This window comes from Chionomys nivalis, chromosome 1, assembly GCF_950005125.1.
Source record: "Chionomys nivalis chromosome 1, mChiNiv1.1, whole genome shotgun sequence".
Taxonomy (NCBI): domain Eukaryota; kingdom Metazoa; phylum Chordata; class Mammalia; order Rodentia; family Cricetidae; genus Chionomys; species Chionomys nivalis.
Window position 1 is genome coordinate 94,738,058 of NC_080086.1, and position 70,815 is coordinate 94,808,872.

Genomic DNA, 70,815 nt, shown 5'->3' on the forward strand with positions numbered 1-70,815 from the left:
TTGTCCTATTTTTTTCTCCGTATTGGGTTGGGAGGATTGAAGAGCTGACTTCAGACCCTGGAGCCAGCCTCCAGGAGGGACCTGCTTTTTGGGTCTTAGGCTTCCCTGAGCCTTGCTATTAGGGTGCTCCTTACCAAGACCCCGAGGATCCAAGCAAGAATTCAGCAGGAACTATAGCCCATAGATAGATCTGGGTAATCTGGGACCCACTTGCTAAGGGAGAGTTTTCCGATGTCATACACTGTTGAGTGCTGGGCTATGGGCCACTGCTGGAGGCGTGTGTGTGTGTGTGTGTGTGTGTGTGTGTGTGTGTGTGTGTGTTGAGGTAAAGGCGGTTACTGAACTTCCAGAAGGCGGGCTCCATAGTGTAGTCTCTACACACTGGAGACTTCTAAGAGCTTAAGGTGTCTTCAGCCCTGCCCAAGGAATAAGGATGAAGAAGATGCCGTCTTTGGCTTCTGCCTTTCAGGTACGAAGGTCCTTTGGCACCATCTACAGATTGAAGGCAAGACAGGCCCTTTGCTCTCATTTCAGTTTGCCACGCCCGCAGGCTCTCTCTGCTCTGTTTTTTTTTTTTTTTTTAATTTTTATTTTTTGACTGACGTGCTTGAAGGCTGTTGGAAACCGTGGGGTTCAGGCGCTATAGAGAATCGTTAAGGAGCAGAAACTCAACTGGAGCTCCTCAGATGCCTGAGGTCACCTGGAAACAAAGAGACCATTTATTTTTTCTTTTGGTCTTCGGATACGAAGAGAGAGCGCTTTGTCTCTTATAGAAAGACAGCAAAAACTTAAACAAAACAAAACAAAAAAAAATCCAGCTCTTCCAGACAGTGCTCAGAGCTTTAAAAGACCCAGAGTTACCAGCACTTTGCGGGTAAAGGCTCCAAGACACCCGGGCCCATCCTCAGCCGGTGGGGAGGTGGGAACAACACATCTGTCCTTCGGTTTACATATAGCCTCATCGCTGTGGGGCTCCGTGGTGGCCCCCAGAATCTTGCTCATCTGGAGGGCACTGGGCGCCCTCATCCAGAGGGCGCTGCAACCTAACACGCAAGGGACTAATAATCGCCCTTCTCCAGGGCAGCGCTTCGGTACTCCGGAACAGGCCGTAGTAGCGGATGCATCTGGGTCTTCATCAACCACGTATCAAGGAAGACACCACGCGGGTATCACAGATAGCCCGCACCAGTGCTCAGGGAAGGAAGGCAGGGCTCAGACCCGCAGGAGCTCAGGAGTGGGGTGGGCTTCGATCCTAGGAGGCGTGGAAGGGGTGGGGCGCTCCAAGGGGGCGGGGCAGTCAAGAGGGCGGGGCCCAAGGGGTGGGGACTGGGGCTACCCAGGCCCGCGGAGCTGGGGGTGGGCAGCTAGTTTTTGCAACGGCTAGGAGCCTGTGGGTTTATTATAAGGCGGAGCTCGGCGGGAGAGGTGCGGGCCAGAGCAGACAGAGCCTGGCGCAAAAGAAGGGATCTGGCAGTCGGAAGCTGACTCCAGCCGGAGGAACCTGCAACCCTCGCTCAGGACAGCAGCGTGCTGGGCAGGCGTCCGGGACAGCAAAGCGCAGCGCAATCAGCAGAGCGGTCCCGCAGCTCCGCGCAACCCGCAACTCCGACCCGCGCAGCCTGCCGAGCTCCCGCCGCCGGTCTGGGAAGCATGAGGCGCGCGGCGCTCTGGCTCTGGCTCTGCGCGTTGGCGCTGCGCCTGCAGCCTGTCCTCCCGGTGAGTGTGGCCCGGGGCAGGGCTGGAAGGCGGCGGGAAGCCTGGACTCGCCACCCGCCGATGCCATGCAGGCGGCGGCACGTGGAGGGGGAGGGGAGCGGGGACTTCTTCCCGCGCTGCCTGGCGGATCCAGGGATGGTGAGCCCTTAAATAAGGACTCCTCTCCCAATTCCCTCCACCGTCCGTGGGTGCCGCGCGAGTCCCACAGCTCGTGGTAGGGGCTGGGGCGTCCCGCAGAGTGGAGCCTTCACTGGTTCCCGGCTCCCAGTTAAGTAAAATGACTCCACATGGATCTAGTCCGCCGGCCTGTGGCGGCGCCTGGAGTCACTCTCTCCCGTGGCTGTCTCGCTGGCCACCTCAGCGGCCTGGCCTCCGCCAGTGACCCGAAGGGATGCAGTGGCCATGGCCACAACGCCCTTTCCGCAGACCCTAATTCAAACCAGACTGTGTCGGCTGCGCCCCCAGCGCCGGGGAGTCCGGGCGCCCGGCCCTTTGCACCCGGACAAGTTTGGGCGCAGCAGAGCCGGCGTGGGAGCGGGAGGGGGCGGACGTGCTGGTTGCCGGAGGGACCGGGATCAGGACTGTGCGTGGGACACTGGAGGGAGGCGTGGGGCCCTTGAGTTTTTCTCTGGCTGTCCCAGGTGAGCTGGGCCGAGCCGGCAGTGGGAGACTCCGGGAAGTTGGCTTCACAACGCTAAGGACCCTAAGAACCCAACTTTGGGGTCGCTGAAGTTGTGCTGCCCCCCGGAGGGCCTCCTCCGCATGGCCAGCGCTGGGGACCCTCCCCGCGAGTGGACCCCGGTACGGCTCTTCCCCTCCCCCGACTCGGCTTTGTGCTGAAGCCGCGCGCAGGGAAGGCGGGTCCCTTGGCCCGCCCAGTAGGGCCGCGGGGAAAGAGGGACGAACGTGGAGCTGGCGATTGGTGGGGGGAGGCCTCTGAGTAGGATGCAGCCACCCACCTTTGGCGGGGGTCGGTCTCTCTAACGAGCGACTTGGCCGACAAAGAGCTTGTCGAGGGTCCCCAGAAAGTGCTCTCCCGCCCCAGCCGCCGTCCGCTAGCCCGCCTTCCCCAACGGGGGCGCTTTGTTCTCGGCCCCTGTAACCCTTCCCTGGGAACCGCCCCGCAGCGCCGGCCCTTGACGTGGGCCGGGTCCCGGGTCGCCGCCAGGTGTCAGCGCTGCCCGCCGGGTGTCCACGCCCCTAGCCCCCGCACCCACTGTGGATACCCGGGATCCTTTCGACTGGCCGGCTTGACCATCCCCCTGAGAGGCAGAGGCGAGGTGCGGAGCCTCAGGCTTTATCCCTTCCGGAAGTGGCAGTCTCCCACCGCCACATCTGGTCTGCTTAACTTCGATAGTCCTGGCAAAGAGAGGCACGTGCACAGGGAAGGCGAGCTGAGCGCTGGTAGACACCCAGGTCGTGTGCATATCAAGTGGCACCTGGACCCATCCCCGATCACTGCTAATGGGCATTGTCTTCGCCGCTTCCCAGGTGACTCCATCACTCTGGAGTCTGAGAGGACCTCGATACCTATCCAATTTCCCATGAGTTGGGGGCCTGTAGGGTGCTGAATCAAGGTTCTCAGGGAGGGATATGGTTTCCAAGCGGAGTCTCCGTTGCAGTCCCAGCTTTAAGGTCCAAGAAATTGCTCTTGAGGGTTGTGGTTTCTGTGGGACTCAGATCATGCCTGGAATCAAAGTTACCACTGTGGAGAAGAAAGTGGAGCCGCTTGGCTTGTCTCCCTGACCCGCCTGGCATTACCTCCAGCCCGACTCTCCAGGCCCAGTGAGGCCTCGCTGGGGCAGTAGAGATGCTGTATTGCATTTCTTTGCAGCCAGGATCTGAAGAGGTGTTGATCGCTTTCCTGTCGTCTTTGGTGAGGCAGATATTCCTGTGAACTAGGGCCCTCAAGCTCCCGTTATCACGGCTGGGTAGGCAACTGGTGGCCAGTTTCTCTATGGACTGTGTTTCCTTTCTGGCTTGGGAGCTTGGGCCCTCTAGGCAGACACAAGGTGAGAGACCTCCATTCCTGGGAGGGCTTCCTGGAGGGAGGATTTGAGCTGAGTCTGAGCTCAGTCACTGTCTGAGCTTTGGGGACAGACTCCTACTTGAAGACAAGGGTGTACTCTTTGTTTCTTCTTTTATAAAGTTGGGTTTGTTCTCTTCCATAAAAAACAAACAAACAAAAAAAACCATGTTGGGTTAGAAGTGGGTACATAAGACTGAGGGCATTTCCAGAGTGTCTCTCCCCCCCCCCCAATAATGAAAGCAGTTGGGATTTGCTTTAAATGGAAGCAGATACCCAGAGGTTGCCAGAGATCTTGTCCCCTTCCGAGGGCTCCCTTAGCTCCTGTGGGAAGCAGGTCAGAACACCTCTGGGGACCAGTGCATGGGACAGAGAGGGACTGTTGGGTGTCTGCCTTTGAATGGGCGAGGGGAGCCTGCTGCGAGCCACTCCCCAGAGACTGCAACAGGTTTGTCCAAACTGTTCCTCGGTGTGTGTCCCCATGGTCTTTGTTTCAGCTACGTAAGGAAAAAAGTCACTCTGGAATAGTTCTTTGCTGTTTTTCTCTTTTCTTTCCTTAATTATTTGGACTAGTAGAGACATTTCCCCTGAGGTCTGGCAGAGTGGGAGGGAGTGGGGGAGGATGGGCCCAGCCTTTGGAGGTGATGTCACTGCTGGCTTCAGCTCCCCAGAGAGGGTGGAGCTGGTTTTAGCCTACCTGTGGCTCCTGATGGGCCCCAGTAAAACCTCCTTAACACACATTGGTGGGGAGCAGGGCCTGGAAAGGATGACAGGAAAACTTGGTTTTTGCAGTACTTTATAGACGCCTCCCTCCCCCCTCCTCCAAGCACTGCAGCAGAATTTGGGATTCCTGAAATCCTCTGAGAATGTATCATCATGGTAGTCAGGCGCTTTTCCCTGAGTTAAAATCGCCTCCTTACAAAGTATCCTTTTTGTTGTTGTTGTTGTTGTTTGGAGACAGGGTCTTGGTTATTGGAGTACTAGCTGCCCTGGAACTCACTGTGTAGACCAGGCTGTCCTGGAACTCACAGAGATCCACCTGCTTCTGACTCTAAGTGCTGGATTTAAAGGTGCGTGCCACCACGCCCCGCTTTTACAAAGTATTCTTTCTTGGAGCAGGATTCTGAAACCCTTATTTCCTCTCCGTTATGCTCAACAATAAAAGGCTAGTTGTATTTAATCCCTCCTGATGCTAGGCCCTCCTCTTCATGATGCCAGGTCAAGCAGTCTCCTGGTTCTGTGCAGCTCTGAAGAACATGGTGTCCTTGTGCCTGGTGGTCTTCATTCTTAACTGCCCCTTTCCTTCTCACTCTCTGGTAGTAACACTGGTGTGCCCAAGCACAAACACATTTTCTCTTCAATTCTGATTTATTTTCTTTAGCAGGCCGAAAACCAAATCAGATTGGTTATAATTCTTACAAGAACAAAGGTCTCACCTTTGGGTGACTCTCAGGCTGTGTGAATTTCATATCCCTCGTGGATCTCAGTTGAGGTTGCTGCAGTGTGGTGGGAGACTGGACAAAAGGGAGCCACCACCCCTACCGTCTTGGACCTGGAGTGATGTGGAGGCACTGGCAGGTGAAGGACTTGGGGACCTTCCTCAGTGAAGACGTGTACACAGTGCCAGGAAGCATCCGTGAGCATGAGCCCTGGTTCCCTAGCCGCCTCTCCTCTGTGAGTTTTGGGCTCCAGCTACCTTGGACTAACAAGGCTAGCCCACTCTCTGTGTTAATTAGTGAAGGTCTTTGTTTTTGTTTTGAGACTGATTCTCAACTCTGTGGCCTAGCCTGGCCTTGACGTCCAAAGTGCTTACATGACAGACGTGAGCTCACCGTGCCTGGCTGGGACTCTTAGCTTTGGTCTTTCCCTTTCTCTTCAGCGTATGTTTCTAGTTCGTGTTCTACACAGTTGAGCACCCATGCTGTCTGGCAGGTCAGAAACAGCTTTGGATCAAGTAGCACCCCATACTGAAGCTCAACTCTGCCACTAATTTACTATGTAATCTTAAGTGACTCACTTTCCACTCTGCCCATCCTCGTCCGCAGGACAGATGTCGCCGTACCTGTTCTTTCTGCCCTCATTCTGTCATTTGCGTACTCATTTCCTAAGAGATGGTGTGAAAGTGCTTCTCTTGAAAGTGCCCCGAGGAAAGACAGCTCTTGATACTAGTTAAGGTTACCTTTAATTGCGTGCTCGCTGCTTTTCCTCCTGTCCAGCTTAGCCTTTCCTCCTCAGCCTTTATGATCCACACCATCGCCTCATCTTTTGAATGGGGAAGAAACGGCTCACAGAGGCCAGCCCTCCACAGAGAGGAAAGTGGCAGAAACAGGCCTTTTGGTATGTGGTTGCATGTGTGTGCTTGCATGTATATGTATACACTTAAGTATATGTATGATATAAATATACTGTAGAGTTGTCAGTGCCTACAACCCCAAGACACCCTGCATATGAGGTCTGGCTGAGTCCTGTGAGGCCCTGCCTGGTGTTTCCATGTCTTCCTTGGTTGTGAGCATTTTGTGTAGAGGGGGCACTTGACTGAACTGAGTTGGCCTGCATTGTGCCTTTGGGCAAATCCTGGGTACTGGGCAACACCCTGGGCCTTGGCTGGGTGTACCTGATGGTTACTTGGGTACAGGCAAGAGCTCTTCATAGAAAGGCAAGGTCAGGAGACAGCAGTGGGGTCCTGACAGTGGGCAATGTGTACCCTAGGTTACACAAAGTTCACACTCTGTTGACTGAGTGCCAAGGAGTCTGTCTGGGCGGGGCATGGAGGACACACCTACAGATTTAGTAGAGCCTTTGTAAGCCCTGGGGAGGTGGGTATCCTGGCCACAAGACTCCTGGCTCCTATGCTCCTGGCTCTCTCCAATGCCGGGGGTATGCTAGGAGAGTGTTTTGGACACTAAGTTATGTCTAGTCTAGTCCCAAAGCTCACAGAACATACTGTTTCCTAATTGCCTTTTTTTTTTTTTTTTTTTTTTGCCCCAGTTCAATGATTTTGAAGTGTTGGGTTTGGAAATTCCCCCAAGAGCCTGCTTTAGTGCGTGCAGAGGGAAGATACTGGAACAGGAAGTCTAGAGAGAGTGCTTTCACCTCCAGGACCTTGTGCCCTGGAGCAGAGTCAGCAGGGTGTCATTTCCCTATTGGTTATTCCAGGAGAGACTGAGTGTTAGGTGGGAATGCACTTTCTAGAACCTTCTATTGAGAATGACAGGAGTACCCTGGCAAGTGCCAACAGTGCATGGGTATTTGTCTTTTACCATAAGCAGGTAGCTTCTGGTGCAGACTGTAGACACACGAGGTCCTTAGAGTAAGACCCTGAATTTGGTGCCATTTCAGCACCAGAGGGACATGGGGGCGGGGGGTGGGGCTGGGCAGCCTGCTCGCTCTGGGATGCTCGCTCTGGGATTTCTACAGGATACTACTGCCTGTTCTGTAGGAGCTTTCCAGATTACTTCCCCATTGTTGATGCTGGGGAAGCCCTGGCAAGGGGTGGGTATTGGAAGAGGGGCATCCCGCCGCCTTCTATGTGCTGTGTGATTGGGGTGTCGGGAGGCCTGGTGAAGCCTGCAAGTGGAGGCAGGTTTCACATGACTGGGAAGAACTCAGGAGGAAGTCTTTGGACCACTGACAGGTGGGTGTGGTGGTGTTGGTCTTGGTGGTAGGCTAACTCTCCTTTTAGAGATTTGCCTAGGAATCTTTCCTGCTGACTCTGGAACTCGGAGGCTTCCAGAGGTAGCTCTGCTGGGAGCCTCTCAAGGGTCTCAGACTGTCTCCTGGTGTTTGTGGCTTCGTGGGCTGCCTAATTATATAGAGAGGTTACGTTTCTCTGGCCTCCAGCCCTGGGAAAAGTTCTGCCCAGTGACTCACCTGAGGCCTGCAGCCGTGTTTGTGCTCAGGCACACAGGCATGCTCAGGGGCTGCGGCCTGCACAGCCCTGGCGGTCTCTTTCCACCAGGCTTTCCTTTGACTTCTCCAGCAATGATAGAAACATCTGGGAAACCTGGTCACCTCTTATTTGCAGCCCCCTCCCTTTCTGGGTGTCTTCCCCCTTCTGAACTGCGCATCTGATGTTCTTTGTATCCCTGGCTTAGAAGCATCCAGAAATTATTCCTTTCTTTGTTCTAGCCTTGTCCCTGACTTCCTTGTGGCCCAGGTAAGTAGTTGACCCTCTGGGCCTGTGACATCTGCTCCAGGACCTCTTCCTTCCCACTGCTGCGTCTTTAAGAGTCCTACGCTAGCAGTGAGACCTTGTCTTGGGATGGGTGAAGGTGGCCCTGAAGGACCTCCCAGACTGCTTTTGCTCTGTCCTTATTCCTTCTGGAGACTCATCAGGGGTCTCAGAAGAGACCACTCTGGAAACAGAGGTGAGGCAGGTTTTCAGATCTGTGCCCTTGGCATTCATTGTGGGAACTAGAGTGGATGAAGCCCTCTGGGCCAGGTCAGACTGGGGGTGGAGGCCAGGTGCTGTTCTCTGCACCCACACCCAGGCACCCTGGCATCCTCCCCAAGGTCCGCTCATCAGCAGGAATGAAAGCTGCGCCGGGCAGGTTGGGGCAGTGGGCAGGTGGGCGTGTTTATCACTGCGCTCATCAGCTGAGTCACGATGCCAGGCCCCATGAATCCTCCCTGGAGACTCACCCAATCCACCTTGACCCACTGGCGCCCACTGGCATGAGGTGGGGCAGGGCAGTGAGACAAGACAGGCCTCGGGGGGCTGAGAGGCAAAGGGGAATTCATTGTCTTCAGGTGTTCATGACCTATCCTGACTGTGTCACAGGGCTTGTGGGTGTCTCAGGTGCCACCTGGGTCTCTGTTGCCCCAGGAGGATTCTGCCTGAAATGCCAACCTGGCTAGAGTACCTGCTGGGGGTACCCAGGGAACGCACCAAGGGAGAGTGCCCGTCTGTAGAGTAGACCCACCATAGTAGACCAGAGACAGTGGTGAAGGGCATTAGAGACTCAGCCCTCTCCAGGGTCTTCCTGGCCAGCTGGAGGGTTTTATCTCAGAGTTTCACAAGCCCTCATAAGATCCTCTTGGGAGCCTAGACTACGAAGCCGACTTTGTTCAGGCTTTTAGACTTGCCAGCTTTTTGGCTATGGAGAGTGCTTGGGGAGGGTCTCGTAGATGGGGCGTCAGGAAATACAAGATGGCCTTGTGTCTCTGTCTCCAAGAATGGTAAGAGAAGCCTTCCAGTACAATGACAGGGACGAGACACCTTTATCTTTCCCATTTAGGTCTATCCCAGATTTTTATGTGGCCACAGAGGCTCTGTTCTGTCTCATGGAAGGGCAGGAGCTGGGCCTGATGCCTGGGTCTGCTCACCGATAGCCATTGGGCAGACCAGGTGAGGGGGGACCCAGAACTGGCAGGCTGAGAACACTAGTCCTGGGGTAGGTGGATAGAGTGAGGACCACTGCTCCCTAGGATGGGGCTTCTTTGGGGAACTTGGGGACTGATGTCTACCCGTGGCATCATCCAATGTGTGCTGGTCCTTGGTTGCCATACAGCAGTGGCTAAGGATGTTCCTGGGGCTTCACCGGTTGGGGACATGATTGTGTCGGAGGGCACAGAGTGACGCTAAGATATTCTCTGCAGCAGCCCTTGGCCTCTCTGCTGACCCGGAAGCACTCAGACCTTGGAGGTCCAGGTTCCTAGGAGAGTTCCAGGTGGATATGGGGGTCAGGTTTGGGCTCGCAAGGCCCCAGGCTGTAGAGTGTCTAAGGAGCCGCCAAGACTGTTGTGGGAGCGTGAAGGTTGACGTCATTTCAGCTTCTCCCAGAGAAAACTGAGGGGTGTGGTACAGTGTTAGGATCACCTCTCTCCCAGGATGGCATGTTGGGGAGGGATGGGGCCCTTGTTTCCGGGCCCTAGGTTTGGTCTGTGGGCTGTGTGGTCTCTAGGTTCTCACCTACCTCCCTGCCCTTGCACTCTGAAGGGCATTCCAAGTAGGCACCGCGTTCCCTCTGTTCCCCCACCCCCAGGAGGAGGCTGGCCTGGATTGTAACATCCTAGAAGTGGTCCTGAGGACTCCATTGGTGGATTTGAGGTAGGACAGGCCGGGCATCCACTGGACTCACCGGCCACCTGTCTTTCCACAGAAGTCTGGCTCTGCCTACCTTTGGGTGTCCAAGCTAACTCATATCTTCCGGGCTTGAATAAGGGGCTCCTGGAGTATTAGCTGGCCTTCACCAGGGCTGGCCCAAACCCAGGGCAGGCTAGAGAGAAATGTAGGGTAGAATCTGGCCCACCCGAACCACATCCTGGCTTTTTTGGTTCCTATGCCATCTTGCACATAACTCTGCTAAGCCTCAGTTTTCTCACCCGTGAAATGGGGTCATGCTATCCTGCCTGGAAGGACTTTTGAAAATGCAAGTGAATATGTGAAGTGGTTGGCATTCTCTGTCATCTGGCTGGGGCTCACAGTTGTCCTGAGTATGGCCTATTGTGTACGGCACCCCCAGCGGCTGTGCCCGCGTAGGAGGGTGTAGAGTCTCCTTCATGTGAATGGCCCTCCGGGTCTTGCCCCGGGAGTGTTAGTGTCACAGGGCCTGCAAAGACGGCTTTTGTCCTTCCTCAGAAGCCCAAACCTTTTCTGACAGTCCAGACTTTCATCTTCACCGAGTCTCTCTATGAGGCTGGGCCCTGACGTGAGCTGTGTGGGCTGGGCTATCAAAGGGGGAGGCCGTGGGGAAAACACAGGCACCAGGGAACAGTTGGTGGGGGCTTGGGGGAGCAGGGTTTCAGTTGTAGGGAGCTGTAGGTTACCATGAGAGGAAGCAGGTTTTCTTTAGACGCTAACACACTGGGCCGGAGTGCAAGGTGGGTGGAGGCCCTTGCCCTGAGCCCACGCAGTGCTGGTGAGGGCTGCTCTTCTGTGGAGTAGGGCTCCGGGCTGCGTTGTGATAACGACTGGGGTTTGGCGAAGCCAATCTGCCTGGCCTTTCTTCACAGTGACAAGAGACTGTCCCCTTTGCCTCATTGTCCACATTGTGTAGATGGCTGCAGCACGAGGGCCCGGAAGTGGCTTTAAAGACAGGTTAGCTAATTCAGGGAAAGTGCTCAAACCGGTGTCCTGCATGTTACTCAAGAAAGAGTGGCTGCTGATGACTGATTTCCTAAAGTCTCGATTTGCTTCTGTGCCTCATGTGACCCCAACAGCCTGGGTCACATGACGGCTACAGCCTGGGTTAGGTCCTTAGTTTCTCCCACCCACTGCTGGCCGCAGGACCTAGGTAGCTGAAGGCTGCCCCCATATTCCCTGTTAGCCACCTTTGTGTCAACTACAAAGACTGTGTGCTTGTGCGAACCTCCAGCCTCTCCAGGCTGTGAGGTGTCAGCGAAAGGGCCTAGCGTATTTTGTTCCTGTGGGGCTGGGGCCAGTCCAGGAACTGAGGAACCCACCCACTCTTTCAGCCAGTCCAGGAACTGAGGAACCCACCCACCCTTTCAGCCAGTCCAGGAACTGAGGAACCCACCCACCGTTTCAGCCACAGGCTCCTCTCGGAGAGTCCTACCCTGCAGACTAGCCCACCCTGCTATGGGACCCCTCCCAGTGTGCTCTGCCTTCTGCTTGCTTCCCAGTGGCTTTGGTGTCTTTTCTGTCTGAATTGTACTTTCCATACGTGAGAGGGGGAAGGCACAGACATCTTGTAGTTCAAGAGGGAAGGGAAATGTAATATATTTCCTGGGTGTTTCTGTCACCTGCCTTCTGACAAAGGCTATAAAGACGTTTGCTCTTGGTCCCTTCTGGTCTCCCTTTGATAATCTTTTCCCATCGGTTACAGCTCCTACCCAACTGCAGAACCCCAGTTCCCGAATCGGCCCCTCCCCCATAGGAAACAGATTGATTGCTCCAATGTGAATGACTAGTACCCCTTAGCCCCTCCCACGGGCATTTTAATTTTTTTCGGGAGGGCATTGCACAACTGCAGGGACTCAAGAAGAGAGATTTGGTGGTTAGAGTTGGAGTCGTGTCCCCAGCCTCCCAGCTGGAGCCCTGGCTGCAGGTGTGTCAAGTGTCTGCGTCTCTGAAACCCAAGGACACTTTATTTAGCCATTTCAGGAGTCAAATGGCCAGAGAAGTCCAGGAGGCACAGGTGTCGGGTCCCCATGCCCCGCTGAGTCTATAATCAGCTAGGTAGCAGTTTTTGGGGGTGCTGGCAGCCTAGGGGTGATCATGGTGAGGGTTCCTGCACTGTTCTCTATCCTCCAGACTCGCCAGTCATCTCTAGTCCCTTGGCCCTGGCCAGCAAGATGTGCCCAAGGGAAGCCGAGAGGACCCAGTTTCTCTTTATAGCCTGGGGTCAGTACAATGGTGGGGGTGGGGTGGGGAACAGTGCAAATGCTGCCCCTTCCATCTACACAGGCTGCTACTCAGAGATCCTTTGATTCCAGTCCTCTCCAGCAGCCTCCTGGACCTGCTCTTTGGAAGCGGCGAGAGATGACATCAAGTCACTGTGCCCAGTGTCCCTGCCCTCCACCTAACCACCACTGTTAGATGTCATGTTTGTGGTCTGCTGCCCTTCACTTCAGTCACAATGGTGTCTGGTTGCCCCTTGAGGGTGAGCTGACCCGCCCAGCCGGAGAACATTTAGTATACAAGTCGTAGGTTGGACCCTAGAAGCCCTCGTGCTGGTGTTCTGTCAAACCCCTGTGGTATATGGATGGGTAGCCCGAGTCAGGTTTGTTCCAAGAAAGGAGAGCCCAAATTATAAGACAACTTTTTTTTTTCCTCTTTCTTTTTTTTTTTTTTTTTGGTTTTTTGAGACAGGGTTTCTCTGTAGCTTTGGTCCTGTCCTGGAACTAGCTCTTGTAGACCAGGCTGGCCTCGAACTCACAGAGATCCACCTGCCTCTGCCTCCCGAGTGCTGGAAAGGCATGCACCACCGCCCGGCTATGACATCTTTTTTTTACTATTTTGGGTTTTCTCATTTCCTCTAAGCATATCCAGCTGGTCAGGGCCCAAGAGCTTGAAGAGAGGTGGTTGGCCTTCAGGAGTGGGGTTCTGTCTGGCTCCCTCCAGGAGCAGTACCTGGTAAGAGGCTAGCTGGGCCTTCACCAAGTGCCCTTGCTCTACACTGACTGAAATCTCGCCCTGCCTGTCCTAACTGAGTTCTGGCACGAGGGAGCTGTGGAGGAACTGGTCTTCCAGTCCCAGCGCCACACCCAGCTCTCAGTTGAGCCTGCTCAGAGGCTAGTCCTGGCATGTGGACTGTAGGGCAGGTGCCAGCCCCACAGGGAGGTGTGGGCATCAGGGTGTTCGAGTGACACTGACCTATTGTGGGTCCCGAGATTGGAGGTATGGTACAGGGAAGGGGCCTAGTGCTGGGAGACTTGGCTCTGGCATTGACCTTGGTTTGCCCTCTGATGTTACACTAAAGGGAGATGCTGACCAAAAGGGGTTATTGCAACCGAGAAAGGATACTGTCTTTGCACTCTGCCCATTCCCAGGAGTCCCCACAACACACACAGGGTGACTGGCAGGTGCAGAGCAGCGATGGGGATTGCTGAGTTGGGGGAATGTGTGTGCACCCAGGGGATCCTGGGAAATCGGTCCTGTCTGTGGAAATGCTGCCAGGGTCTGGACCGTGGAGGTGCTTCGAAGTTCTGTGCTGCCTAGGGAGGTAGCTGATACTCCTCTTCACCTGCCTGTCCTCACCTTGGCCCCACCCTGGGTTGGGCCTCCCCCTCCCTCCCTACTGGGTCACCAGTCACCTTCTCTGCAGGTCCCAGCTTGACTGTTGGTGGAGAGACCGAAAGCTGATAAATCATCGTGCCTGTCAGCCGGAAATTTGGGTGTTGCCTCAAGGCACCAGTGGGGGCCCTCCCTCCTGGAGGTGGCTTTAGGAGGGGCCGGGAGGGGGATTCTGGATCTTGAGACCTCTCTATCGTTTCTCAGGTGCCTGAGAGAGAAGTGAGGGACTGGGCATCACCTCAGCATGAAACTCTGGCCTCTGATCCTCACACATTGTTCAGCGTGACACGTGAGAGCCTTAAAAGAATTCAGGATTATCCAAACAAGCCACGTTATTCCCTACCCACACATGGGTCCGGAGACACACAGGGAGCTGCTCAGACACCCAGCATGGGAGTAGTTGAGCTAGGACTGTCCCAGAGACCCTTGTTGGAGATGTTTTGGGACAATCCACCCTATCGCTACATGCTCCCAGCACTTCATCTAGGACTGAGGAAAAGGTGACCGTGGTAAGGAGAACAGTGAAGACCCCAGGCTGAGGACTACCAGGATAGGAGGGAATTTTAGCCATGTTCTTTCTTGTCTGCTCTACCCTTCTGGAGAAACATTGCACCTTGTAGCACAGCTGCCCCTGACGCCCATCTTTACCTTTGGGGCACCCTGGGATAGCTCAGTGTCGCCAGCATCTTCCCACTGATGTCGGTCACATTGTACTATGGGGCAGCTAGGGTGAGGGTGTTGGGCTAGGAAGCCAGCTCCTTGGAAAAAACAAGGTTGTTCCTGGTTGGCCCTGGCAGGAAGGAGGTCCTTGCTTTCCTTGGTGAGTTCAAGGGCCTTTGGAAGATCGAATGTTCCCTCAGCTCCTTGGTGAAGTAGGCCCTTCTTGCACCGTGGTGTTTGACGGCTAAGAGTGAAGGTATCAGAAGTAAAGAATAATCTAGAGCCTTCCCAGGTTGCTTTGCTCCTGGCTCTGGCTTACTGAGCTCTCTTGCCCACTTGGTGCCTTGTCTTTGAACACTGAGTTCAGTCAGAGAACTGGAGTTGAGGTCTTGCCTCCCTCAGCTCCTGGCCACGGCACCAGTACGTGGACCCTTGTCTCGTCGGAGTACAATCTGACATTGTGGTAGTTCTTGGGGTCCCTGGAGACAGGCGGTGGTTTGGATGCCGTTCTCTGGTCATGTGTCCAGTTGCACAGAGGGAGGTGAAATCTAGAATTCTGTATAGCTCAGAGTTCTCAGCACCCTAGAGCTGTGAATTCTGGGGGGAGAGGACTTCCTCATAGCTCTTAGATCCTTAGGTCTAACCGAGACACTGGGGTAGGGGTAGATCTCTTGTATACTGTGAACCTGCTTGAAGCCCCCTGGGGTGCTGGTTATGGCGTGGAGTCTTGGCTGGATGAGAGTGAAAGGTGTTTATCCTGGTGTGCCCGTGGGGCCCGTGTATCCCTGCCCTTCTCAGCAGTGTGTGTTGATTGGACGGAGACCATGTGACTGGAGCCTGGGCTTCTGGAACAGGTGTGGAGGCCCCAGACTAGCTAGGATCCAAGCTGCCTGGGAATGGCTGTGACCCAACTGCTTTGATAACAGCGGCCCTTTGTCACTGGCTGTCGTGACTAATGGGGCTTGTTGATTCAGTGACTAGGCTCCCACCCATGGAAGCTGGGCTTCTGTTATGGCACCAGGCAGCCACAGACAACCCATAGTTCTCCCTCCCTTTCCCACTCCGTGACCAGACGTTCCCAGCTGCCCAAGTGAACTGTCTTATTCTCTACTGGGGCTCTTCCTATCCCAGCCCCTGAGGTTTCTCCTTCCTGAAGCCCCTGTAGTGAGGCACTGGGTATGTGCTGGGAGCTCTGTTGGGGCCAAGCCCAGTCTATTCCTTCACTTGTTTATACCCTCAAGTTCCGAGGTGATGATTAGAGTTTTGAAGTTACATTTAATAGCAAAATTCCGTGATCTTAAAATTTTTCTTTAGTCACATTCCATTTTGTGTGTGTGCCTGTGCGCGTGTGTGTGCCTATGTGTGTGTGTATGTGTGCCTGTGTGTGTGTGTGTGCCTATGTGTGTGTGTGTGTGTAGACATGCATGTGGAGGTCAGAGGGCAACTTGGGAAAGTCAGTTCTTTCCCCCTACCATGTGGGTCCTGGGGATGGAACTTGGGTCGTCACGCATAGAGGTGAGTGATTTACCCTTAAAACACAAAGTATCCAGCCCTATGGAGGGAGTCACTAGTGCTTTGTAAGGGCAGTGTGGTTTAGGTACCACTGATTCGGCAGTAGTACCTTAGGGTGCTGATTGGAAGCCACAGATACCGTTGTACCTGGTGGATGTGGGCCAGATGGGCATCCTCTCCAAAAGTCCATAATTCCTGAGCATCTCGGAGACGCCCAGTTGGTACTGTGCTTTGGGGCACAGCTGGGGTGGATTCATACTCAAGATTCCATGACAAAGTGCTGGAAGCCAGACTTCCCTCAGCCCTAAGCAGCCAGAACATAGGACTCCATCAGACTGCAGTGCCGGCCACTGAGGGTGGCCTTCCTTCTTGTCAGTGTGGGTGTGGGAGCTGGCAGGAAATGGCTCCATTAAGCATCCCAGCCAGCCTTCTGCCCACAGCTCCCAACATGCTCTTTGGCAAGGGCTTGCAACTGGAGATGAACTCTCTCCTGTACCTTGTCCTGACCCACGTTGAGTCAGGACCTAGTGTGTGCCTGGTACCCACCTGGGTTGTTAGGCAGGGCTAAGCCCACATCTTGCTTCCTGGTGGTACAGCTGTGGTTAAGAAACTGAGGCCATTTTGCTAGAAGCAGATGGACCTAGCCAGGGGAGGTGGGCCTTAGGCCTGGGGGTGGGGAAGAGAGAATTGTTCTGTGTGGTGTGGGGACACTGGGCTAGATGGCCTTGGGTAGGTCCTTCACCCTGGGAGGGGCTGTTTCTTATCTGTCAGAGATGCTAATCTCAGGTGGATCTGGAGGAGCTGCAGGGGAGAGGTGTTGGAACCAGATAGTGCTGGAAATTCTCTTCAGCCAGAGGGAAAACTGAGGCCTTTGCCTTTTTTTTTTTTTTCTCCTGCACTGGGTCCCTGACTTGGGTATCTCAAGAGGGTCCTTACTGAACTGCCCCAGGGGATGCCCGAAGCAGATGTCTACGCCCCATGTTTCTGCCCCCTGAACCTCTAACTTTGAGTTTTCAAATAAGGCAGCTTCCAGGCTCTTTGCTTCAGTGGGAGGGAGCTAAGTGGCCCTGAGTTTCATGGCTCAGACCTTGAAAATTTTTCTTACAATGAGGTTCCTGCTATATTCTTTGAAAGTTGTGTGTGTGTGTGTGTGTGTGTGTGTGTATGTCACTACACATCTGTATCTGTGTGTGGTGTACATATACCACAACAGGCATGTGGAAGAGGTCAGGCAAACCTACAGGTACAGGAATCTTTTCCTGTCTTCATTTGAGTCCCAGGATCAAAGTCAGGTCATCCTTACCAGCTGAGCCATCTGAACGGCTGATTTTTTTTTTTTTTTTGAGACCCACAGAGGAGAAAGATAAGCCTTTACCTCCCTGAGTGAGCGGCAAGAGATGGGAGACTCAATGGGAGTTTCTTTATCTCTAGACATCCCTAACAGTCTGGAAGGATCTAGATCAGAAGCCACACTGGGGAGGGCGCTTATGAGCCCTCAAGAACACAACAGGCTTCTAAATGGTACCTGAAGTTACATCGAAAACTCCAGTCAGCTGGATCTAGGGGAATCAGGGTTCAGACCACCTCCCCCCACCTCCCACCCCGATTTCTTCACCGGCCGAGATTTTTTTCTTCCCTCCCCTGTGATACCACTATGAAGGTCCCAGCTGAGGGTGGAGATGGGGCAGTCAGGGAATTGCTTCTCTTACCTTAGCAGAGGTCAGGGGGTTATAGGATGGGGTTGCCCCCCCATTCTCTGACCTGGACCTGGTTTGCTGGTTTCAGTAGAGATTTGCTTTAGAAGCTTGTTGTGTTAACAAGATCATAGTGTTGGATAAACTCAGCAAAGCCAGGAGGAACAAATTGCTTCCCTGTGAAGAGCCTGCATTATCTAGCTCTAAGAGAAGCTCTCCCTTTTGGGAAATTGCTGACTTTGGGGACTTCTGTATGGAGGGAGGAGGCTAGCTGCCTTATGTGTGTCTGGACCCCACCCCAGTATACATTCGCAGCCTTAGCTACCTCACGTTGAATAAGGTCTGCACCCGTGGTTGTGACTTAGGCTTGTCTAGTTCGATCCGGGACCTCTGACCCATCTCCAGTTCTCCCTCCCACGGAGGGAGTCCATGGGTTAGGACAGGGTGGAGAGGAAGAAGTTTTAATCTTGGGGTCTGTTCCCATCTGAAGGGTGCTGTTCTCTAAGGAGGCAGTCACAGAGATGGCTACCACGGGAATCTGGGTTGACACGTGAGGGGGTGGACTCTCAACTGACCTATGGATGGGTCCATATGAACTTCGTCTACTGCAGTGGGTTCTCTACCTGTGGGTCGCAACCCCTTTGGAGTCGCAGACCAGCTGTTCCCATTACGATCGGTAACAGTAATACAATTAAAGTTATGAAGCAGCAGGGAAATAATTTTATGGGCGGGGGTCATCACAGCATTGTGCTGTTGCTGTTCATCGGAGTTAAACCCCAGTGAATCAACTGTCTTTGAAGTTGGGCCTGTCTAAGCTCAAAACCTTTGTCCCAGGGGAGGAGAGCATACTTTTGCTTTGTGCTTTTAAAGGGAGTTCGGTATCACTAGCAGCTTGTGCACACACTGAGCTGCCCTCAGTAGCCTGTAGGGCTTACACAGCTTCTCCCATTTCCCCAACAGCCATGCCTGACTCTTTCTGTTCTGTTCTCTTCCTGAGTGAGGCCAATAGGGCTCTCTGGGTCCTGCCAAGCTTCCTGGACCAAGGTGACCCTGTTTCCTCGGTGCTAGCTTTAGCTGCACCACTCTGGATGTTCTGTAGAGGCTTAGTGAACCGGCTCTCTCCTGCCTCCTCGTCTCTTGAAATTCCATCTTGATGCTATGCCCTCCTGTTCATAGAAGCCTCCTGGCACCGGGGTGGCCACGGACCCCAGAGTCCCTCACCACAAGTCGGGCAGCTCTCACTCGTTACTTAGAACAACGGGCACAAATACTTGTTACCTGCCAAGGCTGTGTGTTCCTCACATAGAAATTCTGTGACCCTTTTGTAGTGCAGACGTTAACGCTGGCATCCATTTTACAGGTGGGGAAACTGAGGCCGTAAGATGCCTAGTGACATTCTTAAGGCCACTCAGCTGGTGAATGACAGAGGTCAGGGAGTCTCAGGGGCCTTTAGTTGAACCATGCCCTTCTTTTTCTGTTTTATTGAGACAGGAGTCTCTCTCTATAGCCCTGGCTGGCCCAGACGGCACGTAGACGAGGCTGGCCTCAAATTTGCTGCGGTCTTTTATGTCTTCCTCTTGAGTGCCAGGCTTGCAGGCATGAACCACTCTCCCCAGCTGTTCTGTTTTTTTCTTTTTGACTCCATTCTTTGTTCTGGTCTGTGCTGGCACCCTTGAAAGATGGTCTGTACTGAGCTGGGTTATTTGGGCTCCCACGTCTCCCCTGCGGGTCACCTACTTATCTGTCCCTTCTGTACCTGGTGTCCTGGAACCAGTGCTGGGAGCAGCCATGGGTCCGACTCTCTGCCCCTTTCCCAGCCTGCCTAGCCGGGGGCCGTGTTCCACATCCCCCATCCCCGCCCAAGTCCTGTGGGATTGTGTTTGCGCTCCACCACCTGCAGCCCCTTGGAGCTGGAGCCGGCAAGGCAGGCCGCATTCCTGCAGCTGCTGTTGCCAAGGAGAGCCCATCCCAGGCCTCCCGCCCATTCACTGAAGCCCCTGAACGCAGGAGTCTTTTCGGATTAGCGTTCACTGTCCCTGGCCCAAAGGGCACCCCAGCCTTTTTTCACTAACAAGACCAGGATACAGTCCTTCCTGTGGTTGAGAAAACGGTCCTTGTGACCAGGCCTGGAGCCACCCTGTGTGGGCAGAGCTGCCTCAGCATAGACAGCTCCGCCATGCCAGGCCTGGCCCCACTTCTCATTCTTGAGGCTTCTGCGCCCATATCCCAGGGTCTAGCTCAACTGGCTGCTGGTTTTCTAAGTATAAATTGTTTCTGGGGGATTGTGAAAGCACCCCACTGGTGGCCCCCAAGCATGATTCTCAGGGTGGGATCAGCCTGTGAGTTTCACAGGGATCGCAGTTTGGGTTCCCTGACTAGACAGAGTACCCTGGGGTCCCCATACTTGCACCTCTGCCTGGTACCAGGTTAGGTGCTATAGCATCGGGGATATGAGTAGGACCAGGGGCTTCCCAGAGCTGAGAGCTCCATGCAGTGGTTTCCTGCCTGTGTAACTGGGATGGTTGGCTGAGCCTGTTCAGCTGCCCAAGACGGGAACGCAGGGATTTGGGTCATTGGCCAAGCTTCATCTCAAACCCCTTTTTGATCTTTTCTAGCAAATCGTGGCTGTAAACGTACCTCCTGAAGATCAGGATGGCTCTGGGGACGACTCTGACAACTTCTCTGGCTCGGGCGCAGGTAAGGTGGACCCAGAACCCTGAGATGGCTACAGGTCATGGCTAAAATGTGTGAGCAGGCAGTCACTTAGCTTTAGTGAGCTCCCTTTCTTCCCCATCCCGCCCTCAGCCATGGGAGTCAGAGGGACAGTGCCCAAGGGAAGAAGCTGGTGCCCAGCTGCACACAGCTTAGTTAAGGGGAACCCCCAGAGCAAGAAGTGAAGTGGCTCCAAGACGCCATGGGCAGCGTCTAGAGAAAACCCTTGGAGAAGGAGTTTGACTCCATTGAGCCTTGGTGTTTCCATCTCTGAGATGGGAATACTTTGACCTAGAAGCTGTTGGGAGCTGCAGGTTGCACAGATTCTGCTGACTATAGGATTGCCCTCACCTCCTTCCCTAGATACCATCTGTCTGGGGGAAGAGAAGGCTTTTTGTTACAGCTAGCCCAAGAGGTCTTCCAGGACTAAGGTGGGGGGTATTCAAAAGGGAAGTCGGAGTAGCAGTGGGAAGCAAACCAGAGCAAGGGCTGGGAGATAAGATGTAGCCATGTGTTCCTGGGCCTTTGGGGAAGAGGGCAGGGTAGATGAGTGTCCTGGGTTAGGGTCCTATCATCTATGATGCCATAGCCCATTCTCCCAGCAGAGCCCCTTCCTGGATTCCTGGGATCTTCCTCACAGCTGAGAGAACAGGCTGCAAAAATGCATCTTTTGTGGCCTTGTTTTCAGAGTTCAGCCTTGGCTAGTTCACCCTGGGGGACTCAGGCCCCGTCTCCTCATAGCATGAACTTGTCAGGCTTGACACTCGGGGACCTCCCTACCCTGACACCCCCACTTCTGACCCTGTAGGTGCTTTGCCAGACGTCACTTTGCTGCGGCAGACTTCTCCCAGTTTGAAGGACGTGTGGCTCCCGACAGCCACACCCGCAGCACCAGAGCCCACCAGCAGAAATGCCGAGGCTGCCTTCACCTCCATCCTGTCAACTGTAGAGAAGCCTGAGGAGGGAGAGCCAGTTCTTGCGGCAGTGGACACTGGCCTCACCGCTCGGGACAAGGAATTGGAGGTCACCACCAGGCCGAGGGAGACCACACAACTCCCGATCACCCAGCGGGTCTCAACAGTCAGAATCACCACACCCCAGGCTGTCACATCTCATCCCCACAGAGATGTGCAACCTGGCCTCCATGAGACCTTGGTTCCCACAGCACCTGGCCAGCCTGACCACCAACCTCCACGTGCGACAGAAGGAGGTACTTCTGTCATCAAAGAAGTTGTCGAGGATGGAGCTACCAATCAACTTCCTACAGGGGAGGGCTCTGGCGAGCAGGTGAGTGACTTTGTATTTCCTGGGTGTCCACTAGTACCTGGCATCTGGCACTTTTCATCCTAATGTCCTTTGCCCTTTAAAGCATATTGTGGTCTTCACAATGATGGAGTAACAGGGTTCCACCTTCCTCCTGCTCTGAACAAACCGATTACAAGATCCGCAGGAGGCTCCTTAGACATCACTCAAGAGCTAGCCACCCAGCGTTACACCAGGATGACTTTTCTCCCTTAGAGCATCCTGGGATTTTCATACAGAAATGGGTGCTTTTTGTCACTCAGGGTGGTATCGGTGCCAAGGTCCCGAGTGTGATTGCATTCCATGACAGATGGTGGCATAGGCTGGTTGTGTCTGATGTAGGGTGGGAGGGGAACCCCGGAGGGGAACCCCAACAGGGCATGTCAGTGCTCCAGGTTGCTATTGTGTCAATGGCTCCAGCCCGACCTGATCCCAGCTTGGCCTCCTGCAGGACTTCACCTTCGAAACATCTGGGGAGAACACAGCTGTGGCTGCCATAGAGCCTGACCAACGGAATCAGCAGCCAGTGGATGAAGGAGCCACAGGTGCCTCTCAGGGCCTTTTGGACAGGAAGGAAGTGCTGGGAGGTGAGTCTTTCTTTCGAGTAGGAAAGAGAAGGCAGGCTGTGGCTCTGTGGTAGTGTGGGGTACAGCCATCCTTGGCTATGGGGTGGAAGGAGAAGGCGTGAGTACGGCCCAGGCCATTTCCTGTGTTGTCCATAGCTGCTCAACTGAACCAGCCTCTGTCCTCTCCCTAGGTGTCATCGCTGGAGGCCTGGTGGGGCTCATCTTTGCCGTGTGCCTGGTGGCTTTCATGCTGTACCGGATGAAGAAGAAGGACGAAGGCAGCTACTCGTTGGAGGAACCCAAACAAGCCAATGGCGGCGCCTACCAGAAACCCACCAAGCAGGAAGAGTTCTACGCCTGATGGAGGAATGGTTCTCCCCCTGCCCCTGCCACTCACTAGGCTCCCACTCGCCTCTTCTGTGAAAAACTTCAGGCCCTGGCCTCCCCACCACTGTGTCGCCTCCTCAGCACCCAGACCCTTCCAGCTGGCCCTGCCCGAGCAGTCCCAGGGTGTGCTGGAAATTCATTCTACTTCTTTGACTTCTGCCTAGAAGCTTGGGCGCAAAGGGTTTCTTGCATCTGACCTTTCTGCCACAGCCACACCCGAAGTCCACTATTCTGACTTGGTTTCTCCAAATGGGAGGAGACCCAGCTCTGGATGGAGAGAAAGGGGATCCAACTGCTTTGGACCTAGGTGGCCTATTACAGCTGGAGGATCCGAGGGACAGGAGAGGGGCTTCGGTTGATATGCCATAGCACTTACCGTAGAAACCGCTAGGGTTGGCCGTGCTGTGGTAGGGGACGGAGTTCGGGGCTCCTTGGAATTCACTTCACGTTGTGGGGAAGCCTACTTTAGATATCAACTCGTTTTTGCACATGTTTCCTCTAGTTTCTCTGTTCAGAACCCCAGCAGGCTTTACTTCTGGGGTAAGGCAAGTCAATTGACTGGTGTCCCTCACATCGCTTCCCTAATCTACATTTGGGAGACAGCATCGGGGTCATTCAGACTTTTTCATTTTTATTTTTAAACCTAGAAGAACCAAATCCAGATGCCAAAATGTAGGCTTGGTTTGTGTGTTGTCTCTTAAGTTTGTCGCTCATGCGTGCAACAGGGTATGTATGAACTATCTATTTGGTGGTCCGTAAGTAGGCTGGCTAGTCCAGGATGCCATGTGGTAGCCACCTCTTGACCAGTCATGCCTGTGTGCATGAACTCAGGGCCATGGCCGTGGCCTGGGCCACTGCAACATTGGACGAGCCTGTGTGAGAACTTAACTCCTAGAGCACAGTCGAGGGATGGAAGGGAGAGAAGACTGGGTGGGGGGTGCCAAGTGTGTCTAAGACTCTCCCGCCTTTGGTACCATCTCTGGTCACCTTTCTCCTGGAAGTTGACAAGGCACATCTTGAGTATGGCTGGCACTGGCTCCTCCATCGAGAACCAAGTTCACCTTCAGCCCCTGTGGCCCTGCCCCAGGCTGGAGTCAGAAATCCTTCCCAAAGAGCAAGAGTCTTTGCTTTTGGCAAAACGCTACTTAATCCAATGGGTTCTGTACATTAGATTTTGCAGATGTAATAAACTTTAATATAAAGGAGTCCTATGAACTCTATTGCTTTTGCTTCTTCTCTGGGCTGGTGGTGTAGACGTAGCCAGCCTTTTCTCAGACCCTGGTAGCTCAGGGAAGCTTGGCTCAAGGCTGTGTGCCTCCAATCTCTGAGGGGTAGGATCCTGGGTCCAGGATTCCTCTGATTTTTTGTTTTTGTTTTTGTTCTTTTGGTCAAACTTCTTTTGGAAGTTGGTAGGTTCAGCCAAGGTTTTACAGGGCCTGATGTCCGCTCTTCTGAATGGTTTAAGTAGCCAGGACTTTAGCGTAACTTGACCTAGGGTCACTAGGGTCACGCTTGGTTTGCAGAGCAGACACCTGGGACAGGCTTCCTCCCACGTGTTTGCTGGGACACTTCCAAGGACTCCTCGCTCAATGATGTTCCAGCGGCTGGCGAGGCTGCTCAGTGGCTCAGCTAGACAAAAGACCTGTTCCCTCTGTTTCGTTCCAGAACTTATTGCCAGACATAATGGCTGGATGTGATGTGGGGTGGGGGTGGGGTCAGACCGGAGACAGCGCTCAGCTGAGAGCTTGAGAGACAGTGCCCAAGCCCCAGGCTGGGCTCGTTCATGTAATTGCAATAAATGGTACGTGTCCATGTGGACAGCAGACTCTTTGGTGGTTGTGGAGTCTCTTCTTGGTTCGGCCATGTCCTACTCGGTCTGGATTTTGGAATGGGAGTTTAACTGACCTGGGTTCTGGGCTTGGTACCAAATAGCGACAGTTTCTGCTGTCCTCGCCCAGGCCCCAGGGCAGGACTTCGGGCTCGCCTTCTCCCAGGACTCCCGGCTTTGCACCTGTCCAGCTCTCTAAGTGTGTCGTGCCAGCTCCAGCTGGATAATCCCCTCCCCTGGGGTCACGAGCACTCTGCTGTCACTGAATTTCAGGGTTTGCTGTTTGTTCTGTTTGCTCACTGTGCAACTCTTAAAACACTCTCACTGGCAAATGGTCTTACGGGGTAAAGGTTTGCAAGTATTGTCTGTACATTGGGAAGAAATGACAGCGAAAGCCTGGCAAATTGAAAAAACACAGAACACTGAGGAGCCCCACACACACATAATGGGGCAGTAGCTGCCTCCTCTCAGTCTCCTCTGGTCCTTGGTGATGCAGGGCAGGAGGAACTGTACCTGTTGGTACAGCAGGGCCTATGGGCTCCGGTTGCTTAGCGCATAACAGTCTCTTCCCATACTCCAAGAGTAGAGCTGGTTGCTGAGCCTAGGGTCACCCGTGCCTATATTACCAGCGACTTGGAAGACTCAGGGAGGAAGTTGGTAAGTTGAAAGTTTACCCAAGTTGCAGAGTGAGTTCAAGGTCAGTCTGGGCAAATGACAGAGGCCCTGTCTCAAAAAGAAAAGCAAATAGAGAAGGACCAGCAAGATGGCTCAGTAGGTAAAAAGTGCTTGCCACTAACGCTGACAACTTGAGTTTGATCCTCAGAGCCACCTGAAGAGAGAGAACGAGCAGACAGCTGCATGTTACCTTCCGGTCTTTGCATGCACACACCAGCACCCTCCCCAGCTAAATAAACAAAATTATTTTTCCCTATTTAAAAAACTGTATAATGTGTTTTGATTCTGTTCTCCCCAACTCCTCCCCACATCCCTCCTCAACCAACTTCTCTCTCCCAAGAAACAAAAACTCAAAACAAGCAACAAAACATCCCAACAAGAAAAAAAAAAGTAAGTAGATAAGTAAAAACACAGAGAGAAAACATGGGCCCAGGGCCTGCTTTGGTGTGTATGGTCGATATACCAGTACACTGCCATGCCGTTAGAGAACATTTATTTTCATTTTCCCATCAGGTATTCATCGCAAATAGCTTCCTAATAGTATTTTGGTAAGGGGTGGAACTTTGTGTCCACTTCCCTTTGTCCCTGAGTGATTGTGTGTGGTTTGAACTTGTGCAGATTTTGTGTGGGCTGTCAGTATCCGAGTTCATATGTGCCTCCACCCCATCACGTCTGGAAGATGCCATTTCCTCAGAGTCATCCACCACCTCTGACTCTTACATTCTTTCCATTTCTTCTAAGTAGAGCTCTGACCCTGGGGGGAGGGGTTTAGTAAAGATATCCCATTTAGGACTGAGTGCTCCAAAGTCTCCAACTCTGCATATTGTCCAGTTGCAGGTCTGTCTTCGTTACCATCCACTGCAAGAAGCCACTTCTTTGATGACGGCGGGTGATGTCCTGACCTGTAGGATATATATCTGTATGTCATTAGGAGTCATTTTATGGCTATGTTCGTTAGCAGAGTAATAGCGATCGGTTTTTCTCCCAGAACCCACAACCCCTCTAGTTTCAGTTCCGTGGCTGTTTTGGTCATGTCAGGCATGGGTTCCATCTCATGGAGTGAGCCTGAAGTCTGATCAAAAAAGAGTTGGCTCCTCCCATGACATTTGTGCCACCACTATACCAGTATATTCTACAGGCAGGTTGCTGTTGGAGGTCACAGGGTTTGCAGCTGGGTGACGATGATGATGTCTGTTTTCCTTCAGTACCCTGTGGAGCAGCGTCTAGGACCGCGAACGCTAGTCAGCGGGAGTGAAGCCGCTAGTTGGACGTAGTCATGACAGTTTCTTCAGAAATTGAAATCTTTAATTGAAAAAGTTTAAGCGTAAAGAGAGCTGGTGATACGTAGTTCAGTGGTAGCACACTTGCCTATCTGGCCTAAGCAAGACCCTAGCTTTAGTCACTGTCCGGAAAAACATTCCCTGAGGTCATTCATTTGTTCCTTAAACATGGAAAGCAAGAATGCTGGTTCTTCCCCAGCCCCTGGGCTGGGTAGCAAAAACAGTGATGGACTTGGCCTCCGAGCTATCAATTTTATTAATTTATATTTTACCCAAGACCTCCAGAAAGAAGCTAAGATGTGGTTGGACTGTCTGTTCCCTCCTCACTCCAGCTCGCTGTCCTGAGTGCTATTACCCCCTTTCCCACTTTTTCAAGACTTCTCTGTAGGGAGCCACAGGGCACACTTCTGTCCCTTCGTCCCCACTGGAATTCCCATCACTGGAATGAGCGTGCTAGTGTTCCACATAGGAAGTCAGAGTCATGGAATTCCCCTTCGAGGGTTCTTCTGAGTAACTTTCTGAGCAGGGTTCGGCTGTATCATGTTCTTAATTTGCAGCTGGTTTCTGTTGGAATCGCAGCCTGGGCCTTGCTTGCCTCTGGGGTTTTGCTCCGAAAGTCCTGTCACATTCAGAATGAAGATCTGGAACCTCTGTTGCGCTCGGGGATGCCAGAGACGGCAGAGACAAGGACAAAGCAGTGTCCATGGCAGAGTTCTGTGGAGGCTGGTGGCGACTGGAAGCACGGGGAGGTTGGTCCAGCTCAGCGTCAGGGTCATTGGAGCTCACCTGGGCGGCCCTTGGACCAAGTCTGGAGGAGCAAAGTGTAAGTGGCCTCTGACATAGAGAAGAGGCGCTCCAGGAAGAAGGCCCACCTCAGCCAAAGACAGGGATCCAGATGCTCACGCTGGCTGGAAAGCTGAAGCGAGTGCAGGAAGGGCGAGACTGCAGTCTAGTGACAGCTGTGGAAAGAAGGCCTTGCAGATGGTTGGGGAGCACGGACGTAGAGGCAGAACTATCAGGATTTTTGAAGCCTGTTCCTGGAGGATCTTGCTCTTCCTTGGGAGCCTGAAGGGAGCCCAAAGGCAAAGGGGTGAGATAAGCCTTCTGAATTAATGGTCTCAGTGAGGAGAGGTCACAAGGGGAGAGGGGACAGTAGCCTTTGAGGTGAGCAATCTCGAGCCCTCTGCTGGTCTAGGCACTGATGATGGTTGGTCCCAGAACAACACCTGGTAGGACAGGACACACATGTAGGCAAACAGGCTGCAGAGGCCCAGAAATCATGGCCACTTCAGAGGTATCCCATCCCCCTGTGCCTGTCAATCTGCCTATGTTCCTCTTGTCTAGCTTGGCTCCTGAAGATGATGGGCTTCTCTGAGGGTGAGATTCTGGCCCCTGGAGGTGGGAAGTGGTCCTGGGCCAGGAGCCTAGAGGGGCTTAGAAAATACTTTGGCTGCAGAGTTTCAGGCTCTTCCATCACCACCTGGTTGTGGCAAAGCCTTCTGGCTTTCTCCCTTCCCCCTCCTTTATTACCCAGCACCACAGCTTCTCCTTACCCATGTGCCTACCCTTGGCCATGCACACTCTTATGATGGAATTGCCCCATCAGGTCCTCAGCTGTTTTATTTAGTGGCCGCTCAACTTCAAGTTGGGTGAGGCACATAAACACCCCCATTACTTCCTGGCCACTCTTCCTTTTACACCTCCCTTGCTAAGATGTCTGCTGCCCTTGGAGCTCCTTGAGGCAGCGGATCATTGTGCAGTGGTCTGAGCCGGCAAACTCTTGCAGGCTTTGGGGTTCGCCATGTCTAGCTAGGCTGCTATCTTGCTAGGAAAGTCCAACATCTTTTAGACATGAATGAATAACACAAGCTATCCCCCTCCACCCATCTAGAAATAGAAGACACAATAATGTTGGGGGGCTGGGGATTGGAGTGCGTCCAGGCTGTTGCCAATTCACATGAGTATTGGGAGACCTTCATGATAGCAATTACTGAAGGCATTCATCTCTCTGTGGCTCCAGTAAAACAAGAGCAGGTGCCTGTCAAAAGATGTGCACGAGAAATCTCCTAGCATCTGCAGCCGTCATACACCAGACACGGAAGTAAATGTCTCTCGGCAGTAGCGGAGAAAAGTAGCTGGTGGCATATTCATACACAGGAATACTATTTGGCAATAACCAAGGAACCAAAGCACCAAGGCACTCTCCGCACAGGCAGCTTACGAACTGTTTGAAGCCGGAAGCCAAGGAATCTAGGTTGTATAGTCCAGCTGTCAGAGGCTAGTTTACCTATAACAGAAACCAGTCTGGTCCTCTGGCCAAGGGTGTGATATTGACTAGGTAGGCCACAAAGGAGCCTTCTAGGATGCAGGAAATATTTTCTAGTTTGGTGTGGGTGGTGATTACAAGGCTGAAAGTCTACACAAATAAACCATCAGTCATGCGCTTAGGTATTGATTCCGCCGTAGGAAAGTAGCTTATCAAAGGGCTTCTGAGACTCTGATTAGCTTCCTTAAGCTCCACCGTAGCCTTTTCAGTAGAATCAGGGAAGCCCACATGCCCAGCGTTTTCTTCAGAGTCCCAGAGGATTCTAATTTATGGATGGAGAAGCCCAGGGCAAAGCTAGCCACGGTTGCATGTCAAGCAAGCCAGTTGCTTGTCTGGGTCTAATGGGGTCTGGGAGGGAACTCCTTTCTCAGCTGTGGGGTGGTGGACACCACACAGAGGGCAGCACCGGTGACCCCTCCTCCCTCAGCAGCGACCTGGCCCCAGCTCTTTCTGTGCTTCCTGGAACCTGCCTTCCCCAGACGCTGTTCCCAGCACTTAAGGCTGAGAGCTAAGCCATTCCTCCACTCCAGGAAAATATTTGTTCAGGGACTTGGCACCCGCAGAGGAGGAAATCAAAGCCACTTTGGAACTGAGCAGGCGGCCTGCTGCCGGCTGCTTTGTCTGCCCTTGCAGACTACCTCGGCGCTGGTTGTGTCTAGGGCAGGGAAAAAGGAGTGCCACCTTGCAGAGGGGCCGGTGTCAGCTCTTCATTTAGTGTTCAGTCACCAGCCAGTTCCGCCAATCCAGACTGGCAAAGCCTCCTCCATGCCAGGCTGGGTGCTGGGCTTGACTTTGCTTTCCAGCCTGGTATAAGGGAGTGAGGGAGGCCAGTCAGTGGGAAGCCATGCTATCGCGGGAAGAGCACGGTGGTAGTGAGAAAGGCACTAGGAACTAGGCAGGGTGATTCTGTCCCTGGGGGCAAGTGTGATCTGTACCCCAAGTCAGCTGTAGAAAGAGGAGCTGGCAGGGCGCAGGGGGCATCTGGGAGGGAATATGGAGCAGCACAGCACGGGCAAAGGTCCCGAGTCAGCAATGCCCACTTCTTAGGAAGTCATTGGCATTGGCTAGGTTTGCAACCAGGAGTCCAGGGAGTGGGAACTGGAGAAAAGGTAGGCAGGGAACCTCCCATGATACCAGTTTGAGAGTGCGTGGACTTTATCTCCAGGGCAGAGAAGGGAGGTGGCTGTTGCAAAACATTAAAACACATTGATTTTTTTTTGAGTCTTTTTTTTTTTTAATTTAGAAAAGTGTAAAAGATAAAACTAGCTGAACATGGTGTCACAGGCCTATAATCCCAGTTATTCCAAAAGGGGAGACAAAAGGAACTGCAAATTTGAAGTCAGCTTGGGTAACTCGGGACTGTCTGTTTAGAAATGGGGGATGGGAGGAAGGAAGAACAAGACAGAATTAAAGAAAGAAAGAAGGTAAGAAAGAAAAGAGGGCCGGGCAGTGGTGGCACACGCCTTTAATCCCAGCACTTGGGAGGCAGAGGCAGGAGGATCTCTGTGAGTTCGAGGCCAGCCTGGTCTACAAGAGCTAGTTCCAGGACAGGCTCCAAAACCACAGAGAAACCCTGTCTCGAAAAACCAAAAAAAAAAAAAAAAAAAAAAAAAAAAAAAAAAAAAAAAGAGAGAGAGAGAGAGAGAGAAAGAAGAAAGGAGTGGGAAGGTGGGAAGGAAGGCAGGCATGGAGTTCAGAGCTTGTCTAGCACACATCAGGCCTTAGGTTTAATCAGAAGTATGAGAGAGGGGTCGGGGAGAAGAAGAGAAGGAGGAGAGGAGGGAGGGAGGAAGAGAAATGGATGGAGACGACAGAGCTAACCTTATCTCAGTCCTACCATCTAGATACTTCATGATGACATTTGAAAAGTTAAAAATACTGTGGGCACGTGACTAGAAGTCCAAACAGAGCGAGAAAGTACAAATAGCAAGCGAACTCTGCCTCCCCACCTGTGGCTCAGGCCAAAGGCAACTTCCTTTAATGGGGTTTCAGGGTATATTTCCAGAGTGTTTTTTCCATGCATGTTCCTGCGAGGGTAAGCCTATGCTTTTAAAACTTGCACAAAACGGCCAGCTCTCTACACGGGAGATCTGTGTGGTTTCCTTTAGCATGCCAGCACCTGCGGAGGGCTCCGCCCTGTTCTTGTAATGACTGTGGAGTACCCTCCGTGATGCAGATAGACTGACGCCATCCCGATTCTTTCTCCTGGCAGACGCCGCTTAGCAGGCCGAGGCTGCTTTCCGTGGGCAGTACCGCACACAGCTTCCTGAACTACCACAACCTCACACACTTGAGGAGTCCTTCTAGCCAGGGGTCCCAGATGGGTGGAAGGGGATGTTCTTCACGCCTGTCTTCTGAAAAAGGGTCCGGCAGCTTACAGCTGTTGCTGTGCCCAGACTACAGCAAGAGTCTCAGGTTCATCACCACACCTTATCAAATGGTCCCATCTGCTTTTCTGTGGGGTGGAGATGGCATCACGTGTCTTTTCATCCAAATTTGTTTAATTGATGATGAAGTGAGGAATCTCATCACACTTTTTTATCATTCGTGTTTCTGTGCATGTGTGCACACGTTCACGTGTGGTATAGTGTGCATACATTATATATGAATACTCAAATGTGTGTGAGTCTAGATGTGTGCATAGGTATCTGTATACATGTATGTGGAGGCCAGAGGTGTGTATATATGTATATACACACACACACACATATACATACATACATACATACATACATACATACATACACACATATATATATTCCAACTTGCATTTTGACTCAGGGTCTCTCACTTGAAACAAGAACTCACTGATTTGTCTAGTGTAGGTAGCGGGCTTGCTCCAACAATCTCTAGCCTGTGTCCTGCCGTCTGGGACTGTAGAAGGCTGTGTACTGAGGATCTACTTGGATCCTCAAGCTTACAAGGCAAGTCTTTGCCCACTGAGCCATCGCTGCAGCCTTCGTGTTTCTTTTTGCTGTTCTCCCCACCTCCTCCCACCCCACACACCCAGGAAATCTAACTTTTCAGATTTGGAGCTCACTTTCCTCACCAGCCCCTTTCTTCCCCTTGGATCCTGGGTTCGTTCTCAAACACTAAGATCCTGGAGGGATTAGCACGAGAGCCTTGGTCTTCAGGAAGTCCCACTGTTGCAGTGTTAGGGGGTTTGGGGATTCGGGATAGGGACCACAGAGAAGGATCTGTGAATGGCTTGTGAAACCTGTCAGTGGGCTGAGTGGTTTTGGCGTAAGTCTAGGGTTCCTTCGGTTCTGTTGCCCTGGCAAATCCAGTGAGTGATAAACCTGGACACAGTCCTCTGTGTAAACTACCCAGCTAGTTATTCACATGCCCCATCATCTGTGCCATGTCTCTCCTTCTCTGGCTGTGTGGGGAATGACAGGGGACAGGGCAACAAGAAAAGGGACAGTTCCCTACTTTAAGTACTATGGCCCCCTAAGCTGTGTCAATAACCCAGAAATTCCAGGATTTCAACACATAGTAATACACTGACCCACATATGTCTTCTTGGAGTTGAGCCATTAAATCCCCCGAAGGGAACAAGTGTCCCGCTGAGCTGAGTACAGAGGTGTGTGGTATACAGAGTGTTAGGGCCCTAGTTGGTCACTGAGCTGAGTACAGAGGTGTGTGGTATACAAAGTGTTAGGGCCCTAGTTGGTGAGGGGGGTTAACTGGGCTTCTGGCTGCAGTCCTTTTCTATGTAGACTCTAGGACTTGACCTAAAGGAAATACTTTAAAAATACCCCACAATGGGAAATTCTTTTTTAAAAATTTAATTTATTTAAAATTCCCTCTTGGTTTTGGTTAATTTTTTTTTTATACTTTGTATTTATGGGTTAGGGAAGATGAAGGGGAGAAGCAGGACTTGGCCTGTAGCTCAGTGATAGAGTGCTTACTTTATGTATGAGACCCTAAGCATTGCCAAGAAAAAAAACAGAAAGGAGATGTAAAAATTTTCCCTTTTAAAACCATATAAAGCATATTAATGGTGGCTCATGTCTTTAGTCCCAGCATTCAGAGGCAGAGGCAATCAGACCTCTCTCTGTGTTTGAGGCCAGCCTGATCTTTGAACTGAGACCCCATCTCAATAAAATAAACTAAACATATACATAAACATATATATATATATATATATATATATATATATATATATATTTTTTTGGTTTTTCGAGACAGGGTTTCTCTGTGGTTTTGGAGCCTGTCCTGGAACTAGCTCTTGTAGACCAGGCTGGTCTCGAACTCACAGAGATCCGCCTGCCTCTGCCTCCCGAGTGTTGGGATTAAAGGCGTGCGCCACCACCGCCCGGCTCATAAACATATATTTTATGAACAGTAGACTTGCCCCTACTGCGTATTTTTTTTTTTTTACAAATGTGCACACTTTGTGTCTCTACCCTATGGTTTGATGCAGACTTACTCTGCCCCCACACTTCTCCATGCTCCTAATGGCCAGTCAGCCCTCAGATCTTTCTGTCCTCATAGTTTTGACATAGGTTTCCAGATAGTCTGTGGGTGAAATCAGTTAGCACGAGTCATCTGAGTCTAGCCTCCCCAGGAGACAGCACTGGGCTTATCCCAGTTGGGGATCTTAGGACCTTGTTACCTTTGTGGCTACACAGTGTTATGCAGTCTGCATAGTGTTATGCAGTCAAAATACTTATGTCTAAGAGCAAATCCTGATTGGAATCCAGAAGCAGGGTCCACTCCAGAGGGCAAAAAGTCATCCTTGAGAATCCACTAAGGGGAACTGCTGCCCATCTGCCTGCCTATCTTCTCTCCTGTCTTCTTCCTCCTGCCTGCCCAGCTGTCTGTCTGCCTTCCTGTCTGTCTGCCTGCCTGTCTTCCTGTCTCTCTGTCTGCCTGCCTGTCTTCCTGTCTGTCTGCCTGCCTGCCTGTCTTCCTGTCTGTCTGCCTGCCTGCCTGTCTTCCTGTCTGTCTGCCTGCCTGTCTTCCTGTCTGTCTGCCTGCCTTCCTGTCTGTCTGCCTGCCTGTCTTCCTGTCTGTCTGTCTGTCTGCCTGCAGGATGCATTGAAATTTGCACACCCAGTGGACAGGCAAGAGTGAGTTTCAAGTCCAAACCTGTGCAACTGGAGGTGTCATGAAAGGGATACGGTCACTCCTTTAGAGTCCACAGAGGAAGACAAGATGGGGGTACAGGCAAGGTTCCTGAACTGGTCACATAAGCTCAAAATCCTGTTTCAATCCTTTTTCAGTCAAGTGAACTATCTCCCAGCATGCTACAGGGCTGAGGCCCCCTATTGGTGGTACTTGGTCTCAGTCAATGATGGGTGTTGTGATTGTACCAGTGACAGCTCAAGGCTGGAAAGGTGTCAAGAGCCCTGGGGTGACTATCTACCCCTCTATGCTCCCCTCCATCAGCGCCTCGGTTCCCCATCTGCACCTCAGCCCCCCACCAGCTGGAGAGTGTGGTACATCTTCTGGGACTCTTCCAAGATGTGGTGATCATGTCTGCCAATAGCCAGGCCTGGAACTGATGATGAAGATTCTAGCATCCTCCTTCATGCTTGATGCTCCCTGCTGCTTAAGGGATAAGGGACAGAGCCTACACTAGGCCCCTTGGTTCCTAATGGAGAAGCAGCCTGGACCGCCCTTGTAGGTCCAGCCTAGACACCCAGGATAGGCATGTGGCCTATGGGTGTGTTCTATTCTGGAGGAGGGGGACTTCATTAGTTACTGGCCTGTGCCCTCAGGTTCCCAGGACTATATTAAATGCTTGTCGGTTATTCCGCGTCTCTTCAACGTCAGGTGTGCCACTTCCCTGAATCCATTAGTTTTTTGTTACAACTGACAAGGTCCTTCCAGTTTGAAGAAGCCAGACACGAAATAGCTCATCCTCCCATTGCTTTGACCACTAACAACTGGCCTGGCCACCGCTTCTCAGAGGAGAGCTTGGGTATTCCTGTGATGTGTCTTGTAGCGATAGTTCACTATGACGCTGGTGACCCAGGCTCACCCCACCCCAAGCGGGGCTTCTGCCTACAGTGCTCAGCTGTCACAGCCATCACAGTCTCTCATGGTCTCCCAGACACTCGAGGGTTGCTGGAGTGATGCTCTAATTCTCACCATACAGATGAGGAAAAGGAAGTGTTCGTGGAAAGGGGAAACTTTGAGCAAGGCTGCCCACAGTGGGGACGGAAGAGGGAATGCTGGTCAAAGCTGTGCCTGCAGGTGACTTTATCAGCCTTGCTTTTACAACACCTGTCCTTACCTGTGCCAGAGAGCAGCCTAAATCTCAGACCCGGTGTCTAGGTAAGTTCTGCTGCACTAGCAGAGGACCTAGAGCAAAGCCCACTGCCTTATGGGAAACCCAAGAATGTGGGTGACCTTTCTTCAGGTTCCGCTGAAACTGTGAAAGAGACAGGCAAATGGACTTTCCTGCTAATTGCTACCCACCAGGATCTAGATCTCTCCGAGTGAGGGCTAGTATTACTTACATGCCTAGAAACCACTGACCCTAGACACACCCACCCTCCTATGTTAGGGGAAATGTGTAATTCCGAAGCAGGGTTTGGCCTTAAACTCCATTCCACTTGCTGCCTGACTATAAACTTTTCGGAACCTCAATTTTCTTGTCTGGGAAATGGGGCAGACAGCGCTCAACTCATCATTAAGCCTCAGGCATAAATTAAGGTAATGTTTGTATCTGCTGAGCAGTTTGCTGTAGGCTCTCTGCAAGCCTTCCATAAATGGTAGTGATTACCCACTCTGGTGACAGAGGCTACCTGGACAGGTGGAGGGACTCTTCTAGCTTCAGCTACCCTGCCTAACCTCAGGCTACTAAGCCAACCTCCAAAGCCCGGGAAAGGGTGGTCTGGAGAAGGGCCTGTAAGTTGCATTGGTCTGTGATGGTAATGAGCCCTGCATGAACCAAACAGCCAGGAGGAAGATGGAAGCTCATTTCTTCCCCACCTCTGGCATCTCTGTGCCTCTATACCAGTGGCATAGTTCACACCAGAGCCTAGTGGGCGCATCCTCCCGGTAAGGGGACTATGGACAGCACAAGTTCTGACGATGCTAGCCAAAAAGTTAGCTCAAAGCTTCCATAAGGAAACCCAGGAGATGGTCCTGGGTTCAAACGGAGATCTTCCCCTAGGGCTGTGTCCGCAGCTCACTTTCTCTCCAATCAGTGGGCTCTTCAAGGTCAGGGCCCAAGACCCATGGTGAACAGAAAAGGAGCCCATTGTCCCATGGCAAGGACACCCATGTATTATTAACCCACAAAGGGGTTCAAAGGCAGTGTTGTAGGCAGAGCTTGTGAGCATGCGGCATGGGGTGAGAGAAGTCTCACTACAGGAGCAGGCACTGAATCCCAAGTTCTTGAAGAAGTTAGCCAGGCAGGGGACAGGGTGCTCTAGGCAAGTGCTAGTAACACTTAGGAGACATTCAGCGCACTGAGTTTGTATCAGGGGTATGGAAGTGGTGGAGGATGGAGTTGGAGGGGTACCGGGGGTCAGGAAAGGAGGTGCAGAGAGAGAATGATGCTGAGCGCCTGTTGACTTAGGAGAGCCGATTGTGTTCAGAGACTTACATCGGTGGTTTGAAGCTCACCACGGTGGCGGTGCTATTTACACCACGGGAATGGACAAGAGCCATGAACCAGAGGCTGTATTTAAAAACAAGAAACCAAGAGGGAAGAGTGGCAGTCTCCAGTGAATTTTAAATGAGGCCAAGAGATCGTTAGCTTTGTTTCTTAAAGGGATGTTCTGGTCTGGCTGCTGCAGTAGGAAAGACAGGACTTGGATGACCTATGGAGAGGGTGCAAGGCAGGGAGAGGACAGACTTCTGCTTGGTAACCTAACTCCTGCTGTGTGGGGGCCAGCTTGGGGGTGGGGCACAGGATTAGGCCCTCTCTCAGCCTTCTTAGGCTGGAGCCTGAGAATCTGCAATAAAACTCTTAATGAAAAACACCTGGGCTCTGCCCCCTAGCCAGGCCCTGGGATGCGGACGGGAAGGGGATTAGAGGACGGAGAGAGGACCACGCACTCATTTCCATCCATGTGCTCGTTCATGCATTAACTTTGGTCTCTCCCGGCATTTTGTTCCTGGTCCTGGGTGTGAATAAGGAGTATAGGAAAGGTGCTAAGGGACACAGCACAGAACAGCTTATAGGGGTCATTATGGGGGCGGCTGAGGTCACCTGGACTACAGTACCCAATGTCTATGGTTGCCAGACTGTGTAAGGTTCTGATCCAGGTCACAGCGTCAGAACCACTACTAGGGTAGGTCCTAGGCTTCTCCAGTCCCTTCACAGAATGCTCTCTCTCTCTCTCTCTCTCTCTCTCTCTCTCTCTCTCTCTCTCTCTCTCTCTCTGTGTGTGTGTGTGTGTGTTCAGGGTAACTTGTGAGAATGCAGGAGAAATGGAGGCTGACCCTCTCTTGTCCCTTCTCCCCAGGACACATAGGGGAAGGAACCACTGAGATCCCAAAGTGGAGATTTCACTGATCCCAGAGCCCATTGGGGTTTGGTCTAATCTAGTCCTGGCTTTCTGTTCAGGAAGGGGCTGAACTACTAGCCTTTGGCTCTGTCTTCTGAAGGAATATGCAGCAGGGAATGGACCAGCTGGTCCAGAAGCAGCTTGACCTCAGGGAGTATCTGCAGGGACCAGTCAGGTGGGTCTCTTGGGAGGACGCTACTCTGGCAGTGGACACCTGAATTTTAAAACTGAATTTTGACTGGTGGTTGTGCATCTTCCGAGCCCTTCTTCACATTCGAAGTCTGTCGAGGTACAGGTAACCCCAGCAATAGTTACCGGGTCTGTAGAAGCATGTGGCCTCTGTGAACACTGGAAACAGCGCCCCTCATGGGCACAGGGAGCTTTACAGGCACGTGATCATTGTGACCAGGAAAGAAGCTATTTCTCCAAGCAGCCAGATGCCAACCACCAACCACCCTGACAGACACACAGTAGCCCAAATGTGCCCACCAGGAGCCACCAGAGAGGGCTCCTTTTGCAAAAAAGTAGTCCCTGCTTCTAGGCCCTCATTGCCCTTCCCCCACCCACAGACTACCCTCTTTCCCATTCTCAGTTAATAAACACCCCTTAAAAGGATGCTCAGGACTTTGAGGGCAGGGACGGGTGTGGTGAAAACCGAAATCCACAAGCTTCAAGAGTTCTGAGCAGCACAGCCCCCTGCTGTCAACACTGCCACCGGCAGCATGGAGCAAGGGCAGCCCTTGGAACCTTCTGGACACCATGTGAGGACGGAAGCCCAGGCATCTGGAGATGAAAGGCACAGGGCCAGCTGCAGCCCTAGCCACCACCCAGGAGGCAGCAGAGTCGGTCTTGCCAGGGTTTTCCTCTAGGGCCATGTGGTTTCAGCCCACACCTCCTGCCCCACAATAGACACATGGCTTCTGTAGCGTTCACAGATCATCCTGAGGAGAGGAACTGGCTTTGCTACCTGGGTTGTAAATGAACAGGAATATTTATGGGCATGGCCGAGTGGGTCTCTAGAACCTATCCATGAAAGAGTCTACAACTCTAAAGGCTGTACTGTGTGTGGCAGGAGCCTTCCCTGAGACAGCAGGCAGAGATACCACCTTTTATGTTTGTGGTCTTACATGAAGCCACCCTTCCCTTTGTACCCATGACTGGTTCATCAACTGCTGGCTTCTGAGAGGAGAGGAACAGCAAGCTATGATTGGAAGCTGTTGGGACCTTCCTTGCTGGGCCGCTGGCTAAAACTAGGTCTTAGGCTTACTCTAGATATTGGATGGCTGTTGGCAAGCTCATGCAAGCTGAGCCTCAGGCAGGCCTTCTGAGAAATCCCACCTGGACTGGCTCCCTGAGTCTGTAGGCCATGAGAGTAAAAGCAGGGTTGAGGGGCTTAAGGGGCAGAGCTGAGGCCCTACCAAGCATCAACTGGATGTTCAGCTCCAAGCTTCTCACTGAGATCACATCCCTGCCCTTAGAGATGCTGTCATCCCTCTAGAAAGACATGGCCGACCGCAGGGCCTGGCCACTGTTAGCTGGACTCAGCACCGCATGGCGGGGATGGGGGTTGGAGTAGGGGGAACGGGTCTGGAGAGATGGGCAAGATGCCTCTTCTCTGGAAAAGCCTGCAAAGCTGCAGACATTAGATACAAAGTTTGGGCGGGAGGTGTGGTGATGAGAGATGGAAGCCTTCCTGTGGGAGCCTCTCTGCATGGAGCCGGCACTGCTGACCACATCAGTCTCAGTGTGGCTACAGCAGCCAACCCTGGAGCACTCGCCGTGGACTCTGTGGGGCAGGGTCCACATTGGGAAGCCTATGCTGACTTCCGGTTCCCAGCTGGCTTTCCCACCGTCCTCCTCCCGGCTTCAGGGCTACTTCCTGTGAGGGTTACTCAGTCTTCTGAGGCCTCCAGATGAGATGCCCGACTAGGTGACCACTCCCCCCATTCAGGAGAGACAACTAGGTTAATCTGGATGCTTCCTCTGTCCTGTACAGGAGAGGTTCTCTCTGCACCTGACGGTCTGCCCTACAGCTCTATTTAGGACGCAGTGCCAACCTCCCGCTGAGTCCCTAGAGATGAATCCTGTGGCTTCTCCCTTCTCTCTTCCTTGTGTCTCCCACAGGGACTTCCCTCTGCTTTACCAGTTACTCTCTGATCCCATCAACCCTCACAGAGAAGGTGTCCAGAAGGAGATAGCCACTGAGCTCGAACCCGGAGTGCTAGGAGGACCTGTCTGGAACGTGAAAAACTTCTTTGGAAAGGGGGCCTCGAAACAGCTTGTCCTTCCCCCACCCTGACAGTCCTCTGCTGTGACCTTCATAGTCTTCAGGTTTTCTTCAGGCCTGGGCTGTTCAACAGTTTCCTCCAGGGAAGCTCCCTGAACAACTCAAGAAGGCACACAATTCAAAAGATCTTCAGGAAGTTCCCGAAACCTACTAGGTTCTCTAGGCCCCACCCTCCAGAGTAAACTTTACTGTTACTTTTATTAGCTGAGTGTCCCTCTCAGAAGCGCAGAACCAAGCTTTGGTTAGTACTCCCAGAGGGCCACTTGCTTGGAAGAGGTTTAGATTAACTTGAGGCACCTGGAAAGGCCACTCCATCCTGTTGAGCAGCCTGCAGGCTGTGCAGTGTGTTCCAGGTTCCCAGCTTTGTGAGCTGTCACCTATGCTGGGATGGGCTTGGGTGATGCAGCTGTCTTTTGAGTCATTTCTGCTCCTGTAAATCACCCCTTACCCATATTCTTGTAAGTGACCCCAAGAAAACTCGTGGTTCATCAAGTTGGACTTGGTTGCTCTCAGTACTTCGGTCTGGCGTGAGATTTCCATCTGGGCCGAACAGATGTGTGTCGCATCTCCCTAGGAAAAGCTTTGTCACACAAGAGCCTGACTGGGGGTCAGGGAGTTTGACAGTGGTCACAGCAGGTAAAAGTACACCGAGGAGGTCTACGTATGTGACACAAAGGGTCTGTCTGCCTGATGAGTCCCCACGTCAAGGTCGCTGCCTGGTGACTCAGCCATTAGAAACCCCCAGGGCGAAGCAAAGATACACAGAGAGATGCTGGCAGGACCCTGCCATAGCTTCATCACTCCCCAGCAGGAGTATAATATCTGGCTTTCATGCCCACCTCGGGGGGCTGTCTGTTGCACCCCCCCCCCCGGGTTGTCCCTAGAGACCCGGGTAATGGAAACATGACTGTCTTCCCTGTGCTGAGCTGTCATGGGACTGCTGGGAACTGCTGAGTGGCCAGTGCCTATAGCTGGGGCTTTTACCACATGTACTTAATAGCAGAACCGCTAAAGGGCTCTGACCTGTGACTGTGACACCAAAGGCCCCTCCCCCACCCTACCAGCGAGGCCGAGGACTTCCTGGAAATAGGTTCAATGAAGGGATTGTGATGCGGAACATTTGATGTGACCTGAGAACTTCCTGTTCAGATGACCCCTTGACCTCCTTCCTGAAAGTGTCCCGGACATGGGTAGGATGACCCTAAGTCAAATTTGCCTGAGTAGAGCTGCTCCACCCTGGACCCTTGGATACAGTGCTCCGATTTTCCAGGCCTCTTTGAAGGGCTGCTGTGTGAAGCTGCCTGCTGACCTGAGGGATGTTCCTGGGGAATCCCAACAGGAAGTGGATTGTCCCAGAGAAGGCTTCTGCACCCATGCTCCCTCAGGGCAGTGGGAAAGCAGAAACACAAAAGGGATTCTCTGGAGCTGCTCCAGCCTCCTGCCTGCACAGGGTTGACTGGGATCTCAGAAGGCTCCTCTGGGCCTTTACCACCATTTTTCTGTATACACAATGCTGTAGCGCATAGGTGTGGGTTCAGCTTTGGCTCCCGAACTTGCTTCCCCAGCAGTGAGCCTCATGAGTTCTTGAAGATCCCAGTCAACACCATCCTGTCTGCTGGGTTGTTCATACCTTGTGTGAACTTTGCCCCACTTCGGTTGAGCACTACCCTGTCTGTTCTGGTGTAGTCTGAGCCCTGTGTGTGCTGATAATGAAGATCATTGCCCCACACCTGTGGTAATGGGGAATTTCACATGGAAAGGCCTTACATGTATAACCTGGTTGGAGTCTTGAGGAAAAGGCGGTAGCAGAAATAAAGGTTCTCTGCCTTCTTGTATCACATCATTTAGTCTCATCTTCCAGACAAAAAGGAGTCTGGGTCACCATCCTTGCCAAATAACAGACCCAAGCACTGCATTGAGAGGTATGCCAAGGAGAAGCCTTGATCTGAGGCTAGATCCAGGATGCTCTCTAAGAAGAAAGGCCTTCCTGGGGGTTTTAAACATTAATTTATTCTCATTTTGTGTGTATGAGAGTCTTGTCTGTATGTTTGTCTGTGTGCCCACAGAGGCCAGAAGAAGACATTGGATCTCTTGGAACAAGAGTTATTGGCAATTGTCAGCTGCCATGTAGGTGCTGAGAACTGATTCTGTGTCCTTTTCAAGAGCAGCAAGTCCAAGTTTTTATAATTACTGAGCCATCTCTCCAGCTTCCTCTCTGAGCTTTCCAAGGCTCTGGTATCACCTGTGGCCTTGACAGGTCTAGGGAATTTCTCTTGGCTTCACTCTTTTGTTTTGCCCTACTGGGGATAAAGTTCATCCTCCCCGGTCTTGTTAAAGGCAGTGGGTCAGCCTGGGTCCCCCAAGGCTTTTGCTGTCTGCCTGTGAAGCTAAAGGCTGAATCAGGCCTTGCCCAGACAGTTGTGAATACCAGCCCCATAGACTGGGCCCAGAGGAGGCAGGCTGAGGGCTGAAGGCCAGTCAATCTCTCAAGAGATGTGGTAATCATCTTGGTCCAAGAGAGAGACACACTGTTCAAATCCCCACCCCCCTTAAAGGCAGAGAATGTGAGATAAGCCACCAAGGCCACTCCAGAGTTGGTCAACAGTGTGGTGTTATGTGTTGAGAAAGAGCAGAGGGCCTTGGAAGTGGGTTCCAAGAGAGGGTGATGCATGGCTGTGGTCAGAGCAACGAAGGAGCAGCGTGGAGTTGTTTGATTTCCTGGGAGAAGGCGAAGTGAATAGTGACTCAGTTGAGAAATAGCCGGTTGAGTGTTTGTATTCGGAAGGACAGTGCCATCAGCAGGCAGTGCAATTATGAGACCTATAAAGAAAGATCTGGGAAGGCCTCAGGATTTAACCCTCTGGCCGTGACGTGTTTTTGTCTCAGCACTCGGGCCCACCCTGTGGGAAAGCCTGGGTGTGACCCCTGCCTCTTAGCATTTTAGGATGGGTCCCTCACAGGAAAACTGAAAACTCCCAAGTGGAAGGGCTTTGCAGGCTGGTGGGAAGCCCCCACCCAAGTTTACTGGCTGGCTGCTCTGGCTTTACTTAGCTCATAGCCTCTCTAGAGTTATAATTCTCCTACACCTCTCCTGGAGGTTGCAGCATGCCCTGTCATTCCTAAGCAAGCTCATGCATCTAAGAGTCTTCTTGCATCTGAAAGGGACCCCTCTTCTTGTATCCCTTTTCCTGGAGATGTGTGAACCTCTGCTCACCCTGTGTAGGGCTCTAAGGGTAGACCCAAGAAATGACTCGAGCATGTGAACAAATGAGTTGATCAGGCTAACTTACAAGACCATGGGTTAGGTGTTATAGGCGTGTGGGTGATCCCCCCCAACAGCTGTGGCACCCCAAAGTACCACCCTCCAATACAGTGATGACCTCAAAGTTTTGTCAATGCAGTCCCTACTGTTTCTCAACTTTCTGCCTCCTACAGAGTCGGGCATCCTCTTAAAATGATGTCTAATTGGGGCCATATATGGAGCTGGGGTGGAGCAGGCAGGCGTGAATGACTAGAGTCTCAGGTGAGGGTCCAATGATCCTCACTCAGTGGACAGAGTCCCAATGGCTCTCAGGTCATTCTCAGTGTGACATCTCACCGGGGAGAACAGGGCGGATCATTGACATCTTCCCACCTGGATGTCATGCTGCTCTCTTCTCTGCGTGGTCCCTCCCCATCCTACTTCTCTGTCTGACAGGGCAGCATCATTTCGAAGAGTTTCTGGTTAGAGTCTGCAGGATCTCTCACAGATAGGGATATGTAAATATATGCAAATAGGAATGCCTTGACTTCCTGCTTTCCCATTTGTACCGATTACCTGTGTTTTTCTTGTCTTGTTGCTCTAGCTAAGACTTTGAGCACTATATTGCATAGGAGGGAAGCGGCAGGCCCTCTTGTGTGGTTCCTTATTTTAGGGAAAATGCTTTGGGACTTTCCATATGCAGTGCATTGATGGCTATAGGTCTGTCGCGTTATTGCCTTTTGTACACTGAGGTATTCATCCTGAAGTTTTCATCACAAAGGGATATTGTACGTTGTCAAAAGTCCTCTTTATACGCAATGAGCTGATCATATGGTTTCCATCCTCGAGTGGACAGACTCCCAACACGCGTGCAGCCCAGACAGCTGGCTAGGAAAAACCTTCTCCCTACTTTGCCTGTGCAAGTGGTCCACCTGGCAGCATCAGATGGTAGCCTGCTACATGTTCATTGTGTGTCTCAGCCAAGGGCTCCTGAATCTCTCATCTCTAGAGTGCAGGTTATAGCCTGGTGGTGGTGGCTCATGCCTTTAATCCCAACACTCGGGTCGCAGAGACAGGCAGATCTCTGTGAGTCTGAGGCTAGTCAGAGCTACAAAGTGAGTTCCAGGATAGGCTCCAAACCTACGAAGAAACCTTGTCTCAAAAACAAAACAAAACAAACAAAAAACCTCTGCTGGTCATGAAGTGATCTGCTTCATAGACTTCCTGTGAAGGCAACAAATGAATAGAAAACAAACAAACCAACCAATAAATAGAATAAACACACCTAGGCTTAGAATTAGGTTGCCATCTAAGACCTTGGCACTGAGCCAGGCCTCTCCAGTCCGTTCCCACTTCTGACTCTCCACTAGCATACACGGTAGAGGCCTGTTCAGTTCCCTCCATCCCAGGTCACAGCCCCGGAGGTTCTCAATGGAAGAGGAAGGGGCTGCAGGAGGCAAAGGTGGGAAATGAGGGTATCCTTTGGGGAAAGGGCTCCAGGGTGGCCATAAGACCCAGGGCTTTCAAGTCTGGGTTTCAGGAGAAGAAACAAGAAGCAGTGTTTTAAGTATGCCACAGAGCTTGGGGCCTCCAAAGCTGGGTTGGTAAATCTGAGACAACAACATGTCAGAATTTTTTAGAATAGGCTTCTTTCTTTCTTTCTTTCTTTCTTTCTTTCTTTCTTTCTTTCTTTCTTTCTTTCTTTTTTTCTTTCTTTCTTCTTCTTCTTCTTCTTCTTCTTCTTCTTCTTCTTCTTCTTCTTCTTCTTCTTCTTCTTCTTCTTCTTCTTCTTCTTCTTCTCTCTCTCTCTCTCTTTCTTTTTCCCCCCGATTGTGGAGAAACCATTGAAGACCCTTGTCCAGAAAGCCTGAATGACCCTTTATATCAGCTAAGACCCTCTATCAGATCAGCTTTTACTGTTTATTGAAGAAGGGGGGTGGCTTGGGAAGAAATTCACAGCCCCATCTATAATACCCCCAACTCTCCTACCTTCACTGACAACTGTTTTTTACAGCCCCGTCCCTAGCGCCAACCCCTTCCAGACTTCCCAGCCTCTGATACTGAGAAGCCTGGAAATGGTACAGTTCATTTAGGACAAAGGACTTTAGTACTCCATTCAACAAACAAGAGGTCCAGCCTTCAGGGAGGTGGAGTGGGCAGGTGTGGAGATGGCAGGAGTCCACATTCAGTCTTGGCACACAGGAGCTCTGAGTTCACCATCTCCATGCGGCCCCCTCGGGAACTGGAGTGCTCAGGGAGGGGGCCCCGGGCACTAGGTGTGGGGTGCACATGCCTGGGACATGCACACACTTGTGCTTCCCTGTGACCAGACCAGAGGTGAAACCATGGGGGACCCAGGAGAAGAAGAAGAGGGTTTTCTCCTGCTTTCCACCCACCGATGTCCTGAATAAGGGTAAGTGGGACCTGGCAGCTCCTACTTGTTTCAATGCAGTCTTGGCTGGTGCTTTATAACTGAGACAGTTGGAAAGGGGTCAGGTGACAGTTTGCGGGACATCTCCAGCTGAGTTGAAAACATAGCGAGCGCCACAGGCCTAGAGGCTACAGAGGGGAACGGGCATAGCAAAGACTGTAGTTATCACACCTAGCCTGACCGTCCTTTATCCCTCCTGGGAATGACTCTGGCCCTGCTCTATGGAGTCCCTGGAGCCGGGCAGGCGGGTGTGGCAGTCATTGTGTAAGGGGTGAGCTCACCCACTGTTCCGCCCCAGCCTGCACCAGCCTGCCCGCTGCTGGTTAATCATTGTTCAGGCACCCTGGCAGGCATGCAGGGTGCAGAGAAAGACATGATGGGACAGGGTTGCCTCTGCCAGGTCTCAGCAAAGCTTTCTCACTCAGCAGGCCTGAGCTGGGCTGTTCCTCTGGACCCCACAGAGAACACTCTGCAGTGAGGCTGAGACCTCTTCTCTTATTTCCTAGGTAGACCTTAGGTAAACAGTTCTGAGTGGAGGCAAGAACACACTTCTTGCATTTCCTCTCTTGGAGTGAACTCGGTGCAATTTAGAGGCATAGCTAGGACAGACAGCACTGCCCAAAGGCCTTGCCCCAGTCCCCAGTGTCACCATCTACGAGGGGACCTTTGTCAGGTTTCAGGATAGTGGTCATGGTTTCCTTTCGGGACTGCTGTGAGGGCCAGAACACTTATAAGGTGATTACTGTGCCAATAACTTGAAAACCTAGTGTCTTGAACCAAGTCTAAAACCCTCATCGCTGGGCCTAGCTGATTCTCCAAAGGGAGGAGAGTGGCCACCAGGTGTGGGCTGGCCTGATGGTAATGCATTGTCTAAGCACCCTTCAGTGCCCTCTTGTGAACTGGAATAGTTCTCCCCCGTTCTCTCGATGAAAACGCTCAGATTCCAGGGTGTGGGGGAGGCGTGCGTGTGAAGCACCTGCCCAAGGTCACACCGTCTAAGGGGCGAGGAAGGTGAATTTTCACCCCACGCTTGTCTGCACTCGGCTCTCATGCTCTCACTATCGCCCAGCCCCGCCAGGTTTATGGATCAAAGTTGCAAATCTGAACTTGTCTGGCAATTAAATTCTGCCCACGTTCGCTGGCACTCTCTGAGCCCACGTGGGGGTGGGGGCGAGGGGTTCTGCACTGACTCTGTGAGAAAGACAAGAGACCAGCAAGGCCTCGTTCACTCCCCTGGGCCTGAAGAATCCCATCCCCTGCCCATGAGGAGACGGGAAGAGCTGGCACAGGTTTGGCTCAGGCCCAGTGCCACTGCAGCTGAGAGTCACAATATTTGCCACATTTCTTCATCTGTCATAGTTAGGTGGGGTGAGGAGCACTTATCTAGAGATTACGGGGACCTGGAATATTTTCTCTCATCTCACGCTCCTCCACAACGCTGTTACTAGCTGGGGTAGAAGCAGAGACCACTGTTGGGGGATGGTACCAGAGACATGTCCTGCCAGCCAGATCTGTGGAGCATTGTTTCCCAGGAAATGGTATAGCCATCCAGATATTCCTTGGATTAATTCAGATGTGTGCCTTAAAGGACAGTCTTGGGAGCCAGATGGCTTGTCCTTGGGCCTATGGGGTTTTTGTGTCCCCTGTCCCTTGGGATTAGCACACAATTGAAGGGGAAGCTTCTGGAGAGGAACCTCAGGCCTTTCTCTGGGGTCCTTGAATGTGTACATGTATATGTGCATGCGTTTACAGGGAGGTATATGTATGTATGTATGTATGTGTTTATGTGCATGCATGTATGTATGTATATGTGTATGCGTTTACAGGGAGGTGTATGTATGTATGTGTGTGTATGTATGTATGTATGTATATGTGCATGCATTTACAGCGAGGTGTATGTATGTATGTATGTATATGTGCATGCATTTACAGGGAGGTGTATGTATGTATGTGTGTGTATGTATGTATGTATGTATATGTGCATGCATTTACAGGGAGGTGTATGTATGTATGTATGTGCTGGGCGACAATGCTTCTCCAGAACAGGGAAGTTACTTGAGGTCACGCCGCAAGAGCTTCTGAGATCTCCCCTCTCCACGGTATGCTGACATTCCTCCTGTGGTATGTCCCTTCCCCAACCCCAGCTCTCAGCGCTCTCTCATCCTCCCTCCCTCTGTATGTACTCTCAGACTGTATGTGAAACAGCAGTGAGTTTCACACACTGCTGAGCTGTTGGTGCCTGAAAATAAGGCTTCCCATGAGGCCTCATGGCCACTCTGTCCATTCACTGACCGTCCTCCTGTTCCTATGGCCTGTGATCAGGGAACACAGCGTTGGGAAGGAGATTTAGGATGCAAAATGAGGCCGGATATGGATTAAAGAAACTGATGTGCCAGTCTTGATCGTCATGGTGAGGGCCAAGCCTTGAGGCCACAGGGTCCCTTACATGCCCAACGATGTACCTTACAGTCCTTGGGCCCAAAGTGACCCTACGTGGCCATGGTTGAAGCCATGGAGACCCAAGTACGGCATCAGGAAGTGTGTGTGTGTGTGTGATACATGATACTGTGCCAGGAAGGCATGTAGAAGGTTCTGGAACAGTCCCTAGGAAGTGAGACATTGCCTCCCTCCTCTACTGTATCTTGCATACCCATCGCCTGCATTATCTCACACCTGCCAGCCCATGTGGTTGTTTAACAACACATAATGGATGTACCTGGGAGGTAGGAGAAAAATAAGCAGATCCTGAAGGAAGGGGAAGGTTCTAATCTCATCTTCAATTGCACACAAACATGCCCACTAGCCCCCAGTATCTTCCCGATCTCAGTGAACTTGGCCTTTCAACAGTCGTGGCATTCTTAGGCAAACAGCCCTATTTGCAAGGATCAAGGAGAAGCCGAGGCTTCTCAATCCTCAGGCGTGTTACAATGAAAGCCAACTGTAGTCCAGATTCTGCCACAGTTTTTTGGATGACAAGTGTGCACAAGTCTGTCACTTTAATCTCCTTTCTGTCTGTCCCTAGACATGTCAACAAGTACTGTATGAGTTTGGTCCCTAAGACAGGGTTCTGTATTGTCAACAGGACCGGCCAACCCTCTAGTTGGGTATGGGGTACAAGGATGCCCAAGAGGAACACTTAGAACCAACTGGACTCCTGAATGTCAGGCAGCCAGACTTTCCAGATTCTACTCTTGTCCAAACTTAAACATAGTTGCCGCCATCTTTCCATCCACTTCTTAAATGTCACATGGTGATAAATTGTCTGAAAGGTTTTACACTGGCCAGTGGATTTGGGGAGTAGATTTGAATAACTGTATGAGGCCCTTCTGCTCACCTCTGGAGTGTGAGTTTGTTGAATAATCGCCCCTGGAGCGCTTAACTCACATGTGAGATCATCCTCTGGTTCATTCACGGATAGTGCCACTAGCCGAAAGCTCCTCACTTCAGCACTGCTGGCCGGAGAGTCCTCTGCTGTGAGGCTGGCCTAAGCCTCTATGCTTTTCGTAGCTTCTTTCCCAAGGTCAGACAATCAAAAAGACTTCCAGACCTTGGCAACTATCCCCAGGACACAACATCTCTACTGCTGCAACTTCACTGGACCAGAGAGACTATATTTATTTATTTAGAGACAGGGTCTAATTATGTAGCCCTAGCTACTTTGGAACTTGTTATGCTGGCCTTTAGTTCACAGAGCTCTGCCTGCTCCGCCTCCCGAGAGCTGGGATTAAAGGTGTGCGCCACCATGCCTGGCTTGGATGATTTTTGTATTAGAAACATTTAAGCAAATATAAAATACAGAGAACAGTGTGGTGGATCTCCATTTAGTCAGCAGCAAACCTCATCAAGTGCCTGCTCCAATTTCACTTCATGTCCCCTCCCACCCACTCCCTATTATTTGGAAGCAAAGATCTGATAGCTCATCTATATCTATTGAAGTATCTACTGCTGAAAGGTGAAAAAAAAACTTTTCAAGCTCAAGTATACTGCTATCATAGCTTGAAAATTAAAAGCAATTATATATTTAATATTTAATTTAATATAAAACATCCAGTAAGTAATGCTGGCTATTCTTAAGGATGAAGTAGACCTGTGATTTAACAGGATACCTGAAGAGCAAGTAGGAAAGGGGATTGTCCAAAAGAAGAAGAAGAAGAAGAAGACGAAGAAGAAGAAGAGGAGGAGGAGGAGGAGGAGGAGGAGGAGGAGGAAGAAGAAGAAGAAGAAGAAGAAGAAGAAGAAGAAGAAGAAGAAGAAGAAGAAGAAGAAGAAGAAGAAGAAGAAGAAGAAGAAGAAGAAGAAACAACCCAGGACCTGCCCACACTTAAGAGGCAAGTGTTTCCCTAAACATTGCCTTGACACACACACAACTGAAAGGTTATTTCCCTGCTCTGAATCTCACCTAAATACAAACTCCCAACTCGTCTGTCTCTTCGGATCATTGCCATGGCTCTATGTGCTTCTGCCTTTACCTGATGTACTGGCATCCAGAGATGCCGTCACTCGAGGACACTAGGTGCCTACTTTGTTCTGGGGGGACTGTAATAATGCTCTTCCCCCAAATGCTGAGGTTTGTGTAGTCTTAAAGGAGTGCAGGAACGGTGGAAATCTGGCGGCATCCCACACAGTCAGACACAAGGGGATCCTCACAGAGTGGTTTGTTTAAGACTATAGCACTCCCGCTAAGGCCCTCTGGAAGAGGCGGAATTTCCTCAGCAACCGGGTTCCCGGATGACCTTCATCTCACATTTATGAAGCTCATCCAGGGCAGGGCATAGCTCTGAAGGATGGCAGTAGCCTGACTGCTTAAGAGGAGATGCACAGACAGCCGGGTAATGCTTCCGCACCCTGCAAGGACCTCACAGCGGTCGCAGGCCACATGCCCAGGACAGGCTGCACACTGGTACTACTGCAACTGGTCACCTCCCTCTAGTTCGTCTTCTAGACAAACCTTGCCTGGGTGCTGGCAGACCCATCATTAGCCTCTTCCCACAGTAGCAGGCAGTTCAGTCTATCCACCCAACATGGAGATCTTTGCTTGCTTGAGTCCCTCTACAGAAACGCCCAGAACTTGGTCTATCCTTATATGAACTCCTGATTGCCCCTTCCCCCTTCTGGCCTTTAGAGTCCATTCCTGTGAGAATATCTTCATTCATTAAATAAATAGCTATTGAAGACCGACTATATGCCAGCTACAGACCTAGGGACTGAACCAGACAATAATAAAACACCCTCCCACTCCCGGTTTGAAGGTTCACATGCTACAGAACATTGCGCCCACCCCGACTGTTAATGATGGTGCGGACAGACTTAGGGCCGCCACCTCTCAGATGTGCTGGAATCCTTATTTCAAATTATCCACCTTTTCCCAAGGGACCAGATTTGCTGACCAGTATGACTTAAGAGCGAGTTCTTGGGACAGTGAGACGGCACACTCTGTAAAGGTATCTGTTACCAAGCCTAGTAACGTGAGTTCAGTCCCTGGGACTCACAATGTGGAAGGGGGAACCAATATTTGCAAGTTATTTCTGGATTCCAGGAGTACACTATGGTATATACCTACCACACACAAATGCACAACACAAAAATAAATAAATAATATAATTTTAAAGCATTTTTTTTCTAAGAGAGCTCTGTCCTGTTATGCCACAAGAACTTGTCCTTGGGCCATCTAGCCCCAATATTAAATTTTCTCCAAGAAAAGTAGGTCAGTTTCAAGGTGATTTTCCTTTCCACTGGAAGGGACAGCACACACGTGTGTGTGCACGTGTCCCCCCCCCCCCGCCCCGTGTGTGTGTGCCTGCCCGCACCTGTGTGAACTGTGGAGGGACCACTGGGGGGTGTCTAAGTTTCTACAAACAGCCTGTTGAATTGTATGAGGATTCCATGTGGCTTCTGAAGGGATTCTATCAAACGTCTACTTGGATTCCATTAAGATAGCAGAAGGATGCTATGTTTATCCACAAGAAGTATACACCAATCCTATAAAGATCCAAAGAGGTTTTCAACCACGAGGCTTCCAGCCTTGGCTTGTGGGTGGATGAGCAAAGAGCTATGCCTTCAGCGCCCCCGCCCCCCCCCCCCCCCCCCCCGCCCTATAAACTATACTGCATTGCTTTTCCGGGGGCCTCCTTCTGGTGCCCTGCACAGAATCAGTTTAATGAGACGAATTTTTAAAAAAAAGAATAAAAGGAAAACCCCAGAGCAAACAGCACATGGTGTACTTGGCAGAGGGTATCTCTGACATGAAAAGATGTTGGGGCGCATCAAAGGTGCCGGATACAGACGCGAAGCGCCTGCCCCTCCTGGGGCCAGTGACTTCCAAAAGGAATCACGAGAGCCACTTCCGGTATCCTAGCCGCCTACCTCAGCACTCTTTTTTCCTGAGTTTGGGTCCCTGTTGTCAAAGCTGTCTTTGCGAGCGCTCCTTGGAGGTGCAAGCAGACAGGCGGCTTCTTAAGCTCCACCCACACTGGGCCACAGTTACCGACCGCCTGTGGGAGGCTGGGCTGCTCCCACGAGCGTTGGCTCCTGGTCAGCTCTAGGCAGGTTCCCACAAGTGCAGTTCTCCATCCCTGGGTTGTGGAGGACAGCTGCAGACGGACCTCTGGTTAGGCAGCTGGGAAGAATCAAGGGAGAGAAAAAAAAAAAAGCAAGACTGTTTGAGCCAGGCTTGGGAGGAAGAAGAAAAGAGATGCCTGACAGCCACTGACTCAGTTCCTGCAGGTCAAGGCACTGTCTTCTGGTTCATCTGCCCTCCTCCTATAACCTACGCCCTCCAGTAGAAATTTCTATGCTGGTAGAAATAGGTCTTCAGTGTTATGATATGCTTTATCCCACTGCCAGCAATCAAATACGTCTAATGAACGCTTAAATAGCCATCTTGCAACCAAGGAGCTGAATGTGTAAAATTGCCGAAGTTTAGTAGATTTAAATATTACTTTATAAAATGAGTGAGTGGCAACCCCATTGTTTTATTTCATTCTTTTGACATAGGATCTCATGAAGCCCAAGCTGGCTTTAAATTCACCAGGGAGCAGAAGGTGGCCTTGAACTTCTGACCCCCCATCCTGCTCCTACCTCTCCAGTATGGGGATTACAAGTGTGTGCCCATCCCCCTCCTCTTGTATGCAGGGGTGCAGGTTGAATCCTGGCTTTTTGCATACTAGATTAGCTCTCTAATAACTGAGTCACATTACCAGCCTGCAGCAACCAAGACAGGGAGGTTGGGTGCAGGTGGCACACACTGGCTGTCTCTCACAGGTCAGCAAGCTCTGTGTCTACACAGGACAGTTCTTACCTGTCTGCAGTAGCAATTCCTGCTGGTACACTGAGGGTATATCACCAGAACTGTGGACATGCCTTGCCTGTGGATGATTGGGGAAGTCTGTGTTCGAGTCTGCACACAGCCCCCAACTTGTGGGTAAATCTGGGTAGGTCTGCTTTCTGCAATAAGAGAACAAAGATTGGCTATGCCAGAGGTTTAGTGACTTTCAAGTGGCCTGGGTATGGGATAGGAGAGCCCTGCAAGGCATTATGGACTCTTTTCCTTGCCTGTCTTGCACACGCATCGGACCCACCAATGGTAAACAGGTCAAGGGAAAATATCAGAGACAATTATCTAAATGATAGTGATGAGGTACTTAGCTTTGTGGCTAAACTGTGAATAGCTTCAAATCTCAACTCCATCACCTAAGCCTGTGGGCCTTTTGTTGTGTCAGCTTTGAGCTGGTGTGAAGAATTTGGGCTTGGGTGTCACTAGAGACTTGGGTCTAAACTGGTAGTGGTCTAGAGTTGACGTCTATGCACTGGTGAGAACAAGCTACCGAAGTCTCAGGGATTTTGTGTGCTAGTTGATAGACATATCATTAACAACTTAACTACAATCAAATAAATTACATTAAAAGTAAAGGTAAAAAGAGGATTTCAAATTCACCACTCTGCAAGCATTTTACTATTAGAGTTATTTACGTAACTGTCTGTAGACTGACATTTTTTTTTCTATGCTGAGCATATCAAACCCAGGCCTTGCACACACTAGACAAATTCTCTACCACTGAGCCTTATAGGTAAGAACATGAATCACTTGTTTGCCCACTGTTGTGGGGAGCTGCGGGCTGTATTCCTGCCGCCCCAGCTCCTGGTCGCCTGGCTAGCTTATGCCCCGAAATAACAACACACAAACTGTATTCTTTTAAACACTGCTTGGCCCATTATATCTAGCCTTTTCTCGGCTAACTCTCACACCTGGACTAGCCCATTTCTAATAATATGTGTAGCATCCCAAGGTGCGCTTACCGGGAAGATTCTAGCCTACGTCCATCCTGGGTCGGAGCTTCATCGCATCTGCCCCAGAGAGGAGAGCTATCAAGTCTGAGCTCACTTCCTCTTCCTCCCAGCATTCTGTTCTGTTTACTTCACCCATCTATGTTCTAACCTATGAGAGTCAAGCAGTTTCTTTATTTTTTAACTAATGACCTTCCTCCATCATTTCCCCTTTTTCAGTTTAACCAAAAAAAAGGGAAGGCTTTAACTTTAACATAGCAAAATTATATATAACAAAACAGTTATCAAGTAAAAATTACAATATTTACATCTATTTTATCTTTATCATAACTAAGGAAAACTATAACTATAGCTAACTATTCTTCAACTCCATCAAAGACTCCAGAAAGATACAATATTTCCTAAGCAAACAAGAAATAAGCAACTTTCAAACTCTAGAAATGACAGAGACATCTCGCTGCCTTGACAGTCACCCAAAGTTTCTCTGTACCGTTGGGGCATCCGTCTTCGGCCTACAGGCCCATAGTTTCCAGCAGACATTTCCATGAAGCAGGAAATTTCAAAGGCAGTTCAGTCACTATCTGCTGTGTCCTGCAGAATGTCCCACAGACTCTTTAATGAATCAGGAACCCCGAAAGATCATCTCACCTTCAGGCAAGTTCAGCAGTCCTCTCTCTGTGGGTTCTTTGTGTCCAGTTTATGTAACAGCCCAGGCAAGAGCAGTTTCTTGCCCAAATGGCTATCAAATTCCATAAGGATCCTCTTCGATGCCCATCTTCTTCTTGAAGTAGATTGGTGCTGCCAGGAGCAGAGTGTCTCATTGTTATGAAAAGTCCTAAGTTATTAAAACATTAAATAGCATATTCCGTAGTCTTTGAAAGATATGAAGAATCTCTATCTAAAATATATCTATGTACATCTAGAAAATCTTAACTAACACGACTACAAGCTTGACTATTATTGATTATCCATTAACAACCTATATACATTATGTTTTTACATAAACTACACAATCACAATACCTTAATCAAGAGCAAAAATACATATACATATAATAAAATTGACCTTAAATTTATATCAACAAAGTCAAATCCATACCGATGCAAATTATTCATATGTATATCATATCCCCCTTTAAATGTTAAAGAACATTTATAAACAATATTTGGGAATATGGACGTAGTTATTTCTCTCCAAACTGCTTCCTGCTGAATGGGGGTGCTGTTAATCAGATATTTCAGGGTATAACCTGTGTGCTAGGTTCATCTCAGTCGTCAATTGAGTGAAGTAATTTTTTGAAGGTGTTCACAGCAACCTTTCAGGAGGGCGTGGTCTATCATACCATATTGGGATGGAAGCAATCCGCAGGGTCTCATCATCTGTGAAAACAAAAGAAGGAATTCTTTTCCAAAGTATCATATCCTTAGATCCAAATTCTGAAGTCAAAGTATTTTCAAAATATCTATGTTGGATTAGTTCAGTAGCATTTATAAACAAATATCTTTTAGCAGCTGTTGCTCCTTCCTCAGCATTCAAACAATTCAAACAGAGCATAATAGCATACAGTATCAAAATTCTCTGTGTATTTTCCATCTTTGTGCGCTTTATTTTAACCTCTATTTTGTTTATTTTTACTTTTGTTTTTTTGCTTTTTGAGACAGGTTCTCTGTATATTTTGACCTGGAATAACTCTGTAGACCAGGCTGTCCTTGAACTCTCAGAGATCCTTCTGTCTCTGCCTCCCAGGCATTGGGATTAAAGGCGTGTGCTACCACACCTTGAAGTCACAGAGGTCAATCTCCCTCTGCCTTCAAAGTGTTGGGATTAAAGGTGTGTATTACCACACCCAACTACCACACCCAACTACTCTCTTCTTTTTTTTTTTTTTACTTTTAAGTACTTTAACTTTTAGCTTGCATATATTTTTAACACACTGTAAATCATTTAAACATTTTCTTTGACTTTGAATCTTTCTTTTACTATATATCTCTCTTTTTCTGACCACACGAGCCTTGAAATTACTGAGCAATATGGGTAGGTTTAAAGCTGTGGCTTTGATGGCTGGATCAAGCCCATTCCTTAGCTTTCCAGCCTCACGGCTGAGGTACCGGCTGCAGCCATGTTTATCACCACAACTCTGTGGCGTTTCAAGGTCCTTGCCAGCAAACAAGCTACAACACTCAAATGCTTTCTCTGTAGCTGACCTCTTGCCTCAAAGAGTCAGAGTTTACCCTGGCATGATGGCCCACGAAACTGGCATTTTTAAATGGCGCAGCTTTTTTCCTGCTACAGCTGAAAACCGAAAAACATGCGTTCAGCTTTTCATCAACACTGTTTAAGTGTTTCGTGGCAGGATCTCTTAAGAGATCTGCAAGCTTTTGCAGCTAAAGCTGAGTCAGGAAGCCTCTCTTAGATGAGAGCACTTGCTTGCCTCTAGCAAGCAGAGCAGACCCAAGAAATTGCTGCTACCAAGAAAACATTCTTTACTCTATTCTTTCCCAAGCTTTCTCAGGCTTTCTGTGGACTCAGTTGTCCACACGTTGGGGGCCATTCTGTAGTAGGAGCTGCGGCTGTGTTCCTGCCGCCCCAGCTCCTGGTCACCTGGCTAGTTTATGCTCCGAAATAACAACACACAAACTGTATTCTTTTAAACACTGCTTGGCCCATTATATCTAGCCTTTTCTCGGCTAACTCTCACACCTGGACCAGCCCATTTCTAATAATATGTGTAGCATCCCAAGGTGCGCTTACCGGGAAGATTCTAGCCTACGTCCATCCTGGGTCGGAGCTTCATCGCATCTGCCCCAGAGAGGAGAGCTATCGAGTCTGAGCTCACTTCCTCTTCCTCCCAGCATTCTGTTCTGTTCACTCCACCCACCTATGTTCTAACCTATGAGGGCCAAGCAGTTTCTTTATTTTTTAACCAATGACCTTCCTCCCTCAGCCCACATTTCTGGGTTTGTTGACACTGTGTTAGCAACAGTCATGGGAATATTTATGCTAAGTAAAAGTTGGCAAGCAACAAATGATGGCTTGGTTTTTGGTTTATTGATTGTTCAGACACAGAAATAATAGTAATAGAAAGTAATAGAAGGGAAAATAAATATTGCAGATAAAATGTAATTATGCCTTTTCCAGTTATTACATTGTCAAATTTAAAGATAGAGGAAATATTCACATGTTGGTCCTCTTCACTGATCTAGCAAAGGTGTCCCTCATGTTGTAACTATACACAGCTGGTTTTAAAACATTTTTCAGCACCCTACCAGTTTAATAGCTGTGCCAGTTTCTGGCAGGCAAGGTAACTCTGCCTCAAGTGGTGTTTTTCTGTGGACCCCAGGGTTGCTGGTCATCTGTAAAATGTAGATTTAAAATGTCACGTGTGTGTGACAGACTGTCAGTACCTTCCAATATGCCTTGCTCTTTTACTAGGAGAGAGAGAGAGAGAGAGAGAGAGAGAGATTACATTGGCAGACTCCTTTGCAGCTAGAGTGAGAAACTGAGATTACATTTTCAGACTCCTTTGCAGCTAGAGAGAGAGATTGATTACATTTCCAGACTCCTTTGCAGTTAGAGTGCTGGAGTTGAGCTCATGTCTCCCTGGGAGACACATAAATTTTTGGGAAGCAGAAATGAATGAAGTCATGTCCTTTGTCATCAGACAATGGTGTGACAGGGTCACTTGGCATTTCCTTTGATTCATCTAAACAGCCAAAACTGTCAGGCTGAGATTCCATGGCCCTCACTGAACCTGAGGGAGAAGTTGACACTCAGAGGGTAGAGGGCAGATAGGCCCAGATGGGACTCCACTGCTCCTACCTGCCCCTATGGCTCCTAGAACCATCAGCCTGGGTCCACTTCGATACATGCTGCCCAAGATGAAGCCCGCTTCTCACTTTTGCAGCCCCCCTCCCAGGCCTGTGTTCTCCAGGTGGACTCCCCTCCTGGCTGAGAGTGACCCTCCCCAGACCACTTAGCTCTACCCCACCCACCAGTTGTGTGTGTTCTCCATCCTGTCTCTGATAGTAGGAAGGAAGTTACACTTGGAGATGCACCCACTCCAGTCCTGGAGATATTTTCTGGTCTTCAGGTTGAACCCCAATATCTGTTTCTGTTTTTTTTTTTTTTTTTTTTTTGTGCTGCATTAAATGGAAAGGCAACACGGCTGATCCAACACAGGAGAACTTTGGCAGTAAGCACTGCAGGGCTCTTAGCACAAGCCAAGCTTTTCCTGGCCCAGACGTGAGGTCTTGGAAGAGGCGCAGGCACAGGGCATGGCACCTGGCTCTGTACTGGCTATCCTGGGTACGGATCTGAGGTCAGAGTTAGTGAATCCATACTTATCTTCTTGGTTCTACTAGTTTGTCCCTCACATGTTTATAGATCCAGGGTTTTTATAGATGTGCTTTATGCGTGCATGTAGGTTTTATCTGATGCTCTTAGGCCAGACCTTCTCTGGTCAGCCAAATGGTAGGTAGGGGAAGGCCTTGATCTCAGAGTCCGGAGCTGTGGTTTAGAGTTCTCACCAGCCCCAGACTGTGTTGCATCACCCAGACCTGCCCTTTTCATCTCTAGACCCTGCTGTAAAGTTGGACATCAACCCCCTGTCTCGCGTGGTGATTTAAAAATGGGCTTATGATTATGTTTATGTGTCTTTTGACATCCTCCCTCCCCACCCCCCAGGAAAAGCTAGATGCTACCAGACCAAGTTGTGTTTAGCTATAACCTTTTAGCCTGGGTTTTCTGCAGGTGGTCAGGGTTGCCAAGGAGGAGGACAAGGAAGGTGGATGCTCTTTCTTCTGGGTGTTTCGGGAGGAGTGGGATGGTGAATGGACCATGGTGAATGGAGCTAAGGCTATCCTGAGTGGTAGCGGATGGATAACCAGCTATACCATCTCTCTGCTGCCCTTCCCCTCCCCGAGAAGGTTTACCAGGGAAGGCTTCTTCTTTGTTTGGAATCCCAGAGTATGGTGAAGTAAATAAGGGTCTTTGAATATCTCATCAGGTTATGTTCTCTGGCCTAGGTGTCTGTCCTGGTACTCAAGGAGCCAGAGTAGAAGCCCTTCTACCTTCTCCCTCTGCTTTCTCATCCCATGGCAATCTTGCTTGATGCTGCTGGTTCAATTAAGTCGGTAGTCCCATGCCTACCTCCGCCCCACCTCACTCCACCCCACAGCCCTGGCTGTCCGCCTCGAACTCAGAAAAGAAGTCTGCTGGCCTCTGCCTTCTGAGTGCTGGGAATAAAGGTGTGCACCACCACTGCCCTGCTGGCCCTGTTTCTTACCTTTTGGGGGGGGGCGGGGGCTCACTCCTGCCTCTTTGGGCGGTGTCCTTGACCTTCTTCCCCTACAGTTCTCTGTGTTCTACCAGTGGTAGCTTGAGATCAACTCTGACAACGGGCTCTCCTCTCCTATCACCATTTCCAGAAGGTTTGAGCAGACTTGGCACAGGAGAAAAAGCTGAGTCTGCCTAGGTCTGAGCCCATAAAGGGAACAGCCAGCTGCCCGCGCCCTGAATGCCATCCTGGATTTCCTATTAGACGCAGCTTTACGGCAGGAAAGCCTGCCCGCCAGAGCCTGGGGCTGGCAGCTCCATCTACCCGTTCTGAACCTGGATGTCTGCCCTAGCAGATGTGATTTAACTTGCTGCAGGAGAAATATCCATAAAAAGTTAACTGTTGTCGTAAAAGCGGCCCATCAGACTCAGGGCAGGACTGCTGGAGGAACGCCCAGCCTCTGGGTCATTCTCATCTCGGAGACCACGACTCTGCTAGCCAAATGCATCTTTCTCCCTGGACCTCTTCCCCACTCTTGATATGAGAAGGGTGTCAGTCACAAAGCTGTCCTGATGGGCAAAGATTGGTGTGTCGTTGCTGTTGCATTCCTCAGATGGTCTCCTGCGGTGCTGTGGAGACCCGGAGGCAGGCGTTCTCCGGTAGCCTGGTGTAATCCCCTATGCGCATGCGTATGCAGCTGCAGCATTTGCGGAGTGGCCTGAAGGGAACTCTTTGTTGGGCTTCTAATTAGGAAGGAAGCCCGGAAGTAAAGAGGAAGGTGACCCACCATTGTGGGAACCTCAGGCAGATTCCCCCCCCCCCCCCGTCTCTCCTCACAGAGTGTACCCCCATATTCAAAAGCAAGGGCTCTTCTGTCCTCCCCAGGGCCTGGACTTTACGGCGGGAAGGGAGGAGCTGTGGGAGGGAAGCAGTTTCTGAGGAATTTCTCCACGAACCATGGTCCCCTTCCACCTGCTATACGGGAATGACCAATGACATGCAGGGAGGGGAGGCATCAGAAGCCAAGAAGACTTTCATCCTCTAGGGAGACTTTGTCCCCCTCCCTTTTCACTTCCTTAGCTGCAGAGCTCAAAACACTGGTCCCCAACTCGGAAAGAGTATGTGGTGCTCAGGAAGGCAAGTGTGGCAGGCTTGGTGGCCTCCTCGTGGACTGTTTCTATGGCTATGTATACACAGATACACAATGGAGGCTGGAGGGCAGCCTGGAGTGTCTGCCGTTCCTCACAATGCCATCCACCTTGTTTTCTGAGAGAGGAGTGGCCCCTCTTGGCCTGGAACTCACTGATTCTGCCAGGCTGCCCGGTCAGGAGTCACCCGGGCTCATGTCTCTTCCTCTCCAGGGTGAGCATCACAAGCACAGGCTGCCGTACCCAGCCCTTTTAGGAACCTAGGGTTTGAACTCGGGTCCTCGTACTTGTACGCCACACCCTTTGCCGACTGAACCGTCTGAGCAGCAGCCGGTGTTTCGGTTGTGTTTTCTTTCTCCCATATAATCCATGTCCTTGTTCCTGGTAATGCTGAGGAACAGACTGGGCATTAGCTCTCGGAGAAGACAGGGACTTCATTTTTGAACGCTGGTTGGTTAAGAGGTGTTGGGCTTAGCCATGGGAGTGGAACTGTCATTCCTGTGGGGTCCAAAGGCAGGAGCCTCGTTCTTTGGTACCTTGACAGCAAATGACGCCAGAGTGAAGAGTTGCTCAGGGGCTAGTGGCTATCAAAAGAGCCAGCGGAGTGGGAGACCTGGTTCCCCTGCAACCGGTATGGACATGGACAGGTCGCTCCTTGTGAGAGCCCTTGGAGATGGGTAGGAAGCAGAGGGGGAGCCATGGGCAACCTCCTTCCACTGCTAGCCATCACCCTGAAATGAAGGACCACCCTCACCTGCTCTAATGTGTGGTATGCTCCTGAAGGACCCCCAGTAGGGTGGGCAGTGAGCCTGATAGCCACACTGGACTGAGCTGCTCAAGCCTTCCACCTGTGCCTTGATGTGTCTACACTGCACCACCGAGGAGGATCAGCTGTCTGCCCTTGAGGGGTTCCAGTAAGAAGAACACGTGCATGAGTAAGCACTAGACAGTGTCTGTGTCACCCTGCTCTGATGTGAGTAACGGGCTGAGCCATGCCATGGGACAGACAGGAGACACCACGGATCTTGTTCTCCTTGACTTGGTGTGAATCATAGCCACCATTTTCCAGGCACAAACACTGGTAGCTGCTAAGGCCCGTTTTTTCCCCCTGGAGACTGATTGTCTCCTGATGTGACAGGTTGCATTTCGTTTAAATGCCACTCTCCCCAGTGACAGTGCAGGCAGGACCAACCCCAGGATGCCAGGGAAGGCAAGGCCCAGAGAGATGGGTTATTACTTGATTGCTTCTTGGTTTGAAGAGCTTGTCCCCTCTCTCACATGAGCCAGCACATGGAAGGAAGGAGTCAGTCACACTTCCAGCGACCGATACTCTGTGTGTGTATCATGTATGTAGTTTGTGTGTATGATGCATGTAGTTTGTGTGTATGATGTATGTAGTTTGTGCGTATGGTGCATGTAGTTCGTGTGTATGATGTATGTAGTTTGTGTGTATGATGTATGCAGTTTGTGTGTATGATATATGCAGTTTGTGTGTATGATGTATGTAGTTTGTGTGTATGATGTATGTAGTTTGTGTGTATGATGTATGTAGTTTGTGTGTATGATGTATGTAGTTTGTGAGTATGATGTATGCAGTTTGTGTGTATGTTTTGCGAGTGTGACATGAATACAGGGATATGTGTGTGATGTGAGACTGTAAAGACCCCTGAGTAGGACCAAGAATATGTCAACTGTGACCCAGCTAGCCACCTACACATAGTTCAGGCCTTTCTGTGGACAGAGCCATTCCCGGGTCTGGCTTACGATAGTCAGGAGAGGGAAGAGGAGAGGGAGTGACAGGTATAGCCCTAAATTTAGAAACCTCTTGCATTTTTTCTGGCCCAGGTCCCTGGTGAGTAAGCCTTCCCTGTTAGAGAGCTAATTCCCATGTTTTACTTGTCTGTCTGTCTATCTGTGATACCCCCCCCCCACACACACACCTGTTGGCTGCTGTGGTCCCTCCCTTTCACAGCCAGGAGAGAGATAGGGACGTAGGACGCTGGAGAGGCCTGGTGGCTGTGCCCAGGCTGTGTGAAAAATGGGACTGAACCCGCTGCCAGGGTCGGGGCTGCTCTCAGGCAGGAGTCCACAGCCTCTTGGGAGCCCCTGCCTGTCTCATGTCTGTCCAGCAGCCCCGTGACACATCAGGGTCTCCACGCTCTGTCCAGTCTATCGCATAGCAGAGAAAACACACAAGTAGGAAAGTCTGCAGAAAGTACAGGCCATGCGATCCAAAGTGAGTTTCAGGTAAGCACGGAATAGTTTTTTTAAACAGTTATGTCCCAGTTAACATGGCATGGGAAATACGCATGATAAAAAAAATCTATTTCTTTATCTGACCTTTGTACGGAGCTGAGAGTGTCGCCATCACCTGAGTACCTTCACTTGAAGGGAAAGTCAGTGATTGCCATGAGTCAGAGAGCTAGCTCTCCCTGTGTTCTGGGTACTGGGCCGCATCTTCTTGTGCGTTCCTCTCTCTTAAACCTCACACTCCACCACGCTGCATCCCAAACACAGACCGTTTGGTCACTGCCTTTAGTTCTGCCCCATCTTTATGTGTCTCCAATGTAGCTTTCCCTTACCTCTTTTCTTCAAGTCAGTTTCTTAAAAACAAAAACAACCTAACAAATTTGCTTAAAAGTTTTTTTCTAACATTTGTGGGGGGGGGGGGCGGGGGAAAGCAAAATTGTAGGAGTTGACTCTTTCAATCTGCTATGTGAGGCCTGAGGATTGAACCCAGGTCCTCAAACCTGGCAGCAAGCACTTTTATCTACCTAGTCCTCCTGCTGGCCCAATAAATAATTTTTTTTTTAATTTTTAAAATTTGTTCTTCTCTCATATACTACATCCTGACTGTGGTTTCTCCTCCCTCATCTCCTCCCATTCTGTTCCCCTATCCACTTCTGCCCCCTGGTTCCCTTCAGAAAAGAGCAGACCTCCCTCCCAGGGATATCAAACAAGCATGGCATTTCAAGTTGCGGTAACACTAGGCACCTCCCTTGTATTAAGGCTGGACAAGGCGTTCCAGGGGGAGGAAAAGGGTCCAAAAGCAGGCAAAAGAGTCAGAGACAGTCCCTGTTCCTACTGTTAGCAGTCCCACAAGAAGACCTAGCCACAATCATAAAGTATGGGCAGAGGGCCTAGGTCAGACCCATACTGGCTTCATGATGGCCAGTTCAGTCTCTGTGAACCCCTAAGAGCCCAGGTTAGTTGTAAATATTTTCTTAAGGCAAGTTCTCATCCTGCAGCTCAGGTTGAACTGGAGCTTACTGTGTAGTCCAGGTTGGCTTCAAAGTCCCAACATCTTTGCCTCAAAACTTCCTGGGTATGGATATTACAGGTGTGCACTACCAGACCTGGCTCTGATTATTACTATTTTATTAATATTCATAATTGGTGCCGGGGATAAAGCTCGGGGCCTTGTGTGTGCCGAGTGTTTCCTGTGTGTCCATGTCTATACGTTTGCTCCCCACCTTGTATTCGGAGACAGGGTCTCCCACTTAATATCGAGCCCACTGATTGGCTAGACGGGTCAGGCAGTGAGCTATAGGGATCCACTTCTGTCAGTCTCTCTAGTACTGAGATTACAGGCCTGTGTGCCGTCACTCCCGGCTGCTTTACATAGGCTCTGGGGATAACCTCAGGTCTTTATGCCACGTGAACACTTACTGGGCTGAGTCATCTCTTTAGACTCTACCCCAATGTGTCTTAGAGGAAACTACTCTTTGAGACAGGGTCTGTTGGGAGTGACTGTCCTCTGGGCCAAGCAGTTGTCATTTCGGGGTGTTCATCTGTAACTTCGTACAAAATAATCATGCCAGCTGGGTTTGTTGAATATTTACATACCCTCATAGTGGGGGAGGGTGCCCCAAGATCCTCACCTCAGTATCCAGCCACTCCCTATCACTTGTTGTATACAACTCTGCCTTGTATGGGACCTCTGGGAAGGACTCGAGTATATAGGCCTGGGGAGATGGAGGAGGGAGGACTCCATCTATTGGATATGAGAAAACCCTTCTCTTTGCTAGGTAGGCAAAAGCTTTCCAGGTCCACCCTATTTGGTGAAGGAGCACCCCCACCCCATAAGTAACTCCTCACCTATGTTCTATAATGAAGCGAAATAAACTCCTTGGTTCTCCAGAGTCAATTTTGGTGGAATCATGGTTTGTCGGTGGGAAGTTAGGTCAGACGTTCATGCCTCCCTCTGGGAAGATATTTTAACAACAGGCCTCGATGTAGCCCAGGCTGGCCGTGATCTCCTTGAAGAATCATTATACTTGATATCATATCACACAAGCAGCTGCAACACTAAGCGCAACACTGTGCTGGCAGATTCACACCTGTAATCTCAGCTCTCAGGAAGCTGAGGCCAGATGTGAGTCTCGGCAGGACTCTTGAGATCCTCACTACTCAAAACAAAACAACAAAAAAACCCAATGTGTCTTTTCAAATGGATGTTGTTTGGAGGTTGGGCTACTCTGAAGCATTTTAGCCACAAGCTCAAGAAACCGTGGTCCACACAACACCCACCTTACACCTTATTGCCAACAGAAAAACCCCCTTTATCTCCAGAGGCTAAAATGCAGCAATAAAATTCAGCAGCTCATTTCCCAGCCTGCCTTTGACCATCACGTGGGTGTTTGAATCAGCTTTGCCTGTGACGGTATAAGTGAGGTCCCCAGGAAGCTTTTGAGGTTTCACTTCCATGTTTAAAAGCTAAATAAACCCTCGAAACAGCCAACAAGTTCACCAAGGAACCAGCAGGTTAAAAACAAACAAACAAAAAAATGTGGTAGATACATAAGAATATCATTCGACTCTGCAAAATAGAATCCTGTCCTATTTCACAGCCTGGAGGAAGCTTGAGGACAGTCGGCTAAGTGAAGTAACGATGCGCCAGGGATCACGCGACTTCATTCTCTAGGAGGTGTTTTCCAGAAGCCAGGTTCATAGAAAGAGCACACAGACTGTGGATGTCTGGTGAAATGGGGGAAGGAGCTGCTTGGTGGGGAGTTTCAGTTTTGCAAGACAAGAATGGTCCTGGGCATGGTTACACAATAGCGCTCCTGATTCCTGCTTCTCACCGGCAGCGGCAGCGCAGCGTAGCTAAAGCGACGCGCCTTTTATCACTGCTCAGGAGCATTGCAGACCGATGATGGCAAGGGTTGTGCAACACTGGAGTCTCTGAATCACTCCCTTTATGAGGGTTCGCCGCTCCAGACCGAGCGTTTTTAAACAAACCTCTATGTAAGTTACTCTCGACGGCTTTAGATAAGGTCATCGGTGTGTACGAATCCCAGTGCTCCGGGATCCCTTTTGTAGTCATGAGGGAATGTGTCTAAAATCTGCATCCGAGCAGATCTGGAGAGAACGCAGGAATCTTTAAAACTTCCCTGGAACTGAATTGGTTATGTGAACTCAGACATTTTATTCATTAAAAACACGTCCATTTTAATTTACTGTGTTCATGTGTGGGGGTCAGAGGACAGCTGGCAGGAGTCACTTCTCTCTTTCTACCATGTGGGTCTTGGGGTTCAAATTCAGCCCTTCAAGCTTGTCAGCAATTGCTTTCACCCACTGAGCCATCTCACAGTTTCTTATTCAGTTTTAATTAGGCGGGCTTGTGACCTGCACCGGGGGCACAAGAGCCAGCGACTTCCTTATGTAATCAGAACTGGAGACAAAATTAGAGAAACACAACTTTCAGCAGATGATTTACCATTCATGAAAATTATTTTCGGATGCCCCATAAAACCGACCACTGCAACAACCTAGATCTGCAGAAATAAGCATCCTGCAACCCGAGAAACTCTGTCCTTGTCTACGGAATGTCACAAAGCTAAGATGCTGAACAGACCCTGGTCCCAACCTCTGAAATCACACAGAACTGAGTGCTTCAAGGGGGAGGAGGGGTGGACTTCTCATGGTTCCCACCTTGGGACCCTTGCTCCCTTCTTGCCAGTAACAGTTCTCAAGGGTGCTGGTGCCAGGATATGAACCATGCATCTTGTGGTCTCCTGACACAGCGGGGTAGACTGGAATACCCCGCAGGTACCATGATGACTACTGGATGTGATAACCGAGCAAACTTGCGGGGAAATCAGGGATCAGGCACATGGTGGCACTCGCCCAGCCCATTTCAAGTCCCCACCTTCTCCCTCACTCCCACCACTAGCCAGGCCACTCATCTCCTGCCTCCTGGCTGCCTCCCTGTGTACTTACCCTGGTACCTTGTGGCTGGCCTCCTTTCTTCCTGAACCTGTTTGCTGCCTACCTGGCTCCAGCCCTACCCTCCAGGTCCTCACCTTCACCTCTCACCTTGCCCTTTGTGTCCTGGCCTCTTTAGCAACCCTGTTTGGCCTTTGAATGACCTCATTTCAGCATTTACCAGGCTGGACCCAGGTTTGATTCCATGCCTAGCAGGCTGTGATCTCAGAGGCAGGTCAAGGACCCTGGGAACACTGCAGATCAACCCGTGAGACACAGCTGATAGCGTGGGAACAGAGACTACCGTACAGCTCTTCTGGAACCTTCCAGCCAGATCCTCACTCAGGAGGTCACAGGAAGGCTCCTGCAGCTTTGCCATCTGCCATCCATACACATTCCAGAAGTTTGCTTGGCTTGGAGGGGATGCTTGATGTGATGGGCATTTGGATCCAGAGGACCTGTGTTTGGACCCAGGTTTCCTTCTCTTTTAGCTCCAGTGACTTTAAATGTCATTTACTACAGAGTGGTCCCAGGAGGTATGGACATTGTATGAAAGGTTTTGCTCCTATGCACCAGTGACCAATTTAGGAATATATGTAAAAAAAAAGTCTTTTTCATGATTAAAATTCACAAAATACTTAGGGTTGGTCCTGAAAGATGTCTGAGAGACATTGAGAAAATCATAAAAGGTAAACCCTCAAGGGATGACTTAGGCAATCTTGAGAAACTGCAATATTGTGCAGATGTTCACCGGGACACTACAGCACAACACTCACACTCCCTAGCTCACTGGAGTCTTAATGCCCATCGGCAGGTGATTAACTGAGAGCCACACTAAGAAAGCAAGCAAAAGACTCTTCTGAAGAGGAACTTATCCCGCCAGACCTCAAAGCTGTTAGAAAGGTAAACCAAGGCACACCAAAACTTTCAATTATCCCACCAGACCTCAAAGCTGTTGGAAAGGTAAACCAAGGCACACCAAAACTTTCAATTATCCCGCCAGACCTCAAAGCTGTTGGAGGGCTGGAGAGATGGCTCAGAGGTTAAGAGCATTGCCTGCTCTTCCAGAGGTCCTGAGTTCAATTCCCAGCAACCACATGGTGGCTCACAACCATCTGTAATGGGGTCTGGTGCCCTCTTCTGGTCTGCAGGCATACACACAGACAAAATATTATATACATAATAAATAAATATAAAAAAATAGAGAGTCTTTTTTTAAAAAAAAAAAAGCTGTTGGAAAGGTAAACCAAGGCACACCAAAACTTTCCAGAGTCTGATTTATAGATTAGACAGCTCCAAGCCAGAAGTTTGTAGTTCCACTGCAGGAGCAAGAGAGACTCTCAAAGCATGAGCAAGGACAAAAAGCAAAGAGGAGGGCAGACTCTATGGCTGCCTGGCTTGTCCCATTGGTAAGTCTCTGCTCTGTAAATTTCCAAGTGGCTGGGCTTAAATGTCTGTTTTTCTTTAACAGAGAAGCAAAGAAATATATTGCTTGCGTTAGATCTCCTAAGTCTGTAATTCGAGCATGACTGAGATCATTATAGACCTAACTGGTTTTGTCTGCTCAGGACTGGTCTCCATTTTAACATACTTTAGCAAAACTTTCTATGAAGTGTAAGTGGGACATCTCCATGTCCTGGCAACTGCTCCCAAATAACCACAAAGAGGCTTAATATTAATTATAAATGCTCAACTGATAGCTCAGGCTTATTACTAACTAGCTATTACAACTTAAATTAATCTATTTCTATTAATCTACATTCTGCCACATGGCATTACCTCTCTTTCATCTTGTACCTCCTGTTTCTTCTTTGTGTCTTGTTGGCTCCTCTGACTCCGCCCTTCTTCCCAATGTCCTTAGTCTGATTCTCCCTCCCAACCTTATTCTGTCCAGCTATTGGCCAGTCTGCTTCTCTATTAAACCAATCACAGTGTAATTTACACAGTGTAAAGGAATATTCCACAATGAAGTTGTAAGATTGCCAAACAACATAGAGAGGTATGGTGGTCTGCAACCATAATCAGAGGACTGAAGTTAGAGAGGATTCCCACAATTGTGAGGCCATTTCTCTCCTTTAAACACATAGGTCTCAAGGAACAAACACAGGTCCTCAGTCTTCCAGGCAGGTGTCTTTAGCCCCTCCCCCAGCCATTTCTGGAATTTTGATAATTTGCATAGGCTGCTCTCAAACTCCTGGGGTGAAGTGATCCTCCTATATCAGCCTCCCTGTAGCTGGGGTTAATTACAAGTGCACAGTTCCAGATTTGATAATCAACGGGAATTAACCAATGTAATTTCAAGATAATGAGGTCTGTGAGTCATTGGAAGAGGGATGGAAGCTTGAGCCAATGGGAAGTAAACCTATACAGATAAGTCTAGAATAGAGCTGGAGTCCCTGGGCATTTATGGGGAAGAAGGAGGAAGGGATCGGGTTTGGTGGGAGGAGAGAAACAGAGAAAGAGAGCTCTTGGGTTGAATTAATTTTTTGAATTTTATTTATTTTGTGTACATGTGTATGTATGTGGATGTCAGAGAACAACTCGTAAGAATCAGTTCTTTCCATCCACCAGGGCCTCAACTCAGGCTAACAGGCTTAGTGCTAAATGTCTTTACTGCTGGGCCATCTTGCCAGCCCTGACTTGAGTTAGCTTTGTTTTGTTTAGTTTGGAGACAGGGTTCTACCGTGTAGCCTTAACTGGCTTATAGCTCACTGCATAGAGCTCTGCCCGCCTCTGCCTCATGAGTGCTTGGAAATTAACAACTCTTCAGTTAATTTCTAAAAAAATAAAAAGTTCTCAACTTCGCCCTTTGCCCTGGAAGTGGCATCCAGAAGCATTGCAAATTGACTTCATCAAATTTTAAAACTTCTTTATATGAGAAAGGGAAAGAAAAAGATAAGTCACAGACATGGAGAAGGTGTTTTTTTTTTGTGTGTGTGTGTGTTCTTAAAATACATTTCTCATAAAGAACTACTACCCAGAGCACGGGAAAACCTCCAGACTGAGCAGGAACAACAACAACAACAAAACCAGTCAAGTTAAAAAATATGCAGAAGACTCTCCGGGCAGTGGTGGCGCACACCTTTAATCCCAGCACTCGGGAGGCAGAGGCAGGTGGATCTCTGTGAGTTCAAGGCCAGCCTGATCTACAGAGCTAGTTCCAGGACAGCCATGGCTGTTACACAGAGAAACTCTTGTCTTAAAAAACCAAAAACAAAATCCAAAACAAACCAAACCAAACAAACAAAAAGAGCAGAAGACACAAACAGACATTTCATCAGAATGTACTTAGGATTGTTAGAGCACAAAGACGCTCAGCATCTTCAGTCGTTAGGGAAATGACAATTAAAGTCCCATGAGCTGTGACACTATACATCTATCAAGATGGCCAACAAACAAACGAAAAGCCTAGTGACAGCATCAGACACTGGGCAGGATGTAAAGCAGCCGGGTCATCTGTACTTTGCAGGTGGCACCAGAAGAAGGTCTGGTCATTTGGAAGCAACCTGTCAATGTTTTAAAGGGCTAAGCAAGACACCACCACAGGACCCAGTGTTGTACTTCTGAATGTTTGTCTTGGAGAAGTGAAATTTAGGCTCATGTGAAAACCCTTGTATACCAGTGCTCACAGTAAATTCATTAGTAATAGTCCTAAGTTGGGATATTACAACCCAGGCATCCTTCAGTGAGCAAACAGTTACACAAAGTATGATGCCTCCACATCCTAGCAACTGAGAAAAGCAAACCACTGATCTAAGGAACAACTTGACCCTGGAGGTCACATGCTATTGGCTCTGTGCATAGAATATTCTTGAGATGACAAAATGGTGGGAATGGAAAACAGAGCCATGCTGCTGGAGTTGGGATTGAGTGGTGTCCTCGGTTCGTTTCTGTTGCTTAATAAAACATCCTGACCAAAAGCAACGTGGGGAGGAAGGGGTTGATTTGGCTTGCAAATCACACTGGTCACTGAGGGGCTGTCCGGGCAGGAACTCACAGCACAGCCACAGGCAAGGGCAAAGAGGAAATGAACACCCTTCCTCACGGCCTGCTTGCTTTTGTGTAGTTTTCTCCTTTTTTTCATTTTTTATTGATATTTATTGAGCTCTACATTTTTCTCTGCTCCCCTCCCTGCCTCTCCCCTTTCCCTTTAACCCTCCCCCAAGGTCCCCATGCTCCCAATTTACTCAGAAGATCTTGTCTTTTTCTACTTTCTACTTCCCATGTAGATTACGTCTATGTAAGTCTCTCTTAGTGTCCTCATTGTTATCTAAGTTCTCTGGGGTTGTAGTTTGTAGGATGGCTTTCTTTGCTTTATGTTTAAAAACCACTTATGAGTGAGTACATGTGATAATTGTCTTTCTGTGTCTGGGTTACCTCACTCAAAATAATGTTTTCTAGCTCCATCCATTTTCCTGCAAAATTCAAGCTGTTGTTATTTTTTTCTGCTGTGTAGTACTCCATTGTGTAAATGTACCACATTTTCCTTATCCATTTTTCGGTCGAGGGGCATTTAGGTTATTTCCAGGTTCTGGCTATGACAAACAAAGCTGCTATGAACATAGCTGAGCACATGTCCTTGTGGCACGATTGAGCATCCTTTGGATATATACCCAAAAGTGATATTATTGGGTCTTGAGGAAGGTTGTTTCCTAATTTTCTGAGAAATTGCCACACTGACATTCAAAGGGGTTGTACCAGCTTGCATTCCCACCAGAAATGTTTTCTCCTGTTACATAGTTCATGACCCTTGCCTAGGTCCTGCCCACAGTGGGCTATAATTGGCAAACAAGACAACCCTCCTCATCCCTGCAGACCTGCCTACAGAACACTGATTCCTCAGCTGGTGCTCTCTTCCTGGGGGAGTGTGGTCTGTGGCAAGTTGATATTTAAAATTGACCATAACATAAGGCATTGAGGTAGGAAAGAAAGGAGGAGAGGTGGGTGAGACTTGAAAGGGGCAACATGGAGCTGGCTGTTTGTGGAAGTGAGCATTCCAAATTCAATGTCCTGGGTATGCTGTTACATTTAAAACTTAAACTAAAAACTCCAAGGCATTAGAAGAAATACTTTTTATAGTTACTAATTGTG

The 70,815-nt window shown here is 50.2% G+C and overlaps 1 protein-coding gene across 1 annotated transcript; it reads left to right on the forward strand.

The window, feature by feature from the left end:
- Positions 1–1,348: 1,348 nt before the first annotated feature.
- Positions 1,349–23,487, forward strand: Sdc1 (syndecan 1). The gene is made up of 5 exons (XM_057773726.1): positions 1,349–1,716; positions 19,921–20,002; positions 20,826–21,304; positions 21,771–21,906; positions 22,077–23,487. Exons 1-5 carry the CDS (start codon positions 1,651–1,653, stop codon positions 22,244–22,246), a joined length of 933 nt encoding a protein of 310 aa, XP_057629709.1. The 5' UTR covers positions 1,349–1,650; the 3' UTR covers positions 22,247–23,487.
- Positions 23,488–70,815: the final 47,328 nt, after the last annotated feature.

Coding starts and splice junctions, on each gene's coding strand:
- Sdc1 (XM_057773726.1), top strand. CDS start 1,651: ATGAGGCGCGCGGCGCTCTGGCTCTGGCTCTGCGCGTTGGCGCTGCGC. Junction 20,003..20,825: donor CTTCTCTGGCTCGGGCGCAG/GTAAGGTGGACC, acceptor CTGACCCTGTAG/GTGCTTTGCCAGACGTCACT. Junction 21,305..21,770: donor GGGAGGGCTCTGGCGAGCAG/GTGAGTGACTTT, acceptor GGCCTCCTGCAG/GACTTCACCTTCGAAACATC.